The 72,089-nt window shown below is 40.5% G+C and overlaps 2 protein-coding genes across 2 annotated transcripts; both read left to right on the plus strand.

The window, feature by feature from the left end:
* Window positions 1–9,790: 9,790 nt before the first annotated feature.
* Window positions 9,791–19,755, plus strand: amotl2b (angiomotin like 2b). Its single transcript, XM_028472267.1, has 11 exons — window positions 9,791–9,982; window positions 10,743–11,534; window positions 14,342–14,510; window positions 15,827–15,971; window positions 16,056–16,145; window positions 16,766–17,061; window positions 17,147–17,322; window positions 17,413–17,514; window positions 17,605–17,801; window positions 17,928–18,059; window positions 18,456–19,755. The coding sequence occupies exons 2-11, from the start codon at window positions 10,822–10,824 to the stop codon at window positions 18,539–18,541; spliced, it is 2,106 nt and encodes a 701-aa protein (XP_028328068.1). The 5' UTR covers window positions 9,791–9,982; window positions 10,743–10,821; the 3' UTR covers window positions 18,542–19,755.
* A 10,458-nt stretch (window positions 19,756–30,213) lies between these two features.
* On the plus strand, window positions 30,214–51,640 carry LOC114478919 (vacuolar protein sorting-associated protein 4B-like). The gene is made up of 11 exons (XM_028472277.1): window positions 30,214–30,419; window positions 40,248–40,359; window positions 40,468–40,618; window positions 40,768–40,826; window positions 40,942–41,061; window positions 41,166–41,322; window positions 45,363–45,511; window positions 46,117–46,198; window positions 47,176–47,395; window positions 47,694–47,834; window positions 50,465–51,640. Exons 1-11 carry the CDS (start codon window positions 30,399–30,401, stop codon window positions 50,564–50,566), a joined length of 1,314 nt encoding a protein of 437 aa, XP_028328078.1. The 5' UTR covers window positions 30,214–30,398; the 3' UTR covers window positions 50,567–51,640.
* Window positions 51,641–72,089: the final 20,449 nt, after the last annotated feature.

Genomic DNA, 72,089 nt, shown 5'->3' on the forward strand with positions numbered 1-72,089 from the left:
TAGATAGATAGATAGATAGATAGATTGATTGATTGATTGATTGATTGATTGATTGATTGAGTGAGTGAGTGAGTGAGTGAGTGAGTGAGTGAGTGATTGATTGATTGATTGATTGATTGATTGATTGATTGATTGATTGATTGATTGATTGATTGATTGATTGATTGATTGATTGATTGATTGATTGATAGATAGATAGATAGATAGATAGATAGATAGATAGATAGATAGATAGATAGATAGATAGATAGATAGATAGATAGATAGCTTGCTTGCTTGCTTGCTTGCTTGCTTGCTTGCTTGATTGATTGATTGATTGATTGATTGATTGATTGATTGATTGATTGATTGATAGATAGATAGATAGATAGATAGATAGATAGATAGATAGATAGATAGATAGATAGATAGATAGATAGATGTGGTCACGCAGGATTTCTTCTAAATAACTAAGAAAAAAAACTCCCTTCAAGCCACCTGGATTGTGACGTTATTAAAAGAAGACTGAATGATACGAGTAACACGACATTGAGCCCCGGAAATTTAAACTTCATATTGTCCCACTGTTTGCCCTAAGGAGTATGAGTAATGCCTAAAACACTTTGTGTTGTAATACAGCACTGTTGCACAGTGTATATCTTGTAATTTGAAACCACAACATTTTGATAATTTGCCACAAGAGTAAAAAGACTTATTAAATCCCAAGTTGTTTTTGAATTATTATTAATTTATCTTGTCAACTTTGATTTAGTTTCTTGCTTTATTATTTCTATCTAACTAATGTACAACAAAATTACTGTAAAACTCAGCTTCACTGTCTTCAAAGTCAGTTTATCTGTATAAGAACATGAAAAATGCTCCCTCTATCTTTGATCCTCTTTCTCTTTGGAATGTAATTTTGAAGAAAACTTCAATGGCAATGAATAGCACAACACAAACAGGCTTCTCAGATGTCCTGACCAAGAAAAAAAAATGTGGATTTTCCAGTTCAGCGGAATAAGGCCCTGAAGAGTCGGTCCCTTGTGGTCTCCGAAAACACATCTGAACATTAATGCTGCGTTCAATGGTAAATGATGGAAGAAATACTCAGTTTAAGTAATTATGCTTTCTTACTTTTTTTCTACTCCTCAATTAGGTTAGTACACATCACAATGGCATAGTGTGGTAATTAAGGCAACAAAGAGAAACCATTTTTAAGTGGTGAATGCCTACATTTACATTTATTTTTTAACTGTGGGTGGTATATTGTCTTCTTAATTAGCCTATATTATCATTTTTTTATTCTTAATGTGACATTACATTAACTAGAAAAAAAGACTTAATTGTACAATAAATGCTTTTCTGGTAGTTAAGAGATTTTTAAATCTTGTCATTGCACACACGGGACAGGTTACCATTCCAAAACAGAAACAATGACTCACAAAGTCATTGTCATTAGGATTGAATTTACAAAGCATACTCAGCATAAAATAAAGTTTTTTGAACAATGGTAGAAAAGTTACCTATTTGAGAGAAAATGCAATGGACTCAAACCCTCAACCAAGGTGAAAGAGGGCTCAATTCTTTTATTGTTTTATTTCAACACCGATATTAAAGATGGCAATGTGAAATGCACTGAAGTACAAGTTGCATATTTCCTTTATTTTGTGTTAGAGGAGTGACTTTGAGAATGACAGGACAGAATCCCAATGGACAGAATCCCAGTGATCAAAATGCCAGTGGACAGAATCCCAGAATTGATCAATCTAAATGAATAAAAAATGGGATTTCGATAAGTGTTACCCACAGTGTTTTGACTAAAATGCAACTTAGTTTTAGTCCAAATGTAGTCATCAGGACTATTTCAGTCTTCATTTCTAGTCAACTAAATGACATAAAGATTTTAGTCAACAAAATATCTTACATATATAGTCAACTAATATATAAAGCATAATAGTTAATGCATGTTTAAAGATTCAATTGCCATTGATCAACCTGAAACGGGATGTTATTAATGTTTGTAAATACACAGATTTGATGTGACTAATGTGGAAGGCCGCATGATCACGAGTTCTAATTGAATTTCGTCCCATGTAACAAAATTATAGTTTAGTTTTTCATAATTGACAAAGATATCAACACATTTTCAATTAGTCATAAGCTCCTTATTGTCACTTTAAAAAACTATGACAAAAGTGATTTGTCATCAAAATTAAGACTGGATCAGATCTTGTCCGCTGGGATTTTGTCATGATTCCGAGCAGACACGCAAATCACTGTGTATGGTTTGTCTGGATAAAATGCTATACTGTGTGAGGAAGGTTTACCTTCCTTTGCAATTGCTTGTGACTCATGTCTGATGTCTGTTTGCCATGAATGCCTGGAAATTCCCCTCGTTTAACACGGCTTGCAGCAGCTTGTAGACTCACTTGTCTTTAACTTAGAAATAAATGAAACCAACACATTTTGTTAAAGTATTTTCTAACACAAAAACAAGTGGGAAAAAATAACAGTAGCCACTGAAGACCTCCACATATCTGCGAAATGACACTGGCATTGGAGTCTGTTGCAAAATAGATGTGAAAGCTTGTCATCAGGAGTTTCCTGGGAACAGGATACCACTTCAATGCAAGTGTACCTCGTCTATTGTGTCCTGTGTGAATTAGGAAACTGAGCAAGGATGTGGGCCAAGGAGAGGAATCCACACCACTCCTTCAAATGCTATCACTTACATTCCTCGCCCGTCCTGGCCTAGCCGATGACCTTGTCTGCTTTTCTAGTTCTCTTTTCCCAACAATTCCAACATTGTGACTTACATCCTGTCCTTTTAACCCTTTCTTTTTGAAGACTGTAACTGAATTCTGAAAGGGGTTACACTGTTTGATCACACATGATAAAACAAAAAAGTTAATTCAGAGTAAAAAGGAATAGCTACAATATTTGTTTTCTTTAGGTTCAATTAAAAATTACACTTTTTGTACAAGTACTTTTAAATTAGTGTACTTACTGATACCGAGGAGTACGTATTGATAAAATACATAATTTTCCAACATTTTCTTTATAACATTGTGGATGCAGAGCATTTATGGAGAGACACAGAATGGCTGTTCTGCATTAAAACGCCTACTGACATCTTTTGTGAAGTTCACAGGACACAAACCTGTGGCAATTGTAAAGCGGGAGATGACAATTTAAATGAATACACATTCAAAGCTCAACATTTACACTATTTCTAACTGTAATGGAAGTATAGTTATAAACCGTAGAGTTGATTATGTAGTTTGAAAGTTACAGTGGGGCAGCAGGTAAGGAACGCACTTGGGCGCATTGGGTCTACATTAATAAATGACAAGGCGTCAAGCGCCTGTCACTGTCTTTATAGCCGCTGCAGCGGGAGGGCTGTACACTTCCTTAACTTACTGGGGCCAAATAAAAGTGGAATACTCCTTAAATACACCTTTTAAGTTCTAATTACATTTTGAGTGAACTCATCCTTTAGAAACTCCGTAAGTTGATCATTTAAACCGTAAGTACAGGTGGAACTGTCTATGATAAGTGCTGTTAATATACCACTGTAGAAGAAGTGATCAGACCTCTCAGTGCTGCGCACACATACTATTAATACTACTCATATTATTTCCCTGTCGTCATGTCACTGGTGGGATGAAGTGATGAAGCGACCAAAAAGCGTGACTCATCATGGGTGATTTAAGTGACTATAGTCGCTGAAGTGTGCGTTCTGTGTAAACGTACCTTCATATAAAAGGCTCATATTCCACAAATACCAGCTTATTTTACACATCGGGGTGAATAAATCACTCGCTTCCGGGTGGTTGCCATGGTAGTTCTTGGTGGTGGTAAACTATACTATTGTAGCCACAGCTGCAATACTCACACATTACATTCATACTCGACAATGTGGGTGCAGTCTCTTGCCCATGGGCACAATAACAGATACCATTGGAACAACAGTTCCCCACTGTGGCCCCTGGAATTCTCAGTGGTCTCCATCCAATTACTAACCAGGCCTAGACCTGCTTAGCTTCCGCGATCAAATGAGATCGGGCAATGACAGGCTGGTATGTCCACTCGCTCTCACTTCTATCTATCCTGAGGACGCAAACAACCTGGACACTGCACCAGATAATTACATTATTGACTGACAGATCCCACAATTCCAGATACAATATTTTGCAAATTTAAATTCCCAACATGCTTGTAAACTGTGGCACGAAAGCAGAGAACATGTAAACACTTGTACGATTTAGTTTTGATAAGACTTAGATTCTGTGCAACTATGCCTTTAAATAATGGTTGAGTTTTACCTCAAACCATTGCTCAAAATGCAGGATATAGTGCAATGCTGACACTTACTGGAAGACCAAATTATGCAGAGACTATCATTCCTTCAGGCAGACAACATGAATGTTTTTAAACTGTACAACAAAGTATGTTGAGTGAACTCACAGAAGCATGAGAAATATATATGAAGGTAGATATGTCGCAAAATGTGAGAGCTTGTAGAATGTGAGCTTGTGTATAAAAAATCCACACACGTGAAATAAATTTAATGTCACAAATGATGGGAAAAAAATTTAGAGTGATATTTACACATAAAGTTAAAGCTGAAAACTTTAGCTGAAAGATTTATTCATATGTTTTGTTAATTACTTGCGTAAAAGACTGTTTACAACCACATCTCTAAGGTTACAACTTCTGCCGCTACAGATGCACAAACTACTTTTCTCGTGTGAATCTGCGCCGCTTGAGTTTTGCAACACATTTTGCGAGCAAAACTGATTCATACTCATAGAAATGGCCCCTCCCCTCCCTCCTCCCCCATGTGTGGGATTGACCAATTAGAAGCAGATATTTTGGAGACGGAGGGCTGTCTTTTTAGTGCAGCAGCTGGTGATATGACCGAAACAAAGGTGCCTTCACTGTAAAAGCAGGATGCTGAAATTTGCCAGTCATGGAGAGTGCTTGTCCTTGTTTGAATTTAGGTAAACGCTATGTGGAGATGAAGAGCTGACAGTTGATGCCAAATCCTCGCTTCTGTTTGGTATATTCCACATATGGGGGATATTTTGCATCATATCTACCTTCATAGATATGTGTTTAAACCACAAAAATCATGACCAGGAATCACACTTAGCTAAAAAGCTGATTACATTGTCATTGTGCCTATGTGGCATTAATCTAATCTCTTTTTAAATACACATAAGGTAACTTTACTTTAGCAAACATGTGAAGATGTTGTAAGAACCTGTAACAACATTTTTTCTATACGCTTCTAACCTTTAGAAATCAAGTAAAGATAATGATGATTGTTTGAATTGAGGACTTCCATTCACAAGACAGTTTCTGTGCTGTTCTTTCTGATATTTTACATGAACTTTGACGCAAAGTTCAATTAAACAATATTGGCATCTGACTATCCAGTTGTGCAACTGCCAATTTGTCTTCCCTCCCATTGTTTCATATATGCTAATGTTTCCACCAAAACCTCAAGAAAAATACATGTGCACCAATTTTAGCATTCTTGTAGTTTATGTTTTTTGGTCTCTCTCTCTCTCTCTCTCTCTCTCTCTCTCTTACATTTTCAGGCTGTTACTAATTTTACAGATTTTACCTAAACAAACAAGGACTAACACATAAATGTATTTTACAGTTCATGTTTGTCTGTTAATGTACAAAGACACATTGGAGATTTTTATATGACACTATTTGGGATCTAATTTTGGAAAGTGTTCAAAGTTTTCTAAGAAGGGTTGGTCACACATTCCTCTCCAAGTTGACAGGAAATCTGCAACAATGGATGACAAAATAGGGGCCTTTCTGTGAGCAGACAGTGTGACAGAGGAAGTGGTGTGATGGTGTTAAATGACATGATCGAGCTAAAAAGGCAGAGTCTGTGCTGCTTCATGTTGTAACTCTGAAATGCAAACATGCTCCACTTAGCTGACCATTCGCCTCCATGTGAGCACTGCCCACAGAGACGTCTTGTCTGCATGCTTTTAAAAATGGAGCCCTGACCTGATAGGAACACACAGCATTTGAAGCATGAGGGGAATGTGTGTGTGCTCAATGAAGGAGGCTGAAAACACTAGTGAGGTGTTTAAGGACTGTTCAATATGAAGTTACTGGAGCGAATGGATATTTGGATCTAGCGAGATGATCAGCCTGAGGCCTGTGGTCTGCTATACCAAAGATCAATGACTGTGCATGGCCTGATTTATTGTTGTAGAACATTTCCAACAGATTGAATGTTTTGATGCTTCCTTTTCAGGAGGAATGTATTTTCCACCAAAGAAGAAAACATCTGTATTATATCTCCTGCTTGTTGTTATGAATAGGTTGTAATAAGAAACCATTCCTATTTAAAGAGATCATAATAAAAGTCAGAGTCATGTCCTAACTCTTCAATATAGCGTACACTGAGCTCATGCAGGTGATAAATAGCTCATACTTTTGTTTTGGCTCTGATAGACTATAATGGATGTTAATGAAGATTTTATCTCTTTCCAATAGCTTAAAGGTATGACCTTGTGAGGAAGCAAAAATGGATGTTCCTCCTCTGCCTCAGACATGTGGTTTGGCCTGTCCTGACGGTCTCTTTGTCCATTCTGTCATTTTTGGCAGGCAGCATTGGCATGTTTCAGATTTAGACCTGTAAATAAGTAAGAGGAGCGATCTGCATCCCTGTAGCTTCCAGCTGCAATGGTGGTTACAAAGACTATTGATTCCAAGGGACAGCTGCAGCTCCACAAATGCACACATGGAAGGCATGTAGCAGTTTCTACACACTTGCTGCTGTCAATGCCAAAGGACACAATTACACAGTTAAGAAACAAACATTTGTTGTAAGATGATTTTATTTCCCTAACTCTAGTGGAATTTTCTCCAAATAATTTACATACAAATCATGCAAATAATGGTCCATCTTCCATACCCGTTTATCAAGGTGAGAGTAGCAAGGGGCTGAAAAGATAGCTCTGGGTGCAAGGCAGTACAGGTACACCCAGCAAACTGGACATGCTTAATGTCAAAGATTGATTGGTTTCGCCAAATTCACAAATTCATTTAAATGACCCACAAATGAGAAGCATGTGTGCTCATCATTAAATTATTGCAGTAATTTGTTCATAGCAAAATGTTTCTTTAAAACACTGGAATTAATCAAATCGTCTTCTATTTTTCAGGAAATTATTTCCTAAAATCAAACAGTTTTAAAGTCAGGATCCTGGAAGTACTTATAATTGTAACCTATTGATTGGATTGTGTGCATTATTTGAATTCACCATTTATTCTTGTTCCATTAAAAAAAATAAAATCTGGATAACTTGCTTTACTAGCTAAAAAAAAGGTTGATTTGTTGGTTAAAGTAGGTTTAGGTCGAGATAGTGTACAGATATGTACAATTATTTAATACTGTGGTTCAGGTGGTAGAGGGGTTGTCTTCTGATCGAAAGGTTGGGGGTTTGATCCCTGTCTATGGCTGCGTCCGAATAGTTCCTCCTATCTCCATTTCCTATCCACTGTTCCTTGTGTTTAAGGGGCAACCATGATAAAAAGCATTCGAGTTCTCCTTAAGCTCAGGAAAAGAGGCGCAATGCTTCTCTTTGTACCTGATGCATCCTTTAACAAAGGAGATGAGATAATGCTGACCCACAATTCCTTGTGGCGACAACATTTTAAGGGACACGCACACATTTTGAGCCACATTATGTTTTATTCAACATAATTCATATTTGTGAGTGGAAGGTGAGTGTGAGCAACCATTCTCAATGTGATGTTCTTTTAGTTTCACTTTTGTTCCTAGTAGCCTGGTAGCCTCTTTTCCTTTGATTTACATTCAGACTTTGTGATATTTTAAATTATATCAGCAGAAAATGTTATAAATGGGCTTTTAGTCCATTTTCGGAAATTTGTAGTTTTTTCACCACGGCAGACGTCACTAACCTTCGTCAGATTATTACATAATCTAGTTGAAGTGCATCTGATTGTCGAAAAAAAACTTGATGGCCTTTTCCTAACTTCTCTCCTAACACCTTTCCTTAACCCTGTGACATCATCTACGGGGTTAAAGAAAAGTGAATAAGAAAGGATATAGGCTGTGTCCGAATAGTCCCTCCTACGTGTCAAAGTGTCCTTGGGCAAGACACTGATCCAAAGGTTGCTCCCAGTGGTTGACTTGCGCCTTGCATGGCAAGAATGCTACTTAGTTTTAATCAAAATGTATTTATCAGGACTATTTCAGTCATAGCCTAGTTTTAGTTAACTAAATGACATTAAGATTTAAGTCGACTAAATCTGTTACGGATCAACTACAACATAAGCATAAGAGTTTAAATGTACTTTTCAATGAGCGTTTATCAACCTGATTTAGTATGGTATTAATGTTTGTAAATACACACTGATTTGACGTGATCAATGAAGATCATATGATCACATGACTTTGTAGGATTTTGTTTCATGTGAAAAAATTATAATTGTTTATATTAGTCAATTAAAAAAAATGTTATAAATATATATATACACATAAATAAAATTATAAATTATATAAATCTGTGTATCCCAAACTTTTCCCCCCATGTACCCCTTAGCCTTTATTTCCTATCTCAAGTACTCCTTAGCTCGGGGGTTCTCAATTGATCTCACCCTGGAACCCACATTTTGCCACGGTCATTAAATTGTGACCCACTTTTTTCTTTTTTTAATTCAACCAACCAAATTTAGTCTTCCAAAAATAGCTGTTGAAAACACACATTATCTTTTTAAAAACATAAATCTAAATATTTTCCTGTGCAACATGCATTTCACAGCATGCCTGTCAAAAGTAATGTTTCTTTCAAAATAAAAGACAAGTCCAACATGAGAGACATTAGGCATTTCTTCATTTTTGACCAGCTGTCCACGATCCACCCAGTACAGGTCCGCGACTCACTTTTGGGTTCCGACCCACTAGTTGAGAATCGCTGCCTTAGCTTATGTTATACATTTTTTATTTGTGTGCTGGCTCGTCTAAGCTTTTTCCCTTGTTTCGTCCCAACATAACCTTGAATTTAGGCCTTTTAATTCATGTGTCTGATGTTTTGGTGTATTTTAAAGAGTTGTGCCATAAATTATTATTGATTGATGAGGAAAAAAGTGTGTGTGCATGTAAAAATTAAATTGTCAGTTTATGTTGTAACATTATCAAAATAATGTTATGAAATAAACTGACAAATGTTCCTGTGTACCTCCTGAGAGGTGTTGAAGTACCCCTAGAGGTACACGTACCCCAGTTTGGGAACCACTGATATAAATCATACTCTAGTTAGCTATTGTCACTTAAAAAAATAACATTGATTGAGGCTGACTGGAGCCAGGTTATTTGAAGCGTAACTCGTTCAAATAGTGATTATTGTCTTAAAATCCTAAGTACTCATCCATCCATCTTCATACCCGCTTATTCCCGTTTATCGGGGTCGCGGGGGTCTGCCGGTGCCAATCTCCGGCTCTCATAGGGCGCTGGGCGGGGGTACACCCTGGACTGGGCGCCAGTCTATCATAGGGCAAAAGCTAAAATAAGTTTTTACACGTAAAGCTGCAACATCCTGGCTTTGTTAAAACGATGTTGGTGCAAATCTACTTCATTCTTTTTCAGCAGTCACTTAAGAGTTTGTAAAAGTTGGTTAAATGCCCTGTTTGAACATGAATATATGTAGCATAAGAGTGAAATAAAGCCCTGTGGTTATGTTGTAGCCTCCCTCCCTCTACGCAGTGCTTTTACGCGTTTGATCCCGGAGGACCTCGCGTTTTGCATTCCTGGCATTCCGACCTCAGTCCCTCCTCAGTTACTTATTATCACCGCCTGTGCTCTCCACAACCACTTCACGTCGCGAACACAGCGGCACGGGACGATGAGACACTTTTAACCGGGAACGAGCAAATGGACAGAGAGGAATAAACTCTAAAGTCAACATTCAGAAGCGCTTTTAGTTGGAAACGAGAGCAGCTGGTAAGCGGAGCGTCTATTTTCCTTCTCGGTTTAAAAAATACCAACCACATAGTAAGAAATTGTGTTAAAGTCTTTGTCAAACTTTTAAATATTGACTATTTGTTTGAAGCCTTCCTATTTACGATATGGTTTTGATAAAGTATCCGCTTTCGTGCGCTTTTCTTCTCCTTCATGTGAGGAAATGTTGTAATCTGCCCTGCGATAGAAATTATGTCCACATGTCTGTGTTGTCGCTGTTGAGAATGTGAACCCAAGGCCTTTTCCTGTTTTTCATGTTTTCATTTAATTATCCTTACTTTTTTTTTTAACTACATAATACATTATTCATATTTCATTATTGTAAATGATCAACCACATCATGTGGCACTCAGTCTGTATTTTAACAGCAAGTTTTTATTTTGTTGTGGTTCTTAAACTAAAATGATAGCTTTAGTTGACTAAATATGGAGTGGAATTAATTAGTTTAAACAAAAGCACAAATTAAACATTAGGTATTTAAATTAGTTGCTTCTCTTTACATTTAGGAAATTGATTTCCCAACTTATTTATGCCTCTATTTCTGATTGGCTTGTTCATTGTTATGTTCTGTCCCTATTACACATTATGTTCCCCCTCCATGTTCAAAACAAAAACATCATTTGAGTGGATATGGTTTTAAAGATATTTTTTTGTCCCACCCTTGTTTGTATTTAGTCTTAGACTAGCTTTATTCTAGTGCAATATTATTGTTAATTAACTCTTCTTAATTTCTGTGTCCCAGGTTCACTGCTGAATATTTTAGTGATTTTACTCACAAGTAAGGAAATCAATAGATCACAAAAGAGAGTTGACACAGCAGTATGTCATCCAGCGAAGAGCCGTCTGGCACGGTGCTCCACAGGCTCATCCAAGAGCAGCTCCGCTATGGAAACCCAACAGACACCCGTACCTTGTTAGCCATCCAGCAGCAGGCCCTGCGTGGAGGCAGTGGAAGCAACAGCGTGCCCAGCAGCGCAGGTGACGCAAGCCGGAGCCCAAGATCTTCTCTTGAGAGTCTCACGCAGGAGGACCCTTTGTTCCCCCAGCTCTCTGCCAGGCAGGAGCCCCAGGGCGAGGAGCACCAGGGAGACTATCATCACTCAGAGAGCAGCTGCCAGCTGCACGGGGAGAAGCTCCCAACTTATGAACAGGCCAAGGCACACTCACAGTATTTGGCTTCTCATTGGGCCCCTGCAGGCTACATCACGCAGCTTCACGAGGGGAAGCTCTTGCATGAGGGGGGCTTCCACGAAGAGCCTGATCTGATGGATGTGAAGTGCAGCCATGTGCGCTCTCTGAGTGAGCACCACATGCAGATTTCTTTGGAGAGGAATGATGCTGTAGCTAAAGCAGAGGCCATCAAAATAACCTCTCACAGTTACCCAGAGCTTCCTTACTACACCCCACAATGCAACCAGAGCTCAGGACCAAACATGGACAAACGCAACCCGCCTCCACAATACTCAGCCCCCATCCAAGGACATGGATTTATCCCTCACCAGGTCCACGAGGCTGTACAACTCCAGCAGCACAGGTACAACTACATCGTACTTGAGGGTTGATCACATTGCAACATGCTTAGTGGTGTAAACAAGTACTAGAGTCAGCCCTGTTCTGCCTATTGTGTTTCACATGCGTAAACACATAGTTGTCATTGTGACTCATATAGTGACCTGTATTTAGATTCATATTTCTTTCTTAATATACTCCCAGTGTGCTTTGGGTGTTTGTGATGTTTGGCAAGCCTATTTCATAATGTTTGGAAGCTTTTAAATTCTGAAAATGTTATCATCCATACAGCTAAACTGGATCGGGCAGTCGTCCAGGGCGGGGGCCTTGGCGATCTGATCCCCAGCTATAGAAGCTAGCGTTAGGGACGTGGAATGTCACCTCTCTGGCGGGGAAGGAGCCTGAGCTTGTGTGCGAGGTGGAGAAGTTCGGACTAGATATAGTCGGTCTCACCTCGACACATAACAAGGGCTCTGGAACCAGCCTTCTTGACAGGGGTTGGACTCTCTTCTACTCTAGAGTCGCCAATGGTGAGAGGCGCCGGGCCGGGGTGGCTATACTTCTTGCCCCCCGAGTTAGTGCCTGTACGTTGGAGTTTACCCCGGTAGACGAGAGGGTAGCCTCCCTCCGCCTTCGGGTGGGGGGATGGATCATGACTGTTGTTTGTGCCTATGGGCCAAACAGCAGCTCGGAGTATCCACCCTTCTTGGATTCCTTAGAGGGAGTACTGGAGAGTGCTCCTTCTGGGGATTCCCTCGTTCTGCTGGGGGACTTCAACGCTCACATTGGCAGCGACAGTGAGACCTGGAGGGGCATGATTGGGAGGAACGGCCCCCCTGATCGGAACCTGAGCGGTGTTTTGTTGTTGGACTTCTGTGCTCGTCACAGATTGTCCATAACAAACACCATGTTCAAGAATAAGGGTGTCCATATGTGCACTTGGCACCAGGACACCCTAGGCCGCAGTTTAATGATCGACTTCGTAGTCGTGTCATCGGACTTGCGGCCGCATGTCTTGGACACTCGGGTAAAGAGAGGGGCGGAGCTGTCAACTGATCACCACCTGGTGAGTTGGCGGGGGAGGATGCCGGTTAGACCTGGCAGACCCAAACGTATAGTGAGGGTCTGCTGGGAACGCCTGGCAGAGTCTCCCGTCAGAAGGAGCTTCAACTCCCACCTCCGGGAAAACTTCAACCATGTCTCAGAGGAGGCGGGGGACATTGAGTCCGAGTGGGCCATGTTCCGTGCCTCTGTTGCTGAGGCGGCTGATCGGTGCTGTGGCAGCAAGGTAGTCGGTGCCTGTCGTGGCGGCAATACCCGAACCCGTTGGTGGACACCGGGGGTGAGGGATGCCGTCAAGCTGAAGAAGGAGTCCTACCGGGCCTTTTTGGCCTGTGGGACTCCGGAGGCAGCAGACAGGTACCGACGGGCCAAGCGGAGTGCAGCCACGGCGGTCGCCGAGGCAAAAGCCCGGACATGGGAGGAGTTTGGTGAGGCCATGGAGAACGACTTCCGGACGGCTTCGAAGAGATTCTGGACCACCATCCGGCATCTCAGCAGGGGGAAGCAGTGCACCGTCAACACTATCTACGCTGCTGACCTCGACTCGAGACGTTGTGGATCGGTGGGGGGAATACTTCGAAGACCTCCTCAATCCCACCGACACGCCTTCCAATCAGGAAGCAGGGCCCAGGGACCCGAGAGTGGGCTCTCCTATCTCTGGGGCTGAGGTTGCCGAGGTGGTTAAAAAGCTCCTCGGTGGCAGGGCTCCGGGGGTGGATGAGATCCGCCCGGAGTTCCTCAAGGCCCTGGATGTTGTGGAGCTGTCATGGCTGACACGACTCTGCAACATCGCGTGGACATCGGGGGCAGTGCCTCTGGATTGGCAGACCGGGGTGGTGGTCCCCCTTTTTAAGAAGGGGGACCGGAGGGTGTGTTCCAATTATAGAGGGATCGTACTCCTCAGCCTCCCCGGTAAGGTCTATTCAGGGGTACTGGAGAGGAGGGTCCGCCGGATAGAATCCAAGTCCATGGTTCCCGACCGGAAAAAGGTGGAGTGCCTTCTCCGGGTTGGAGATGAGGTTCTGCCACAGGTGGAGGAGTTCAAGTACCTCGGGGTCTTGTTCACGATGGAGGTAAGGATGGAGCGAGAGATCGACAGGCGGATTGGTGCGGCGTCTGCAGTGATGCGGAGTCTGCACCAGTCCGTCATTGTAAAAAGGGAGCTGAGCCAAAAAGCGAAGCTCTCGATTTACAGGTCGGTCTACGTTCCAACCCTCACCTATGGTCATGAGCTTTGGGTCATGACCGAAAGAACAAGATCATGGGTACAAGCGGCCGAAATGAGTTTCCTCCGTAGGGTGGCTGGGCTCTCCCTTAGAGATAGGGTGAGAAGCTCAGTCATTCGGGAGGGGCTCAAAGTAGAGTCGCTGCTCCTCCGCATCGAGAAGAGCCAGATGAGGTGGCTCGGGAACCTAATTAGTTCCCGGGGCATTAGGGGGCCCCCCTAATGCATTCATTCATTTAGGGGGGCATTCAGGGGGCATTAGGATGCCCCCTGAACGCCTCCCTAGTGAGGCGTTCAGGGCACGTCCCTCCGGAAGGAGGCCCCGGGGAAGACCCAGGACACGCTGGAGAGACTATGTCTCTCGGCTGGCCTGGGAACGTCTCGGGGTCCCCCCGGAAGAGCTGGAGGAAGTGGCCGGGGAGAGGAAAGTCTGGGCCTCCCTACTGAGGATGCTGCCCCCGCGACCCGGAAACAGCTAAGCGGGAGAAGATGGATGGATGGATGGACAGCTAAACTTTACTATTCTGTACTTTTTTTTTTCTTAGGTATGTTCGATCTGGTCAACCCGTTGAAGTTCCATGCTATAACACATTTAATAGCCTGCCACCTGCTGGCTTGGAAGAACCGAACCAGGTTGAGGTGCTGTTAATGGAGAACGAGAGGCTTAGACAGGAACTGGAGGCACACAGGGACAAGACTGGCCGCATCCAGAAGGTGAGAGAGAACATCTATGAAACTTTACTCCTCTAGAAGCTTGGTAAAGGCTTTCACATACAATATTTAAAATAAAACTTATCATAAACACATTACCATATTAAAGCTTAAAATACAAATTTATGGCACAAATGGTTCCATAATGTCTGTGGCTTCGGCCATCAGATAAAATCACATCAGAGTTAAAGCTTTTAAATTGGCTGAACATCTAGATAACTGCAGATACCACATCTACCACCTGTCTATGAAACTGGAGCCCGCTAACAGTTGCCTGCCTGATATCCATACTACCTCATCTGGTCAGACAAATGAGATCAGCAGCTGCTACCTTCCATACCACATGAGACACGGAGGTCACAGCCTGCTACTGTGTTTACACACTCCTTTCATTGTGTAGCTGACCTAGTGGAGGCCAGAGTGTGTGTGTGTTTGTGTGTGTGTGCCTAGTTCCAGGGAGGCCATAGATTTTCAGGGTAATCTAGGGCCTGTCATGGAGAAGTCGATTGGGTTGTGACCTCCACGAGCTAATGTGGTGGATGGGTGGGGGTTGGTGGCAGGTTGAGTGTAGGGTGAAAAAGTGAAAGGGCTTTGTTGTTTTCTCACCAAACTGCACCTTTTTTTTCTACATGCTATTTTATTGCCTTGGCTTTCTCTCACTTTACATGACTAACTCTGATAAACAGGCCCTAAAATGAGACATTCACCCTTTCATCATAGTTTGAACAGCTTAGATATTTGACACCACATTCAATCTTTGTAAAACTCATGCTCTGCTGGAGTTATGTCACATGGTCGCTGCCTTGTCTCAGCTGTAAAGAATGATAATTGCTAGGGTTGGAAAGTTTTCTCTGTTAGGCCGCAGCCCTGAGTAGACATGCCTGTGTGACTGCTGTAATGGTGGGTGTCTATTTTACCGTTTCCATATCCCAGGCCCAGGCATGTACAACTTCTTCTTGCTGGCAACCTTCCCAAACCTCTGTGTGTGTGTGTGTGTGTGTGTGTGTGTGTGTGTGTGTATTCTCTTGAGCACTCACACACCTGTAACTGGAGTTATCAGCCCTCAGGAATGCAGATATAAATCAGTCTCACAGGGAGTGGTGCGAGCTTGAATTCCTTCTTGGAATTATGCCACACACACACACACACACAGCACAAACACTTACCAGTGTACTGTACACACACAGTTGCATATGCTCCCCATGAATATGTACTGTAACAACATGATTTAAGATTCCAACCGCTCTCTGGCATGTTTAGTGGGTTGACCAGTGCCTTCTAAATTCTCCATCTGCCTTTCTTTTCCCTTCCATTCCCAGTTAGAGCAGGAGATCCAGCATATTTCTGAGGCCTATGAGACACTGATGCAGGGCAGCCAGAAAAGAGAGAGTTTGGAGCAGACCATGAGAAAGAAGTTGGTGGCTGAGATCAAGAAGCTGCAGGATTTAAACAGAGACCTGAGCGGTATAGCAACACACATCTCAATACAACACAGATGCTGCTTTCAGTTGCTATGTACTCTAATTTTAAAATGTTGATGCATCACAGAAAACCTGGAAAATGCAAGAACCCATGTTGCTAAAGAGGTGGAGGCCGCCGACCACAACCAGCACATCATGGCAAAGCTCCTGGAGCAAAGTGAGTTGGACTGAAATCTGTGTTCTATCCTCCTTTCTGAATCAAATGCCGGATTGGGCCAAATTGTTGCATAGCACGGGTCCACTTTTTGTAGCCAAGGGCATCCTGCATACTTGAATTTCACTTGCATAACCTCAGCTTATTTGGCAAGAATGATAATGGGGAATTCAATCTGAACACCTCTTTTAAAAGAGGAAATGAGCCAGCAGTGGAAGTGGTAGAAATGGGCTTCTCTTGGCCCCCACCTGTTGTGAGTGAGATTTATAATGTCTGTTTAAGGAACTGGACCCAAGCTGAGTGATGGTGTTTGTACGGCCTTGGTGAGGAATGCTGTGTGCTATGTGGGTCAAAGGGATAGGGCAGCTTTCTCCCCTTCCTCCTCCTTCCTTCACAACATTCCAGAAGCGTTTCACTAAATGAAGAACATTGGCCACCATGTAGCAACTCTGGTGCTTATTACTGACTTGATCGCATGAGGAAATTGTTAATGTTTCCCCCTTTATGAGAAAAGACATTACGACAAGGGATTTCATTAGCCAATAAGCCAAGCAAATGCATTAACTCTTTACCTCCATTGCCATACACTAAACTGGCCACCTTCATCTTTTTCTGTGCTTCAGATGAGGAGCAGAACTTCGAGCGGGAGCGTGTGGAGCGTGAACTGCAGCGTCTGCACACCTCAGCTGAAGAGCAGAACCTGAGGGCAAAGCGGCTGGAGGAAGCCCTGGAGGCAGCTCGGGGACGAGGTCGCCAGCTCGAGGAGGAGCTGAGGAGAAAGAAGGCCTACGTAGAAAAGGTTGAAAGGCTTCAGAGTGCTCTGGCTCAGCTTCAGTCCACCTGTGAGAAGCGAGAAACCCTGGAGATGAAGTTAAGGACAAGACTTGAGCAGGAATTGAGGAGTCTGAGGGCGCAGCAGGTACATTTGATTCTGCACTTCTTAATTTTTCATAAAACATTTATTTCTCAGAAAATGCTTTAAATTAGTTCTTCTTTTACATCAGAGGCAGTCCCAGCCTCCAGGAGTGACACTGGGCTCGCTTCAAGAGCGTTTACGTGAGCGTGAAGAGAGAATCTTAGCCCTGGAAGCAGACATGGTGCGCTGGGAGCAGAAGTATTTGGAGGAGAGCACCATGAGGCAGTTTGCAATGGAGGTGGCTGCCACTGCTGCTGCCCAGAGGTAAAGAACAGCTGGACCTCTGCAATGTGAGCCCATGTTTGTCACCTATTTTCCATTCAAGTTACAACCTAAACCAATATTGTTTTGCAGGGACACCACCATCATTAACCACTCACCTGGTCACTCCTCTAACAACAGTTTCAATGAGGACCTCCCTGTTGCTGACCATAGAAATCAGGAAATGGAGAACCGGTGTGTACCTTTTGAAATCAGGAAAGAATCAATCATTTCATTACTGTTTAGTTTTTCTAATGCTCTGCTTTGTCTTTGCTTTGTTTAAAGGATCCGTGCTCTTTACGCTCAGATTTTGGAAAAAGATGCTGTGATCAAGATTCTTAACCAGCGGCTGCATCAGGATCAGGGTCGGAAGAATACTCAAAGCCCCAGAACCAATCTTCTAAATGTGGTTGGGAGCCCACTGCGACCATCCACGTCTACTCCCTCCATCAGCACCACCAAGTGCTACACCAAGAATAGAGGTGAGGAGCATAGTGTTTGACTCATTCATTCATAGAAATTATTAGATATTTACTAATATCCAATCTAAGAGAGATTTGCCTAAAATCCTTACCTGTTGTGACATTAATGTATTGTTTGTCTTTCAGGTAAAAGCTTATCAGATGATCAGACTTTGCCAAGCCACCTGTTCTCCACTCAGTCAGAACCTGGAGTGATTGAACTGCAGGTGAAGGAACCTAAAACCAAAGACAATTCAAAAAGCACCAAGCTAACCAGCGGTGAGTGGACCATTAATATGTAGAAGTTCATTTTTCTGCAACAGACTCCAACTCAATCTAACAGAACAGAAAAAACAGCCATGTCAAACACACGCCATCGCAAGCTTTTTGTTTTTAACAGAGAAAATTTGGCCTTGACTTTGTGGATGTTCACATTGATTAACCACACAGCCTCTTAAGCAACCAATCAAATACCATGTGACCCGGTCATGGTTCATAATGTGGGCCCTGTGGAATGTGCATGGTTAGGAAATAATACACATGTACTTGTTGACTAAGCAAATTCACTAGAATGAGTCTAAGTTAACCTTTTGTCCTCACTTGCTGAGCTCCTTTGCCTTTTAACCAAAAAACATTTTCTGAAATCAACCATTGTCTATTTTGCTGTTCTTCTAGACAAGGCAGCACCCAAGAAGTTGCTCTTGAACCCGTTCAGAGGTCTGGATGAGCTGGAATCAGAAGCTGTGGAAATCTTCATTTGAAGAGCATTTTCTGGAAGAGACTAAAAGGAAATCTTAATTATCTGTGAAGAGTGTGAGATTACCGAATAAGATGAAATATTGAATGTGTGAATGTTAGTACATGAAAAACGACTGCTTTCACAATGAAGACTCAAAGCTGAGCTTTGACTCGTTTATTGTCACCTGGTGGGTCTGCTGCTGGCGGTCGGCCCTAAGTGTAACAGTTGAGACCTGCTGAGGTACTGGGACAGTATTGTGGATTGTAGTGGAGCATCATGTTCTCAGTCAGACGTGCCATGATATTTATCTAAATATATATTCTGTAAATACAAGAAAATTGCTGCTTTCCCTTTCCAATTATTCCTTAATATTATTTTACCAATTCAGTGAATTAGGAAGCTACATGCTATATTTTGTATTTTCCACATTCCCCATTAATTTAAGTCTCCTGCTTATAAAGATAATATTCAATCAGAGGGTATTTATGGAATCTGCATCCCCTCCTCTCCACAAAATGTGGATGTAGTCAGAGTAATCTCATTCTCATGATGCACTGGTTATGTGTTTGAAAGTGTCCCTTTGTTTAATATTTTAAGAGAATAATACATAAAACAAAGTTAATATAAATGCTCTGTTAGCTTATATCTTCCTTTAGTCTGTGTAGCTGGTTCTACACAGGTTATGGAATGTGTGAGCCATGAAGTGCATGATGTATATAAGTTGTTTTTTAATTGACACTATAGTTATATGCGTTTGTGACGCAGGAGCATCATTGTGTTGATTTAATCATTTATTTGTATTTTTGATGCAGTTTATCCTTACTGAAAGTTTGTTTGCATATTTTATTACAGTATGTGTGTGTATATATGTGTGTGTATATGTGTGTGTGTCTGATGGGGTGACTGCTGGCTTCAGTCATCGCTGCAGAGGCAAACAGTTGTTCTTTGTTTACTGTGAGCTTTGAACTAACAAGCAGGTTTATTATTATTATTGTTATTATTATTATATTTTCTAGAACTGTAGATACAGCAGAGCTTTAAGCAAGCGCCAAAGAGTTTATGTATGTTTGTTGTAAGTTATGTGACATTCATGGTCTTGTTAAGTTGTAAAAAACCAACCAAGTGTTGACTTCAAACAGACATTTCTGTGAACTTAAAATAAAATGAAGGTTTTTTTTTTTTACATCTGAATTCATGCAACATTTCATAAAGCAATAAATATTCTAATATACATTACCTGGCTGTCTGACTGTGCATTTTCTCTCCGAACCCTGGCTGGGTTCTGAACTAGGTCATGTCAGAGTACGCGTGTCAAACCTAAAGCAACAAAATTCTCATTGTTGTTATTCTTAGCATTCCTTTCACTTACTGTCAGTCTAATTCCTCATTCTTGTCCTCTACAGAGAAGAGTGCTCTTCATTAATACCACAGCAACATTCTTTTGGGTTCAACTTTCTCGGGAGGCCTGTTCTCTTGTTCCTCACTTGAAATTTAGTGCATGCTTGACATAGATTACATTCTCACAGGGACACGTAACCCTACATGTGACAAAGGCAGGTTTCTCCGAGATTAGCCGCTAATACCACTTGAAACCCTTTTGCACCTTTGCAAACGTGTCACATTCCTAACTGCTTCTTTCTCTTCATTTAACTCACACTTGAAGGTGGCAGTGAACTATTTCAGAATATGTACATAGATATAAAGATGACAGAAGGGTTCTGTTATGTGTAATTTGTTTCACACAGCAGATATAGACTAAAACCAGTTTGGGGCCGCTAAGCAACACATTGTGATTTCACAACACAGCAAAACAAAGAGAATGACAGTGTGGAGGACAATGAATGTTAGGGTGTCATCAATATCCATTCACATGCTTCCACTGTTTAAGTTGTGAACTCAACACACCATAGGCACAGGCCCATTTTTAAATGACATATTTGAATTCCAGCCATTTCAATATTGATACAATGTTTGTATAGATTAAGAGAGTAACTGTTTCTTTAACTTAAAGAAGGCCATCTACATGCGGGTGTGATGGGAGGAAGATTCTTAGTCGGAGGTAAACTGTGCTGTTGTAGGCTTATTGGATGTGTATGAGCTAGAGAAGGAAGTGCTGATAATTATGAAGCTGTCCTTGGAAGCAATGGACATCATAGACTTCTTTAAGCTGAGGGGGTGACATCATCGGGGCATAAAGGCAGAGAACATCCTGGTTTACTTGGACCAAGAAAAACGCTCTCTCTTTTTTTTTTTTCTTCCCTCAATCAAGATGATGATTGATTATGTCTGTCGCAATTTTGTCACAGAAAAGCCCAAGAGGTGTTTTGCTGGTACTTAAGCCTTCGCACCACCAGAGCTGTTTCTGCAGAGGCAGTACGAAGCAGAACTGACCAGTGTGTATGAAAATGGCGCCCTGTTGCAGAACCTCTACGTCAGTGGTTCCCAAACTTTTCACAGTCCTGTACCCCTTCAGACATGTAACCTAAAGCCACGTACCCCTATACACTTGAAAAACATAATACAATGTAGCCCTCTAGTGAAATGTGTACATATCCTGTTGAGAAATAATATATAATTTTTTTTAAAAAAGGCTATATTTGTTTCTCTGTCACCACTAGATGGCAGTCTTATATAGGCCAATATCAAACCAATGTCTAATTTGTGGCAATGCATGATGGCTCCTGACTACTGGTCGATTTGTATTCTAGTTTTCAATGTTGTCATGCTGTGTTTAGTTTCTATTGAAGTACCCCTATGATAACTTGCGTACCTCACTTCGGAAACCTAGGCTCTACGTTAAGGAAATTATCTGCATCAGAGATTACATGAGGGGACTAAACCCCCCCTTTGACTATCTGTCTCATGAATGCAACAAGTTCATTCGTGCCTGACCATCAACCGAGAACAGCTATCACGATTGGAGCTACTGAGTCATCCCTGGCTTGTGTAAAAACTCCCCAGTTACACGTAATGTAATTCCTTTTGCTTCAAAGGAATTACATTGGAGCAAAGTCTCCTGTCCTGCTATGGTGAGTGTGATAAGAACATGGAGGGATCTACAGGATTCGCTCATTGTACTGTATTATTAAAAAAAAAATCAGGTCAAAGATGTGGTACCACAGGTTTCAGTTTATCAACATGATCATCATAAATGACAAGAATCTGGAGCTGTGCTGTGTAATGTAGAGAAAAGAATAGCACTAATTCAATCAGTTTTCCACAGGAACACACACACACACACACACACACACACATTTGTGGCTGATATTTGTTGAAATAAAATGTGTTAAAATTGTTGTTATAAAAAGTACTAAACCTGTTTTGACTAAATTTTAACCAAAGATAGACTTACGCCATGGAGGATTCTCTGACATTTTGGAAGGTACAGTAACTGGAACATTATACTGATTCTGGATGAGTTTCAAATTTTGATCTCTCATTATTGGCGAAATTTGAAAAAAATCACATCTCAGTTTATAATTAATTGATCATAATGAAATTTGACTGAGATATGGTGGTCTCGTTCCTCCATAACCCACTGTGTTCCACATGTCATGTACTGAGTGTGTATCGTACTGAGATTGTATATGTGCACGCACACTACCGGAAGATGAATTTTTGCTAAAAAAAAAAAAAAAATCATTTTTGTTTATTTTTGTTTTCAAAGTGAATGGACACATGTTTTATTTCTTTATTGGATTAGGTTAGGGTTAAGGTTACTGTTAGGATTAGGGTTAAGGTTAGGATTAGGGTTAGGTTTCGGATTTGATTAGGGTTAGGATTAGGTTAGGGTTAGGATTCGGTTAGGGTTAGGATTAGGTTAGGGTTAGGATTAGGTTAGGATTAGGTTAGGGTTATAATCTCAGTACAGAGATAAACTATGTGACGCTGGATTGCACATTTCATCATGATTTTTCCAAAAATGGGGATGACATTACATTTTATGATTGATATATTATCGGGGACCTGCAAGCTCTCAAAAACTAGGGTGAAATTGCTTCAACTTCTCAAATAAAACTTAATGCCATAAAGGGTTTAGATTTGTTTTAATGTAGGCATTTAACATAATGTCAAAGACCTTCAAGAACAAATATATATATTTTTAAAAACCTCCTTTGATGTACCAATTGTAATTCCTGTTTGACATCAGAAATAACTATTTTGATGATTGGTTGACATTTTTATTCCATTTTCTATCAAAATAAATGTCTTTTTAAGCCCACAGGCACCTCTCTGTGAAAGCTTAGTTCTGGATTAAAAACATCTGATTCAACAAAATTGTTTGTTTTAAGAAAGACATTTTAAGATCACAAATTAAAATCTAGTTAATTAGCACTTGACATATAGGCTAATAGACTGTTGAATACTCGACCTTAAAGATAATCAACTTTCAACTGAAAGTCAGCATTTTTATAATGCACTCCAAATATTCACCCTTTCATGATATGTGTGTTCATAAACAATTGGTGGAATCACAGATATCAACGGGCCTAGTGGTAAACATAGTACCGGGGAGATTCATACCATATACAAAATAGTTTGGGGAAGTTTTCCTAGAAAAATGGCTAAATACTATATCAGAATCAGAATCCTTTTACCGTCACTGTTCCTCTTTCAGAAGCACAATGAAAAAATAGCAGCTCTTGTAAAAAGAAGGAGAAAAGAGAAAGCACTTTCCAAGTTTAACATTTAATATCGCAGATGTAAATTAACTTTAAGCTAACTCTGGTAGAATGCATCAAATGGAAACATTTCTGTTCTTTATTGTACATGGTCCCTTTACAAATACACTAATATATCTTAATCTAAAAGTAGTCAGTACTTTTGTTTTGTTTTGTTTTTTAAATTTACAAATAAGCCAATATGAATAGCCCAAACCCCCTCCTTCCCCCTCTCCTAGTTTGTGACATCTTCTCAATGTGTACCGGTTAATCTCTTTGCCCACTGAAGGCAGGAAACAATGACAAGAGGAGAGCGGAAAATAAAAAGGTACTTAAAGACAATACAATGTTGACAATATAACATTGAAAGTGTCTATTTGTACGGTTGACATATAGACAACCACCGGTACTATTGGTACGGTTACTGAAGTACAAATACGTAGCGTCTTAGGGTTAGGGTTAGGTTATAACCCAATATCGCAACAATGTTTAGAATTAGGATTAGGGTATGGTTTGGTTTAGGGTAAGGTTTAGTCTTAGTCACGCGGCCTAAACCGGCCAATGACAGACCTATCATGTGACCTAAACTGGCCAAATAGGGGCGCTGCTTACGGATAGAATGTCAGTATATTGATACGGCAACCATACGGATAGCCACTGCCTTTAACATTAGGCGTAAGAATCCTAAAAATATCACAACTCTCTGTATTACTTCTTTATGATGTCAAGTATGACTCTTTCATCATATTGTCATTCCTGCTGTGCAATAAAGTATCCTCTGTAGTGAGCTTTATTCTTCAAAGGGAGTGAGATAAAAACTTTAAAACAAGCCTGGACTTGGGCAGAGGAAATTAGCTTTCAACGAAGAAAAACGTGTATGGGGAAAAACAAAGCGTGAACTGATGGTATGCAATGTCATCAATCTTATTTATGAACTGGGTGATTATTTGGCGTGTTTAATGACAACATTGTGAAGCCTTGCTACCCCCCCACCCCCCACCCCCTGGAAATGTAAAAGGCAGAAGCAAGTTTCAACCACAATATTCTCTGTCCTTTCCAAGAACTGGTTTGGGGAATGTAAACATGAGTCAGAGGGCAAAACATCCTCTGAGCTTTAGCTTTCAGATGTTTTTCAACTTCATTCTCTGGCTCAGTCACATAGGAGCACAGTCATAATGAGAGGAATGAGTTGGTTGGTGTGTGAACTGTGGAAAATATCTTCTCACGCTGCGTGTTTGTATCACATTTGTTGCTGTGTACTGAGGTAGGCCTATACAGTTTAACAGCACATTGCTAACACAAGCAACAGAAAAACAACAAGATTCAAGAACTAATTCAGCAGACACACTGAATTTGCACATTGAAACAACAATAATAGCTATAATCAACGCATCATACACAAGGAAGTAAAAGAACATGTGTGGATGCTGAGGAAAAGCGATGAAAGATTATTTATTCCTACCTCATCAGCACTTTGCATGTTTTATCATTGCAGTGAAATAAATACACTTGTTTCATTGTATAATTGTAATCGTCACCAGCCCTCCCTAAGGAAGGGTAAGAAACATTTTATATATAAAAACGAAAGGGCAGTGTTACACCCTGGTGAGTGGGAAAGGAACAGGGGAAAGAGAGTTAGGGTGGGACAGTGGAAGGAGTGGGGAAAGTAAGTCATCATTTATTTTTGGTTGTGCTGAGCATGTAATGTGATGCTATACTGTTGTGCATTTTGCATTGTGCGGTTTAATCTATTTAACCAATACTGTGGCAGATGTGGAAAGATTAAAGAGGGCGATGTAACACACAGCTGTAGTACAATAATGGAAAAACAAACTTTATTTTATCCATCTCAAATTAGGAACTTTACAAGCTTCACCAGTGTAAATAACCAAAGCATGTAGTAATACATTTCTAGTCTCCTGGACTAATAAAAAAAAGTCCAATACTTTTAAGGCTCAACAGTGCCATCTTGTGATCATTATCATAATACACAGCCAAACATAGCAAACATATCATTTCACTTTTTCAAACTTCTAATAAGGTTTTACACACAAATATTGATTACATAAAAACTAAAACTAAATACTTCTCCTCTGATAAAGAAATAGTGGTAAGCCTGTGATTCTCTTCAGCTGTTTAAAACTGAAAAGTTCTCTGTGCTGACCCAACCCAGTCTTACTTATAAAGCAGTCATATTTCTAATCTTGAAATAAATAATTTATCAAATTGAATGTCTGGATAGACTTCTTATTATTGATGGATTTGATTGATTCTATGTAGAATGTACACTCAATGCTGAATGCTGTAAATTGTGGGTTGGTTTTCTGGAATTTAGATCTATGGATGTGGAATTTACCAAGCAAAGAAATCAGATTAACTGTTTGTTGTAGTTTTTTGTTTTTGATTTTTTATAATAAAATTATATCTTTTGCTGTCAGACTTACTGTAACTTTCAAATTATTACTCAAAAAGTGTTTCATATTCTTCCAGAACAGTTATATTACTGGACATTTGTAAAATAAGTGAAGTATATTCTATAGCCTTCAGTTGTTTTGCAAAAATCACAAATGTTACTTATTGCAGCAAACTTTGAAATGTAAGAATAAGTGGGATAGATATTATTTATTATTTTATATTGCATTTCTTTCATCTTGTTTGGAATAGAAAATGGCTAAAAGCCATATATTTTTCCAATTAAAATTTGGAAAGTAAGTGATCCAGAAAAAATTACCTCCTGGACGTATTTTATGCTTAGTGTATATATTATATGTCTATTAGTGCATTTATTACTTCTAGTATCTATCTCATTGACAGAGAGAGTATGGGTCCCGTTACCAGTTCATCTAAATCCTAACTCTCAAATAAACCCTTCAGCAACTGTAAAAATACATTTACAGTCTTTACAACCATTTTAAATTCTTCATAGATTACAGGAAAAAAAAAAGAAAAAGAATTTGGGACAAAACTTTTTCATACGTTAAACGGCTTGAGTTATTTTTATTTTCAATTCTGTAAGAAAAGTGATTTATTTTTCACTGTAATTAATTAATTGTTCCATAGCACAGTTTAGTGCAAAGAGAAGTTTAGAACAACCTGTTCATGAAGTTTAGAAAGCTTCTGTGGAAGTTTGGATGCATCATAATTGCATAAAAATATGAACCATAACCCTCCAATTCTTTTAAATATGTTTTTTTGGAATAAAAATCCAAACATTCTGGAGCTTTTAGAAATTATTTAATCCATTATCATTTAAAGGTATAGTTCATATCCATAAAGTCCAACATTTCCAGACCTCCTTCACTTTTTGAACCGGCTAACTCATAATTATGACTTTCTTTCTCATAATTATGACTTTACTAACTCATAATTATGACTTTCTTTCTCATAATTATGACTTTGTTTCTCATAATTATGACTTTGTTACTCATAATTATGACTTTGTTTCTCATAATTCTGACTTTCCTTGGTGTTTTTTTTTTTTTTTTGTGGCGGAAACGGGCTTCCATAGTTTCTTGTATTTGGGGGTTGTTTATAACATTTTGACAGCAATCCTACAGCATTCAAAAAGAGGAAAGGTGAAATGGGACATCCTTGATGAACGTATCATTGAATAGGAACATGTTTAGTTGTAATGGGGAAGCAAATTACAACTACTGAGATTTTTGCAAAGCATTCTGATATATGAAACAAATCTATTACCAAAACCAAAGGTTTCAAGTACTTTAAACAAAACAAAACAAAAATCGTGCTCCACACTACAAATGCCTTGTAAAAATTGAGAAAAAGAATTAAAGAGTCTTGTTCAACATATTCTGAGTTATCCAATAAATCAAAAATAAGTCTAATGTTATGAAATGATATGAAGCCTGTTTGAGTCTCATTCATTATTTCATTCAAGCCCTTTTTCATTCGTTTGGAAAAAGTTAAAGATAATATTTTATAATCACCAATCAACAATGTCTTTTTCAGGCTTTGGGATCAGAGTGAACAAAGCCTTGTGAAACAAGGAATCTTGTTTCACAATTGTGGACAATTTCCTCTCTTTGAATGCACTCCAAGTACATCATAATGACCCACGTCACGAGTGACGTGATGGAGGCTAAAACAGGAAACGCCACTGGCTAAAGACTGTGGAGGCTAGTAATGTTACAGCTTTAGAATGTCGTCGTGTTGTGTGCTTAGGTGCCACAATAGGAGAAATAACGTTAGTGGACGTAAATTAAAGTTTTAAAGAATTCCAGCGGACACTCGTGCTCAGAAGAACGAGAACAATTGTGGGTTTAAGCCCCGCCCAACAAAATACGTGCACGAGCCCAGTTTTCCTCGTGAACAGCTCTGTTTACAAGTTGGAGTCGGCATCGCTGATGTAAGATTACCTTCCAAAAGAAAATCTGCATTTTTCCCACTATGTCAGTGTTGTGACTTCCTCTTGGTGAGGATGTGGATGATGAAAAAAGGTCATCGATGAAACTGGCTCGCATAATAATACAAAGTTTATTAAAACAAGCAGAATCAAAAAGAACAGGGCAGAGACGAAGCCCTGTGAGAACAGCCAAGGTCAAATCTTGCTCTGAGAAAATCCGGCTTGATAAACACATATATAGACTGACGAGAAATGTGAAACCAACAGGTGGAGTCGAAGGCTTTAGCCTTAAGATAAAGAAAGAAAGCCACAGATGAAGAACTCCCCTGTTTGTGATATACAGCTGTCAACGGAGGAGAGATTAGCAACTTTCAAGGTTCACAAGTCAGTCTACATTCCAACAGCAGGGCTGGCTGAGTTTGATTATGAAAGCATGCGTCCAAACACCATGACAAAGCAATACTCAACTTTAGGTCAAATGTATATTGCATTAAATGAATATGATATTGGCGCAGACAATACACCTCATTACACTCACCACTGATGAGTGAAAATCCATTTTCAAAGGACCCGCTGCGCACCGCCCACGACCACGTATGACGTCCTTACGTAAATATAACACCAGAATGATTGACAACAAGGAGGACCAATAGTCTAGATCAGAAGTTCTCAACTGGTGGATCGGGACCCAAAAGTGGGTCGCGGACAGCTGGTTAAAAATAAATATATGCTTAATGTCTCTCATGTTGGACTTGTATTTTATTTTGAAAGATTTTTTTCTTTTGACATGCATGGTGTGAAATGCATGTTGCACAGGAAAATATATAGATTTATGTTTAAAAAAGATTATATGTGTGTGTTTAACAGCTATTTTTGAAAAACGAAATTTTGTTTGGTTGAATTCTAAAAAAAAAAAAAGAAAAGTGGGTCACGATTTAATGTCTGTGGCAAAATGTGGGTCCCAGGGTGGGACCAGTTGAGAACCTCTGGTCTAGATGATCCACCTGGAATTAGAAGCCAAAAAAACATTGTTCACTATACATTTAAACGGAGCCGGAGTTCGAAATAGCCTCAAATAGTTCCGGCAGGCAATTCGAATCCATTGATTTCAAGTTACATAACTGTGATTTTAGGTAATTTGTTGTCAATAACTGCATTTACAATATTTATACAGTACACCATTATATGCACACATAAACAGTACATCGTCACAAGTTAATTAATAATGTATTATTAATGTATCAATAATTAGTTCATAATTCACACTTTAATGGGTTTAGATACGCTGATAATAATAATAATATCCAATATGATTATTTAAATGTCTTACCGTTCAAAAGTGCATCAAAAACTCCATGTCTCATTCGCTCTAGCTCCACTGGGCTGCAATAGTAAACTGATCACTTTCGGAATGATTGTGAGGCTCCATGGAACGCCATTGCTGTAAAAACAACAACAACAACAACAACAAAACGAACCATTGGGGTGAACGGAGTTGTTGCAACTCTCTTTCTATAAAGCTCTGCCTTTAAATAACAGAGTTTCAATAATGTCCCAGAAACACAAATACAGTTTGACTGGTAGACCATCCATACCAGGTGACTTGTGTGTGTGTTTTAACTTACTTGACACGTCAGAAATGTCATGTATTGATAAAGGTCTATCACAGTTCTCTTTAAACTTGTCTGATATCTGTAGAACAAATTCTTTATTGTGTTGATGAAGTTTTCACTTCCTGTTTGGTTAAAGTTAGAGCTGTATAAATTGGAGTAAAATTTGTAATAAAGGTTGTCATTAACTAGATTATAAATTTTTAGAGAAGAAATATTGATCCCTTTATATTATATTTGTATTTTTTTTCTCTCCGTCCTCTAACCATTTTGCCCTTGATCTAATAAAGGCATCTTAGGTTATACATCTAGAATGAGCTTTGATTACTGTTTTCAGCTTAGTTAATATTTGCTTCTCTTCTTTCTTTAGGAGATTATTAATGCCTTCAGTACATGCTATTACTTGTGCATTATCTTTTTTTATTTGCTTTATTTTATTGTTAACGCTCTCACTTTAAACTTAAAAAAATTCCACATTTGTGTATAATTAGGGTTACTGTCTTCAAACAATTATTTTTTGACATTTTTTTTAATTAGCTCAGAGAACGTTTTATCCAGGACCTAACTGCAATATAATTTATAGTAACCTCTTATATTTCTCCTTTGACTTGCCGGGTTAACAAAGGTTAAAATTATCATAAAATAGTCAGAGAAAGGTGCATGACTGTGTGTAAATTTGGATACAACTTCCTTTGTCCCATTTTTGCCCCTTTTCAAAGCTAAAAATAATAACATTAAACAATATAAACACAAAAAAGTAATGAAACTGTCAAACATATTTAAAGAACTATTCAAAAAGAACACTAGCCTGTTCATCCTGTATTACTATTTTGCTCTTTACTCCAATTCAATATATTTCAATTGTCTATTTTTAAAAACCTTTTTTTTACACTGAATTTAAAACAGTTTTGCTATTGTTCTACTATATATGTGTTTATGAGCACGTGTCTGTCCAGTCGTTTGCTGATGCTGTGTTTATATATATATTTTAGTAGCATTGTTTGTTCAATAAAGTTTTGCTGTTTAAAAAAAAAAAAGAAAAAAAGGGGAAAAAAAGAAAAACAACTTCTCAATGCGGAAGTTCCCTCCTCGGACGTAGCAAACGAAAACAAGCGAGACAGAAACAAAAATTTTCTCGGTTAAAAGCCTTTAAAAACGATTACAATCAGACCCAGAGTGTTTAGCAGTCGTTTATCTGCCTCGGAGTCCCATTCCTTCCACCTGTCGGACCAGTGATAAGTGACTATGTCCAACAACAACTTACAGGTGAGTAGCGGAGTCAGCAAACAGCTACAAACCATCAAATAACCTATAAATAGTCATCCATGTGCTAAAGCAAACTTGTTAGAAGTTTTTGTATTATCTAAATTGGCGTGTGTTCTCGGTGTTGTATTGCTTTCAGTTAGAAAGTCATTTGTAACATAAACATCGACATTAGCTCATAATTAGCACAGTTAGCTCAGGCGGCTAACACCTGGTGTATCCACCAGTTCCCATATTAACAATGGTCCGACTTCCGTTGTTCCGTGTTTCATAATAGTTTCCCTCAGAATTATATCAATAATTCCGAGCACTTTGTTACAAAGGCGTTGGTTACATATGTTTTCAATAACATAATAAAGCCAACAACCAAAGGAAGTGTCGAGAGTTACGTTAAACGTAGCCATAGCCCTGCGGACTATGGGTACGGCGAGAGAGAGAGAGAGAGAGTTGCGACAACGGAAGTCCAAAAATGCTTGACCGTCACGTGACTCACGTAAGACGAATTTGTTCCCGGAAGTTAGTGGCGAGCCATTCGAATCCATTGATTCCTAGTCACATAACTGGGATTTTCGGTAATTAGTCATCAATAACTGCATTGATTGACAATATTTATACAGTACACCGTCATATGTATGTTTATATACAATATATGTTTATGTAGTTCCATAAATAGTTTTTTTTACTAACGTAAATTTGTATTAATAATTAGTGTAAACAGCTTACCTGCTTTTTTTGACGTAGTTAAGGCCAACATTAATTTGGTTTAACAATGTGTTAATATGTATTGTATACAGGATGTATTGCTTTGAATTTCTTTTTTTCTTAAAAAAAATAAATAAAAAAGGGTCATTAACAAACACCACATCCAGACAGCACACATTGAAAACATATTTATTTTGTTCATATATATAATGTTTAACAAAGTCAGAAACATTAATAACTTGTCATGCACTTTGCTGTGCTGTATGGGGATGCTCCACTCGGTCTGAAAAAGGAGTGAAAATGTTTGGCTTCCCAACCGAACCAGAGAGGAGAAAGAAATGGTTCGCCAAAGTCAGTAGGAGCAATCTAAAGAAAATCAGGATTATAACAATAAAAAAAATTTGCACTTTTTCCCACAAATAACACAATTGAAAATCTTATTGTTTGATTAAAAAAAAAAAGCTATGTACCCTATGTGGGTAGATAGAACTGTGTGAAATAAATGCTGTATATCTGCTAATGATCCCTTCATTTTCTAAGAGGAATTTAGAATTTTTTGTCTTTTTCTTTTGAACGTAAAGACAACAGCAGTGTATCTCACAATGAAAAAAAAATGATAATAGTAATAAAAAATGAAAATACAAAAAACTAAAATAAAAATTTACTATTTTAGTGGGGGATAATAGTAAACTGATCACTTCAGGGAACAATTGTTAGGCTCCATGAGCCGCCATTGTGTGAGTGAACGAAGTTGTTGCAACTCTCTCTATACGGCTCTGGGTACGACCGATGATGTTGCTGGAGCTTTTCTTATAACCATAATCTGCCTGTGTTTTCACCGTGTCATGATGACAGAGTAGTCTAAGGCACCTGACTCATGGATTCTTCCTTCCGCTGCCTTGGGTTCAAATCCCACTTTTGACAATCTGTATATATTTTTCATTTTAACATTTTTAACATGGTAAATTCCACCTTTCAAAATACATATACAACAAAAATGAACATTTTAGGGTTAGGGCTAAAATAAAAAGGTTAGCGCGAACGCTAAAAATAAATATGAGCTAAAAATACAACTGACGGAACTTTAAGTCACGTGGTGCACCTATCACGTGACCTAAACTGGCCAATGAGGGGTGCTGCATATGGATAGAGTGGCAGTCTATGGATACGTTTAACGGATCCATAGCCACAGCCACAATCAAATTAGTTAATTAAATAACTTAGCGCTATCTATTACACACTAGACATTATAAAATCATAAAGCGACGTTCACCACGAGCAGTTAGGTTAAGGGAATTACTCAATATCCTACATTGATGACCCAGGTTGGATTCGAACCAGTGACCCTACGATTACAAACTTTACTTCCTTCATCAGACATAATCCCACTAAAAAAATAGGTGAATCTCTGGCAGAGAAGTTATATTCGGAAAACTGGTAGATTAAAAACATTGGCTGCGGTTTTACATTTTAATTGCAGACTGTTAATAAGTATTATTTCCCCAACACAGTCACACTTATCTACTACGGTAATACCTTTATTTTCTCAACATGAACAGATGCCTTACACAACGGAAAATATGAGTTGGAATTATATCCCTGTTTTTTCCGTTTTAAACGTAGTCTCCTGTGCCCATATTGACAAAGCATCCTGGCCAAAAGTAGTAACGTCACTCTTAGAATTCCTCAAATTTTAAAGCTTTTTCTTAGAATTTTTCCTATTATAAGGAGTGAGGAGGACTTTTAAGAAGCCTAAAAGTGTCTTAAACAAACAGAAAGACAAATAGGATGGCAAGATATTTTCTAGGTTTAACGACAGTGATATAATAAGACGCTATAGGCTTATATTTATTATTATTGTTATTATTATAGTGTGTTTCTGGTTTGTTTTAGTTTTTTCGCTCCATCCACCAAGTCATATTCCTTGTATTCTTTTAAACTCTACTTGGCAATAAAACTATTCTGGTTCGGATTCTGATTGATCATGCAGTGATAATGTTTGTGGTTGACTCTATCGGAGATATGGCTACTTTTCTCACACACAGTGTAACGTAAGCCTGACTTAAATGATCTTTTATCCCTTTTTTTCATTTAGGGTGATGATTTTAATCAGGTGAATTGGTTTGTTTTATTGGTAAAATAGTCTAAATGGTCTGAAGGAAAAAAAAATGTGATAAAATCGAGATTGTGATTTTACAAAGAAACAAATTGTGACATTACATTTTTTTCCATATCACCCAACCCTATGTAATAGCAGAGTACTCAGTGCCTCAGTCAGACCATTACAGCACTTTCACAGCCTTGTATTGCTGCGCGATTTGTTCGCTCCCTTGTTTGTATGCTATAATCTCCGCCCTCACTTTGATTGCAGCAGGTAACAGTGCTTCACATTCGTGGCTTGTGCTCACACGCAGAGAGGGAACGACACATTAGTGATTATCAGGGCTTTGTGCTCCCAGGTCTGCCTCTTCCTTTATGCCGTGATCAGGACTCACGTTCCTTCTTATTACTTGTTTATTTTGCTTTTTAATAGAGCGCCAGCAATCACAGTAATCACTGACAGCTGTGTCTGCGTCCACCATTAATATAAAATATATAAAGCTGTACCAATGTGGACAGTTAACAACAATAAGTAAATCAATATTATAATTGGCATGTGAATGACGTTCATTAATTTTAAACTGTGTACAAAAATAATTGAATTTTGTGGAATGAAATTAATCTCATGATTACACATTTCCTAATGCAGTCCACATATGACCAGTTGATTTCACTCTCCATTCATTGCTAGGAGCACAGAGCGCTTTGTTTTTGTGTGGGTATGTGGTGGGTGGGTTGGTGTGTAGTGGGTGTGTTGAGCCGATGACAGGGTAGAGAGAAAGATGATCACTTTGTGCTCTGCTTTTATGGTTTAAATGATCAACTTGGAGAGATAGTAAAGATGATTTCACTCAGAATGTGTTATGATCAGTAGTTACTGTGGTTTTCAAGAAGTTAACCGCTTTAATTTTGCCCCAATAAATTGAGGAAGTTGTACAGCCCTCTGCTGCAGCCGTCTGCAGTGAAGCGGGAGGGGCTGCAGCCTCCGCTCTACACACAGTGAAGGACGGGATAGTTGTCGCTTAAAAAGTTTAAAATTTTGAGTAACGAGGCCGTGCTTGACCTAGTCGTGGAGTGTTTCTTTCTTAACAGTGACACTGTCTATTTTATTTATTTTATTTTTTTTTTTTTTATTCAAGTGCATTTTTTTTTTTTTTTTTTACTAACAAACACTCAATTTGATTGTTTTTTGTGTGTTTTATTTATTTAGAGTATTTGATAGTTCTTGACATTCCCGTTACAATGGTAATAGATACTCATGAGAAATAAAAGTTCATTGCAACTGAAAGGGTGTAGTTTTAATTGCATTGTTCTGATATATTTTTTACATTAGTGGTTTATTTGGTCTGAAAAAATTGTCAATTGTATAGTTTATGGTCACTGTTAAACTGAACCAGTGTATAGCACCCTGGCTACCTGCACATTCTGATTGGCTGAGTTGTTAGAAGGGCACCCTAATCAGCCAATACATAGATTTTTTTTTTTTGCTAAACACTCTATAGGCAAACTCCTATTATAACATGGGTGTAAATCACCAGTTTCATGATGATACAAATTGATTTTGATACTTTGGAAAGCAGTGTGATATTGCAATCTGCAATGATTTGATTGAGGGATCTTCCATCGATGTAAGGCAATATTATACAACTAACACGTTTCATCTAAACCTAGAAAAAAAATACCAAGCAGTTTGGTGTTTTCACATGTCTGAAACGCTTCAGACATTTGAATGAAAGTCATTCTTTTTAACAAAGAAAAAAGACCTGTCAGGGCTCTACATTAACTTTCAAAGGTGAATAAACCCTTAAAGGGTAAGTACACCCCTGTCTTCTGCTGAGCTGCCACTAGGAGGGAAATGAAAAAAAAACCTTGATTATGGGCATTACTGATGGAGCAGTAGGACACCCCCAGCCACTTTCAGTAACCGCCCCCTCCCCTTCTTCCCCGCACACACAGAATCAAAACCCATCACATCTGCGAGCTAACGAGCTAAACATGAGCGAGTCCAACAGTGCGGACACTTTTTCCCACAGAGAGGTAATTTGAGGTTGTGGACTTTTCGCCTTTAGCACAGACAGGCAGTGTTAATTTTGGCAGAAAATTCTGATTTAGTCTTAGTCTTAGTCTTTTGAATAACACACCATTTAGTCTTAGTCTAGTTTTAGTCTTCTGAAATCTTTTAGTCTTAGTCTAGTTTTAGTAGACTAAACATTAGCAGATATTAGTCGACGACATCTACAGTGGACTTAGTCGACTAAATGTTTCTTTTTTCATGGAATGGTTAGGTATAAGGGTTTGCAATACAAAATATGCAATACAGACACAGATAACGGTTGTAATACAACATGTATTTTATTCTTAATGTCTTAACAGAACTCTCCTCCTTCAATATTGCATCAATCTCCAGTTTGATCTTCTGTGGACTATGTGCATCATTGATGCATGAGATCTAAAATGTGTTGAATTCAGGGGCTTATTTTGAACAAAATCCAAGTTAAATAACTGGTTGGGCTACAATGCCTCACGTCTTGCGACTCTGTGCAAAATCAACAAGATATAAACAGAACAGACAAGTGCAATTCTGAAATTTAAAATAAAAAATGTATTGGCTGTAACTACCAAAGAGTACTCCTTTGTCTTCAAGTAAAAAAGAAAAACCTTGTCTCTCAGCATTGAAAATACAGGTAAATATCACATTAAACTAAAAAAACACACAACTCTGTGAACATCATCTTCATCATCTCTTACTATGCATTGAGTGCAAAATCAGATATTTGAAAAGAAAAAATAAATATGTAAAAGAAAATATGCATCGTCATTGCACAAAAAATGAAATTCTTCTGTTAATAAATACGTAAAAAGAGGTATCAATAAGCTCAACTCAAAACAAGTGAATTACATGCTAAGCTGTAATGCCATTTTTGCATGGAACAAAAAATCTCTGTTCTCATATTAAATAAAACAAATACCAATATCAAGTTGTGCAGCTACAGGAAATGCTGTAAATAGCAGTGAACACAACTGTTCTATTTCTCTCTGTTCATTTTAAGGAAAGCGCTTCGCTCCAATGTGACCCTTCCTCTGTTGCGCCGTCCTCTTGTGAGGTCACCTGTGATGCTGAATACCCTCTCTGCAAAAGCTTGAGAAGCTGGCATAGCCAACAAGTCTAACGCAAGTGGCTTTAAACTGTGATAAAAACTGTCACTCTTTTCCAGCCAGAAGTCTGTTCCTGTATCCTCAGTGATGGGATGTGAAAGTTCTTCCTTGTACTTGATGATCTGCTGCCTGATGCTGGTTGTGGAGGTTTTCTGTTTAAGCCGCGTGGTGCGGCATTTTGAGAGGAACCTAAATACAGGCTGCTTTGAGGATGGTGCTGCTTCTGGTTCCTCAATCACCTCTTCTTCTGCATCTTCTTCAGACTGGTCCACCTCCTGTCTTGTGTGTGGGAAAGTGCATTTGACCACATAGTCCTCTGCCTGTTTCAGCAGTTCCGGGATATTTCCATCAGCCACATCAACATTAACAAGGATTTCACAGACAGTTGGGTTGACAAAGCAGGCAGCTGCTGCAAGCGGTGAGAACTTTTCATCAGCTGAATCCAAGAAGCAAGCAAAACGCTGGTTCAGATTTGCTCTCATTTTCTCCGCAAGAGTGGCGAGGTCTCTGTACCGAGTGCTCTCTGCAAAGTCAGTTAGGTGACTCAGCAGATCAAAGAGGGGAGGAACCACTAGGGACATAGATGAGGTATCACTCTGGAGGGTTTTAGTGTGTTCCGCAAAAGGCAGCAGTAGGTCTTGGATTGATGAAAGCTTTTGCCACTCACTGGTAAGCAAACCGTCCCATCCCATGTCACTTGCGATTTGACAGACTGCATCTTTGACTGTGAGGAGTCGTGTGACCATGCTGAATGTGCTCGACCAGCGTGTGGGGCAGTCATTTACAACAATAAGACCACACTGGTCCAGTACCCTCTGTGTTGCAACTGAGGACTTGCGAAAGAGCTTCACCACCGACCTTGCTTTGTTGAGGACTCTTTTGACACTCGTCTCTTTCTGCAACATGTAGACCACAAGTTGTATAGTATGCACCACACACGGTGTCCGGTCCATTTCCATGTCGACATGATGGTACCTAAAAACAGGAAGAAAGGACTACCAAATAAGTATTTAACCTAATAAAGTGACTGGTGCGTGTGTGTGTGTGTGTGTGTGTGTGTATTCATGTGTCGGGGAAAATCATTCATGTGATAATTGGCATTTAAAAGAATAAACTAATCATGGCTCACCGCTGGTCTTCCGTTACAGATTCAGAATCACTTTCCATTGTGGACCCAGGGGAGTCGTCCTCTGAGTCTGAGCTTGTTTCTTCTGCTGTTGTGTGGTTAAAGGCTGCCACCATGTTACTCCCATTGTCCGTTATTACGGTCAGGATCCTCTCCTTTGGTATGGCCCACTCCTGCATACATTTATCCACGTATGCCTTGATAGACAGTGCAGTGTGTGGGTGAGCTACTTGTTCAAGGGCCAACAATATGTGTACAGGTTTACTTTGTTCAACACAAAAGTAGCATGCGCTTATGGCAAGGAATGAGGCTGTCAGTCCTTTTTTTGTCCACATGTCAAGGCCAATCGATACTCTCCGGGCAGCAGCCAGTCTCTCTTTGAATCTCTGTCTTTCATGTTCATACTGTGTTTCAATCAAATTGCTCATTTTGGTTTTCTTTGGAACTGTTAGTCTCCGATCTACTATCTCCATCATTAGCACAAAGTCCTCGTCTTCAATTGTTGTGACTGGTAAACCTGTGCGTCCAATCCATCTAGCTATGGCCTGCTCCTTGGTATGTTGTTCTTTCGATTCAGTTTTGTATTTTGAAGAACTTTGGAAAGCTGTAGAGATGGTCTGCTGCTGGGTTTCACTAGCAGCACTAGCTTTATTTCCACTTGGCCCATGGTCATCTTTGTAATCAGACTTCTTCTGTATCTGTGAGGGTGAAAAGGGGGGAAGCAAGCTGTGATTCTTTTCTTTCTTGCCCAATCTCCTCAAGCCTCTCTGACACACACACACACAGACACACACACACACACACACACACACACACACACACACACACACACACACACACACACACACACACTTATGTTTATTAAGCTGGCTTTTGCCTTCACAAATCTGCCATCTCAGTGTGAAATGAGAATAACTGCTTAGGCTACAATGACACCCACACACACAATCTACTTATAGTAGGCCTAGATATTTCATTCAATTTGAGAATATTGAATATTTATAATCCTATTAATTCAGCGAGATAATCGCCTCAGACTCAGTTTTATCAATACAGTTCAAATGTGGATTCCTTTAGCTTCTATCATACTCCAAGTTTAGCAGACACACAGGTGTTGATATGATAAAATAACCGTAGCTTACCTTCGCATGTATTTCTTGATGAGTCGTCTGTAAATGTCGCTTCAAGTTGGTGGTGTTTTTCCCGGAAATTTTTGCTCCACACGCTGTACAGGCGGTCTTGTTGTCCTTGTTGTCATATGTGAAGTGCGACCAAATGTCAATTCTTCGTTTTCGCCCTAGTCCTGACATGTCTATTGCGCACGAGACATGCAGTTTCCCTCGGACATGGTAGGCTAAACCGTTGTGTTACGTATTTCTCCTCTTAGCTGCTGCGTTTGTTTCGGGTTTGTTTACCTGTTGTTGCTGGCGTGCATTTGCCGCGGTATTTTAAAAATGGCTGCCTCCCTCCGCACAGATCAACCAATGAGATCAACGTATCCTCAAAAGATTCGCTCTGATTGGATTTCTTCCCAACTTGTCCCGCAAAAAGAGCAGTTCTGATTGGATCTCTTCTCCATTCGTCACGCCTTCGAGTTTCGTCTCGTTTTTATTCGTGGACTACAGTGTCAGTTATCCTTCGTCTCAGTCTTCGTCTTCATATCTGACTTTTATTTAGTTTTTATTTAGTTATCGTCCGTGAAAAAGGTTCGTTGACGAACATTTTTCGTCATAGTCTTAGTCTACAAAATTAACACTGCAGACAGGAGCCGGTGGTGAGGAGGATGACGCTCTACAGTTTGCAAGGAGGCGTGTGACAGTTAAAGTGATGACGCAGGGGTTTCAAGAGCTTACTGTTCAACCAATAGCAAAATTCAATTGTAATAGCCGGCGTTCTACCCTTAGTGGCCAGTATACTGGACATTTTACAGCTAAATACGCAAAATTAAAATACTTTTACTAAAATGTGAAGAGTTGGACTAGGATCAATCAACAGCACTACTTAATACACAAATACACATATATTCAGCAGAAAAAAGTTGGTTTTGGGTGTAGTTACTCTTTAACTACAGCTGCACTCATCTGTCTTTTTAGCTTTTGTAAATGGAGTCGTCATTGCAGGTCTCACTTTCAATTTTGGGCGGGTTTTCAACAACTTGTAAATGAAAACAAGCATTTACATTGGTGTTACAAAGTCTAAGGCAGCAAGCTGATAATGATAACTAATGCATGTTAAAATGCCAATTTAACCTCATCTGAAACACATGGCTTAACATACCAGGAGCAGACAAAGATGATGAGGCCTCACTTGCATCGTCATTGTCGTTGTTGCTGCCATCACCAAATAACATTTGTATTTCTTCTCTCGTGCTGCTGGCTGCAAACAACAAGTTTCTAATGTGTGTTTAACCAGGTGCTTTCTCAGATTAGAAATATTCTCGCCCTAAGGTGAACAGAATTTTAATCTTTTTTCTGCTACATCCACATTTTCTACTACTGTCTTGTCCTCTTCAGTTGTGTAATGTTTTAATTTTCTTTTTAATTAAATAAATACAAATTTGCCCCATTACCAGCCCACTATTGAAACAGTTCAATTGAAATAGTCAAAACACATTTAATTTAAAGTTTGATTATTCTTTATATTTGTTTGTATTAATGTTTAAATATCTGTGCTAAAAAAGATACCTGTTTAGCCCTCACGGTCTGAATGGCAGAACTTTAACTTTACTGTCTCCTCTCTTTTTACAGAAAGCCATTGATCTCGCTAGCAAGGCGGCTCAGGAGGATAAGGCTCAGAATTTCGAGGAGGCTCTGCGTCTGTACCAAGCAGCTGTTCAGTACTTCCTTCATGTGGTTAAATGTAAGGAGTAAATCAGACCAATATGAACATAGAACGTGTTCAATTTAAAGATAACACAATTATTCCTTATCAATTTGGTGGTTCTTTAATCTGTTTTTGCTGACTCAGATGACACCCACAGTGATAAAGCGAAACAGAGCATCAGGGAGAAATGTACCGCGTACCTGGACAGAGCCGAGAAGCTGAAAGAATACCTCAAGAAGAAAGAAAAGGTTCCTGCTGCAAGGCCTGTCAAAGACTCACAGTCTGATGACAAAGGGTGCGTTTGTGTGGGTGGTGCAGCGACAGATGGGATGGATTACACAATTCTACGCACACATGGCTGGAAATGTTTAATATGAATATTTAATCAGATAGAAACAGATTAAGTGTTGTGTCTTTGAAAGAGCTCTCCTGTTTTGTGTGCAGCAGTGAAAGTGATGAAGGCGATGACCCAGAGAAAAAGAAATTCCAGAATCAGCTCTCAGGTTTGTTGAGTTTTGTTTTTTCGTCATTGATTTGGCATTATTTTGGCTGGTTAATTGACTTTTGTGGTTCATTTAGACCTCTTTGTAAAGTTTATTCTATTTGTCTGCTTTTTAGGTGCAATTGTTATGGAGAAACCAAATATCAAATGGAATGATGTGGCTGGCTTAGAAGGAGCCAAGGAGGCTCTGAAAGAGGCTGTCATCCTGCCAATCAAATTCCCCCATCTCTTTACAGGTACCGTATGTAAAAAATAAATAAATGTTCAAAGCCACCTCCTGGTAAAGTAAAAAATGTATGCCCTGGTGCAATGAGACCATGCCCTAATCTTTGGCTAACAGGAAAGAGAACTCCATGGAGGGGGATCTTGCTCTTTGGGCCTCCTGGGACAGGAAAGTCGTACCTGGCCAAAGCTGTTGCAACAGAGGCAAACAACTCCGTCTTCTTCTCCATCTCCTCATCTGACCTTGTATCCAAATGGCTGGGCGAGAGCGAGAAGTGAGTAGCAAATGTGTTGCATTGTTGGAGTTAAAAACTACACACACACACACCTTTAAGATTAATATGAATTTCATTCTTTATTATTTAAAGAGTACTTCAAAGATGAATAACATAAATGTAATAGAATAAATTGGAGATGCTAATGTGTGTGTATGTAGTACTGCTGTCCTCACTAAGGGCTCTATTCTCCCATGTGTGTAAGTTCAAAAAGCCTCGCAGCGGCGCTGTTTTTAGCTGTGTGCTATTCATTCGCAGACTACGCGTGGTGGGCGTGTCAGCAGCCTGGACCGGAGAATACGAGCAGGAGAGAAGTGCGTAACTGCAGGCGCGCAAAAGTATAGACCCCTAAGGGCCCTATTCTCCGGTCTGCGCTTAAGCATTTTTTTACGCACCTGCAGTTACTCCTATGCATATTCTCCATCCAGACTCCTGACACGCCCACTGTGCGTAAATAGACCCAACGCATGTAAGTCTGTGAATGAAGGCGGGACTGGGCAATAATGTCATTTTTTGGATTGTCTGGAAATCACAGAACATGGAGTACAAGTACGCTTGGAAATGTCATTGAAATCAGTGAAAATGATAAAGTGCATTTTTAATTTGAAAGGCATTCGTTGAAGAACAGTGTAGCAGTTTGATTTGATAAGATTATTGCAGTGTGAGGATCGGCCACATTTTTATGTTCGAGCCACAGTTAAAATACTTTTCCCCCCCTCATACTAACGACGCACGAACACAAACGTTTTTGTAGAAAGCGTGATTTTATTAACTTCTTACATTCCTGCATTCAAAAAACAAGGAGCACATCAGTCATTATTATCATCTGTCATCAATACTGTGAGATCTAAACCCTGCATGAATGTGCAGCGCTGCAGCGGTTTTTTTCTTTTCCAAGATAGTTTTAATTTCACTCATTAACATAAAAACAACCTGCATGTTTTATTGTATTGTTTTTGTCATGTGCATGAACAAAATATTCAGACAGCAACAACTATTTAAAAATCATAGGAAACTATTGGCTGCGTCAAAATCAGAATTATTCACACCTAAAACTGATACAGTAGCTACCGTATGTGACAGTCAGTTTTAGACTTTTTTAAAAGTTTTAAAATCTCTTGAAACAACAGAACCTACAAAGATATTTTATTTTTTATTGAATCTTGATATTTGATTTATTATATATTTTTTACTTAGTTTTTATTCATTTTAGCCAACACAGTACAGTAAAATAAAATTAAAAAAATAAAGTTTCCCTACTACATAACCATTTTTGAATTTGTAAACTTCAGATTAAAAAAAAACTGTCAAAAACAAAGAAGCAACATAGTATAAGAATACGTAAAACAAAACAACAATAACCAGGCAAGCACCCAAGATATAACAAACATAATAAAATGTTAAATAGACGTTATTGTAGTTAGTCTTTATGACACATCCAATTATATGTATAAGGAAACTGCATCACTAAAGAATTTAGGGAAGCAACTGGATTACCACAATTTATTTCAGATCTTAGTGAATCCACCCCTCAGTGTACATAATCTGAGAGGTTGTGAAGGTGGACTCAAGTAGCATTAATCACTCAGGCTATGTTGCTTTTCCAGCAGAAATAGGAAGGAAACCCTGCCAAGGAGGCCCTGCTAACTTCTAACCCTTCTACCAAAGCAAATTCATCTAGTCCTCGTACATGGTCGTCAGCACTGACGTTTGCACAAGGAAAACTAAGCAGAAGGCAGTCATTCAAGCTTCTTGTCAGCACCAAAGTTAACGCCTAGTTTAATTCACCAACACACTGAATTTGCACCTTTAAGATAAAGTTACAATTGTAAAACCTACTTACCGTCAACTAGGGATATGTACTATGGGTGTCTCATGATTCGTTTCCGATTCTTAGGTCCACGATTCGATTCAAAATTGATTCAAACGATCCTCGATTAAAAAAGAATTGATACATTGCATAGTCTGTTAAGGCAAATTATGGCATCAAAACAACACAGTTTGTATAAGATATTTTTAAATAAACTGATTCCAATGATGCTATCACACAAAAGCCAACTTAAGACAAAAGGTAACATTATTCATATTAAACAAATAAAACCTTACTTACTGTACAAGAAATAACTTGCATAAATACAATTGCTAAAATAAAAACTAAGGCCAGTTGCCACTTTTTTCCAGAAGTAAGTCTCAACTCTCAGTTACTACGAGAATAAGTTCAAGGTATACAAAAAAAAACTTCTGTTCATAAATAAAATTGCCTAAATAAAAGCTGAGCCTTTTTCTCCCAGAAGTTACAAAAATAAACTCTGCACAAATAACACAAATTGTTGTTTTGTGGGATTTTTCAAAATAGAAACTTTTTTTTATTAAGTCTCAATTCTCAGTGACTACAAGAATACGTTAAGGCATACAAAAAATAAAGTTTCTGTTAATAAATAAATTTGCCTGAATAAAAGCTTAGGCTGGCTGCCTTTTTCTCTCATAAAAGATTCTCATTTCAAAATACACAACAATGTAACTGGTGTTTTCTTTGATTTTTCAAAAGTAACATTGTACAGTCACAGTCAGTAAAGCACATTTAAAACCTATCTGGTCTACATTTAAGATAATTTAATACTTTTAAGGCATAAAAATGAAAAAGAAAATTGATTTGTTATTTTTTTTAAATCGATTTTTGAAGTCTATGAATTGATTCAGTGGATGATTAGAATTGTGATTTTTATGTGAATCAATTTTTTTGACCACCCCTGCTGTCAACAACCATGGAGAAAGTAGTAATTCAGTATCTTTGTACCGGAATAGCTTCCCAAATTGTCGAAGCCAAGAGAATGTCAGCTCAACTGAAGTTATAGATTTCTACACATGGCTGGATGTCATGACTTCAGCTGCACAGCAGCTTCATTGATGTAGGGTCATTGATGAGAATAGCAGGTTACATGTGTACTGATGGAACAACATTTAGTTCCAAGTTGATACACTTCACAAATGTAGACAAAAGGAGAAATCTGAATGAAACTGCTCAAATATGATTTTTTTTTTTTTGTTGTTGTGTTTAAATTAAATGTATTTGAAAGTCCATGTCTTCTTTCATTTTCTGTTTAATATGGAGTTCAGGGAATGGAAAACTATTGATCTATACCAGACTTCGGCAGCTGGAGGCCTGGTAGCCACATGCAGCCCTCGCTCTAATTTTTTGCGGCCCCCAAAGTAAACGCATAAAATGACTTTTACACTAGACAACAAAAATGCACACAAGAGAAACACACGATGAATAAAAAACACACAAAACCACAACAAGAAATACAAAATGTGAGAAAAACACACAAAATGGCAGAGGAATTTACAAAAGACAACAAAACAGCACAAAAAACAGTAAAATACACTAAACAACTTCAACAACAAAAATACGTAACACAACAAAATTGCAAACAAAACAACCACAAGATAACATAAAATGAGACCAAAAAGTAAAATAAAATTTAAAAAAATAGACTAAAATATACAAAATAAATTAGTGCAACAACACAAAATTACAATTTTTTTGTCTTTGTTTGCACCGATGCTCAGATGGGTCAATATTATGAATGTTGATAATGTGGCCTTTGGATCTGACAGTGACATTTATGTGGCCCCACTGTCATAATAGTTGCCCACTGCTGGTCTCACCAGTTCAACGTTGTCCTCTCAAAGTTTTTCTGTGAGGTCGAACAGGAATAAAACAAACTTTTCAGCAGTCATTGATAGTCTTCACTTAAGCACTCCACCCTTTTTTAAAGTAAGTAAATCAATGTTCATTAGTATTTGAAAAAAAATGACCAACAATGACCGTATAATCCCTGAGAAACCTGATGATACCATGCTGCCTCTAGCTTTGAACCTAAAAAAATATAAAAACATTGTAAATCCATTGTAATATTTTCCATGTAGTTTTGCTTTTTAACGTAAGTTTATTTTTCTTTGTAATGTAAAGTGCCTGAAGTTTCCCCTGAGTTGTATATTTTCTGGTGACCCCTACACACTCATTTTCTGCTCTGCAGGTTGGTGAAAAACCTTTTCAGTCTGGCAAGGGAGAACAAGCCATCCATTATCTTTATTGATGAAATTGACTCGCTCTGTGGTTCAAGAAGCGAGAATGAGAGCGAAGCTGCTCGCCGCATTAAGACTGAGTTTCTTGTTCAAATGCAGGGTAAGTCTGATGACCTACAGGAGGGGCTTCTTTGCTTTTCACAAAGGAAACATGGTTTGAATGGAGTGCTGCCTTTACAACAATATGAGGCTTTTTTTTTTTACTTTTTTTCCAAACACAGAGTAAGCAGCCCTGAGACACGAGCTCCAATTTTTTTTAATTTATTTGTATTTTTGCTTCTCTGTGGTGTGGAGTAGCAAATTGTATACACAATAATTGAATTGCGGTACATCACTATTGGAAGCTCATTTTTTATACAAATAAAATCGCTACGATTATTACACCTAGGGCTGTCACTTTAATGCATTAATTGCAATTAATTAATTACAGGAAAAAAATAACGCGTTAAAAAATAACACTGTTAATTGCTTTTTTTTTTTCAAGAGTTCCCAGTATAACCATAATACTAATGCACCAGCTACAATACAAGACGTTAGACTACCGAACTTCTCAGTTTTGTTTGCATTAGTTTTGGCTTAAATAAAAACACCGGATGGAAAACACAAGCCTAGTTGTGTGCAAATACACTATGTCAATCATAAATATGGATTTTATTATAAGGAAAAATGCTTTCAGTAATTTTTACCCTGCTTTGGTTGTTACAGGTGTGGGGAACAACAATGAAGGTGTGCTGGTCCTTGGAGCTACAAACATTCCATGGACTCTAGACTCAGCCATTAGGAGAAGGTGACTTCAGTCATTCAGATCATTTACAGGTACATCTAAAAAGAAAAATTAGAACATCGTGAAAAAGTTCACTTTTTCGTCACTTATTTCAGAAAGTGAAACCTTAACACATTAAGTGAAATCTTAACACATTAAGTGAATTATTTAAATTTAAATCCTGTATTTCTTGAAATTGTGAAGATTATGGTTTACAAATAATGAAAACCTAAAATTCAGTGTCTCAGAAAATGTAAACATTGCATATGATGTAATGTCATGTCAGGGAAATGTTCAGCCTCTGAAAAGTATGTTAATTTCTATGCACTCAATACTTGGCTGGGCCTCCTTTTGCATGAATTACTGCATCAATGAGGCATGGCATGGAGGCGATCAACCTGTGGCACTGGTCAGGCGTAATGGAAGCCCAGGTTGCTTTGATAGCAGCCTTCAGGTCATCTGCATTGTTGGGTCTGGTGTCTCTCACCTTCCATAGAATATTCCATAGATTCTCTGTGGGGTTCAAATCAGGCCAGTTTGCCAGTTTTAGTCACGCATTACGAGCCACTACACACAAACATCTGCATTCTTTGAGACCCAACAATGCAGATGAGCTGAAGGCTGCTATCAAAGCAACCTGGGCTTCTAGAAATAGAAATAACATAAGAACATACTTTTCAGAGGCCTGACATTTCTTTTTAAAACATCCTTTTTTATTGATCTTATGCAATATTCTAATTTTCTGAGACACTGAATTTTGAGTTTTCATCATCTGTAAACCATAATCATCAACATTTCAAGAAATAACAGAAATATTTCATATATAGGTTTCACTTGCTGTAACACGTGACAAAAAAAAGTAGCTTTTTCATGATTATCTAATTTTTTTAAGATGTACCTTATTTTACATAGAAAGAGGAAGCATACGCTCCTTGTGTGATTAAATTATTTACTCACATTTTTGGTCAATGAAATACAATCTGTGTGCTCACATCTGTCAGATTTGAGAAGAGGATCTATATCCCACTGCCCGAAGAACATGCTCGCTCCTTTATGTTCAAGCTTCACTTAGGCTCCACTCCCAACAGTCTCAGAGAGTCAGACTTTGTAACACTGGGCCAAAAGACGGAGGGATACTCTGGGGCTGACGTCAGCGTCATAGTCAGAGACGCTCTGATGCAACCTGTGAGAAAGGTTCAGTCCGCCACTCATTTCAAACGAGTAAGTGCTGCATCAGTGGGACGTTGTGTTTTAACTCCCAGAATGTCAAATTTTAGGTTGGGGGGCTGCAATGTACAGGCCGTCCTGTAAACTGTGCTACTTTTCACTCTGGTTTAGAAAATAATTTGCATTAAAAAAAATTAAATGCCATAAATATCAGTTTTAGGTTTTGAGCAAAAAAAGAACCATTTACAGAAAAATGCATTTGGCCTTTTAAGATCAACCTTTGTAAACAGAAGGATGTGATGCATCTGTTCCCACAGTAATCAGGTTTTCTCTTGTGCTTGATTCGTATCAGGCACGGGGTCCATCCAGAACTGATCCCAACATCATTGTAGATGACCTGTTGACCCCCTGCTCACCTGGAGATCCTAACGCAATAGAAATGTCCTGGATGGATGTTCCTGGAGAGAAGCTGATGGAACCTGTAGTGTGTATGGTAAGGATTAAGGATGGGACGATAATTCATGTGATAAGATATTGTCATAATAAAAATGCCATGCGATGTAACGTCAATGGTACAAATGGTATCGCAATACTTTGAGCCTTAGTCACAACCCCCCACCACCCTCAAACATACTCGGGCAGATCCCTCTCACATCTCACTCTGCGCGGACTGTCCGCTCTCCTCAGAGCTTACATACTTGAGCGCACCGCCACGTAGTAGTTTCCATTAAAATCCTACACGTCCCATGATTCTTAGCGCTTCTCTGTAGTCCTTGTTCTCCTGGGACGTGTTTTAAATGTGTTTCTACTGTCATAGCTCGTCTGCCAGTTTCTCCTCTAAGCTCATGTTCATCACTCTTTTGTTTCACCAGGAGGTGAAATACAGGTCGGTGTTGCGTTTAATGTGGGTTGAAACAATGTCGATCAGTGTTTTGTGTGACATCAACTACGCTGAAAATTCAGCACAGTTGTAAAATCTGAACTTTGCATTTAATTGGCAAAGCGGAGTCCGCCACGAGTATGTTTCAGCCTTTTAAACCAATTGCAGAGCGACTGATATGTGTGCATGCGCTGTGTTCAAACAAGAGTGTGGAGAAAATGTAAGAAGCCATATGATTGGCTGAAAGCAAACACACCTGATTGGATGAATTTGTCAATCAGTTTTATCAGCCAATGGTGACGTTCATTGACCCGCGAAGTCAGGGCAGTCTCTCACAAACACACAGAGTTTCACAGCACAGAAGCAGTTTGCATTCGTGGATTTATATTACAAGTGTCTCAAAATAATATTTGTGAAGTAGAGCGTGTGCATTTTAGATTTTATATTACAAGTTTGCAGAAAATATATATTTGTGTGCATTTGTGAATCTGAAATACAACTGTGAAACAAAACGTGCATTTGTGAAAAACCCTGCAAGATTTCATTCGTTATGATACTGTTCTGAATCCATAGAACAAAACCAGAAGAAGCTTAAACACAACCTATCAATCAATCAATCAATCAATCAATCAATCTTTATTTGTATAGCGTCAAATCATAACCAATGGTATCTCAAGACACTTTACAGTAGAGCAGTCTTAAGGACGGACTCTTCATTTTATGGATACACACATATGCATATATACGTATATACACATACATATGTATCCCACACCCAACATGAATTCATCATGGCGGCAAGGAAAACCTTCTGTTAAGCAGCAGGAACCTTGTGTGGATCCCATTCCTATGATGAACAGCCATCCACGTTATGCTGTGTTGGGTGTGTGCTAGAGTTTCTAAAGTTCAGAACTTTTCACCGAAAACAAACCAGTGAAACAAATCATCACTGACTCGTAAATACAGAGCCGACCAGTGCCTGCTTAACTTTAATGTCGCTCCGTCCATTTCCCGTGTAGAGCAGCAGCGCTCTGAGGTAGCTTCACCTGCTCAGTGTCTTTGAACATATCATCAGAAGTTCCTTGGGAAAAGTTGTGTTGTTGTGGATGAGACCATCGATGCCAGGGTAATGCAGACTGAAATGTTTATTTTTCACATGCAGTAAAAATTTCCAATTTTCATAAAATTTTCAGCACTGATATGTTTCCATGTTTACAGAGAAGTTGATAATACGAGCGCTAAAATGAATGTTTTCTGCATTAATTTCGTTTTTAATGATTTAAAGTTAATTTGCACAAATATCATGAACAATATTTTGGTGAAGCATTATTTTGTATCAGTCTTCCTTTAAAGACTTAAACATAACACAAGGACATAATGTGGTCAGTGTGTGTTAAGAAGAGTCACTGTGCAGTATATACTTAGTTTCACTTGACTGTCATTCATGTGAAATTTATTGATAATGTTTTGTAATTCCTGTGAAATGGATTCAGTGCAGTAGATAAATTCTGAATTTTTTATGTGACACAGATATCGGGATGTATTGCGGATTAAATTCCCCACAATATATCGATTATCGCTGAATCACGATATCATCGTTATCATGGGCAAAAATATTGTGATATTTTGTATTGCGAGGTACCTGGCGATACCAGCCCTAGTTGTTAATGCAAGCCTTTCCATCTCTGCTACATCCGCCTCAGGCGAGCGTGTCTTTTAAAGTTCTCCGTTGCTATCAGAAAGTGTGTTCATGCTAATATTGTTGGAAAAGAAAATATTTCTCTTAAGTCTGGGTTGTGTAGATTATTCTAATTGTTATACAAAGTTCATGCACAGAATATTATGTTGAATGTTGTGATGATGACAAGACTTGGCTTTAATTAATTTTAAACTGCCATGTCAGTTTCTGTTTTTTGCGTTGAATTTGCAGAGTGGCGCTTTTTGCTCTTTCCAAAGAAAAAAAGTCTTATTTTATTGTTTCATATTTTATATTCACTTCAGATTAAAAGTTATACCCAGAGAATATGCCCAGTCAGTCAAATAAAAGTATGACTACTGCTTTTCTGGTCTATTTTTTCCCTCTAAATCAAATTAAAACATAATTTATTGTTATTGTGAGCCCTATGCTAATCAAACCTCTGTGTACTTTATACTACAGTTTTGAGTTGAGTTTTTTGAAGCTGTCATTTATCAGTGGTTTCTCATGAAAGGTTTCCTAAATGTCTTGTATGTGTCCCCATCAGGCAGACATGCTGAGGTCTCTGACCAACACAAAGCCAACCGTCAACGAGCAGGACCTGGATAAGCTGAAAAAGTTCACAGAAGACTTTGGACAAGAGGGCTAGGTCACACGGAGCCAAACCAGAGCAAGACATTCAATTTGTCTTTAATTTCATTGTCCCGGTTTCTTCTATATTCCTCATCATGACCACACAAACTGGTCCCCTGAGCACTGCTCAATCTCACGGACTTCATAAAAGCAGGGTTTATTTTAAACTAAGTGTTCCATAGAAAAACGTGCAACTCCAATCAGAAACAACAATTGTTGTTTGATGTATGCAAGCCTAATGGCAGATATTGGTTTTTCACAGCGAAGGGGAGTGAAACTTTCCAAATCTATATCATTTTGTTTTGCATTAGACTTGCTATGTTTCTGTATTTTCTCATTAGACCACCCACCACTAGATTAAAGTCACTCACCTTTGCTTTGATAGTATTCACATTAATAAAACAAGCGTCTTTTCTCCTGCGTTATTGTACTATGAAATGTATAACTCAAAGCAGGAAAATACTACCAACTTCTTATTTGGTGATGTATATTTTTGTGGCGGACCTCAATGACTTTAGAGACATGTATTCAGGAGGAAACTTTAAGAAACCACGTGGTTTTGTGGGTTTTTGTGTTTGTAGTTTTAAAACCTGGTTAGTTTTGGTGTTAGACCAGCATTTACTGTGTCTTAAGAAACCAAATACTTTGACTTATAGCTGTTGATTTTTATTTTCTTTACCAAAACCTACCTTCTGTCCACTGAATGAAGCGTTATAAGAAAGGTAAGGTGGTATGATTGCTCAAACAAGGCATTATAAGTTCAAGGTTTGCAACATAGGAATGTATATCCAAGCATTAACCTTAGACACCCATGTGCCTTCTAGAACATTTGCAGGAGACCATTTTTATTTCAAAGTGATTGCTTGTATATCCAGTGTTGTCACTTCAGCAAGGAATGAGTACATTTAACATAAACTCATCAGGAGATGTTCAAAGATGTGCTCCTGTGAGTGGGTGTTAGGGAATGTTGCATCTTACTGGAAGTGTTTATATACTGCTAACTTTGAAGCATTTTTTGGAGGAGGTTACCCATATAAAAGCTTTTACATTTTTTTTTCTACCATGTAAATAAAAGACATCGCACCAAAAGGCCAATTTTTTAATTCACTGGTTGTCTCGCAGTACTAAATTTCTTCTAGATCAAATTATTGGAACTCGACGGTCGCAAGCAAGATCTGATCTACCAGTGTTCAGTTCTAGACGCAGTGCTGGCCCCTAGCCTCTTTAGCGCCCTAGGCAAGATTTTCTTTTGGTGCCCCATTATATACTTTATAGTACTTGATATTTACATTATTGTAACAATTTCTAACACTTGCATAGTGGTCATCACCATACCCACATAGATGATTTACATACGGAGAAAACGAGCAAAATTACTTTTGACATATTTTTTTTATTTTGATAAAAGGGTTTCACAAACACATAAAAGAACACAAACTAATAAATAAAAGCTAATTTAGATATACATCTTAGTAACAGGTTCAAAATACAAATTATTCATATTATTAGAGTAAATCATTGCACAAAAAAACAAGATAAATTTAAAAGGCTTAGCCCAAATAAAAACAACTAACGAACCAGATAATTGAACTGAAATAGCTTGAAGACTTTTGTGTAAATTTGCTCCAAAAAGAGATACATTTACAGTGCCTTCCAGTGATGGTTTCGATCATTAAGTATTCTTTTTAATTTAAATACTCATGACTAAAATGTTTTATTGACATTCACATTTTGTGAAAAGATCCACACTTTCTGATTTAACATTACAATACTAAAATTAAATTAAAAAACACATCAACTTAAAGTATTGCACAGAGAAACTATTTAGTAAAAATAGCGTTATTTTCTGGTGTGGCAGCATTAACCAACACAAGCTAGAAAAGCCCCATCCATCCTTCAGTCCTTCCTTAGAAGTTTATTCTCCTGGTCTTCCTGCCAGCAAAGTCATCGCTGACATTGTCTAATTTCCTTTAATAAATTGAACTCACTGGCTAATCCAGGGGTCACCAACATGGTGCCCGTGGGCCCCATGTAGCCCTCATGGACCATGTGAGGGGTACTCAGAAGGTCTAGTCACCAATGAGCTCCCTCTAAAAAGTGATTTACTTTCCAGGATTCAAAATCACAAAGATAAATACAAATGAGAGGTGTAGTTAGTACTACGTAAAATTAATCACAGCTGTACCTGATAAAGTTTTATTATTAAATATTTGAATCTTTATTTTCACTGAAACATTGTGACAAATGTTTAAGTATTGCAGATTTGGTGCATGGTCAATGGTATGTTATATATAATATATAATACGATATATATAATACATTTTTTTTAAATGCAAGGTAGATTAAATATGACATAATTGTAACATGTAAATGTTATATGATTAGTTAAAAGTAGTTTGTTAGGAGCTAGTGAAATAAAATCGTTTTCTATGAAATGTAATGAAAATGAAACAATTACATAAAATAGGAGAAATCAAGAGTTGCATGTTGGAACTTAAACATTTAATACCTTTTTAGATTACCGCTAGTCTTCCTTATTATCTTACCATCTAATTAAAGTGAAACTGTGATTATTTAGTATTTAAGAAGTGCTTTTTAAACTGGTAGCCCTTCGGACTATACAGTACCTATGAAGTGGCTCACATTTTCAGAAAAGTTGGTGACCCACTGGCTAGTCTATCAAGCAAACCAAGTCATCAGATATGCATGATGTGATTAGAAATGGCTTAATATTAATACATTTATAAATAGATGGAAAGCTCTGCACCAATTTAAGATGTAGCACACCTAACGTTCATCTACTTTTATTTGCCATTTATCATTTATGAAATAGATTGACACAGAATATAATAAAACAAAAGTTTATATATAGAATACAGTTTTATTAAGCTTTATTAAACAGAGAAAACACAGACGGGAAGAGATTTAAAGTGGGGCAGGGTCCTACTGCCCCTCTCACCAACTTCCATACACATTCTTTACACTTTTAGTTAGGAACCAGCTCATAGCTCATAATTAAGATGCAATAGGCATAGACTGCCGGGGGAGAGGTCATTTAGGTTAGAGAGAGACCGGAGATGGTCCCATTCCTCTCTCAAACACTCCCTCTATGTCTGCTTCTTCCCTTGTGTGTTTGCTCCTGTACTCCTTCTGGCTTTTGTCTTGCAGGTCCGTGGGATCCTCAGTGTGGAGTTACAGAGACACAGCGGCTCTGTCTCCACCCTTTTCTCTGCACACACCCAACACAGCATAACGTGGATGGCTGTTCATCATAGGAATGGGATCCACACAAGGTTCCTGCTGCTTAACAGAAGGTTTTCCTTGCCACCATGATGAATTCATGTTGGGTGTGGGATACATATGTATGTGTATATACGTATGTGGCGTTATGAGGCGAAGTGCCCGTTAGGTAGAAAAAAAGATGACAACGCCAACCCCTCAAAATTAGGTTTAAACAGACTTCCGTCAAGGGGTAAACAGAAGACACACAGGTGATCGTGTATAATGGAGAACAGAGACGTGTTTCTTGGTGGAAAAACTGACAATGGTTTATTCTTTAACAATAAAAAAACAACTGTCCATATAAAAGAGTAAGCTCACTATATACAGCAGCAACCGGCCTACCATCAACGTGGGAGGAGGGTCCAAATAAATCAAATCAAATTAAAGTGACACACTCACGACTATGTGGGGGGGGAGGAAACGCCCAAACGCCTACACCAGGACTGCACCGCACACGAAAAAAAACCACCACCTCGGACCCACCACCACGATGACTGCTGCGGCTGCCGAGAGGAGAAGCACAGTGAGGATACAATATAACCAAATTTAAACACCAATATGAGCGGACATTCCATAAACAAAAAGAAAACACAAATAGGTTTACAAATCAGGTCTACAGTTGGGGGTATTCTGTCATGAAAACAAAACATTCAACTATTTTTTTAACCAAATATATCTGACAAAAACAATATGCAAAACCGAACAATAAGGACACACAAGTGATGAATCTTCCCTTAGGCAAAACACACACACACACAACACACACTGACACGCAAACGCCACACACACACGCAAGCATGCACACACTACACACTACACACTGACACAGACACGCAACGTCATGCACACAGAAGCTGGACCGGGCGATACCCGTCACTAACAGCCGCAGCCGGGGCAGCCGAGTGCGAGCCGGGCACCGGCTTCGATTAAGGCAGCCGAAGCTACCGATGCCTCGGGGTGTAAGCGTTCCCGTGGACACGCAGTAGGCGAAGCAGCAGTGTTCCTTGTTCTACTTAGCTTTCTCCAACAGGTCCCGTGTCCCGATCGCCGGCAGCCCTCCCCCGGTAGCAGAGCCTCCGTCCTGCGCGGCTGGTGTGTTCCGGTTCTGTTTAACACAGGCACGTTATCACCACAGCTAATGGTAGCCTACACATTAGCCACAATCAATGCCTACCCGCTGCAGGGCGAGGTCAGGTTTGGGGGGGCTGATGATCGCCACCGTCTGTCGGTATTAAATGACCCTATAATGCGTAATAACCACGAGTCCATCATTAAGATCAGGCAATCAAACATTTGAAAATGAGCGAGTCGCACACCTACCGATCTGCGAATCAATGAGAGCACGCAGTTCCGGTAGCGTGCAACAGGAGTGCCCGAGTCAGGTATGGGGAGGAGCAAAAGCCAGGGAGGAACGAGTGGTTGGAGGAAGAAACTCAATCCCTTTTATTCTCCCACCCTGTTAATAGGCCAGACTAACTTGCTAGCAGCAATACTGCTACATCCACCCCCCTTTTCTCTGATCGTCGCCCCGACGAGGCACCAATAGAAGATGAATGAGCCTAATTCCATGGTCGAAAGAAAACAGACATAGCAATTGATTGTGAGGAAACGGGTCTTGCGGGGGCCCGCTCCCTAACCGTCCGAGGAAGGTGATGGAGGTTTGAGTGCTGGCCAGCTGTGGAGCGTGTTGTTTGCCGCCTAATCAAGCCCCTACTCCCCAGAGGGGAGCATGCTCTGGCGGCGGGATGAGGTGCCAGTGTCGTGGCTGGGAGAGCCGGGGTTAAGTCCTGGGTGACTGCCGAAGCACGCCTGGCTGGTGTGGGGGAAGTATCCCTCACCCATGCCATTACATCATCCCCGGATGAATCGTCCTGTCTTATTGGCTGGTCAGGAGAAGCTTGAGGAGGAGGGGATGTATCCACAGCGGGGATGTCTCCCGCAACAACCTTCAGGAGCGTCCGGTGCACACGTTTGACCTCAGTAGGTTCATTGACTGGGGCCACTGCATACACCGGGCCTTCCCCGGGCGGGGCTTTTACCACCCGATGCTGCACCGAACCCCACTTATCTTGGATTTTGCAACGGCCCTTTCTACCACAGTTTCGTAACAACACCAGTTGGCCCTCCACCAGGGGTTCCAGTCGAACACCCTGGTCGTGGTTCTTCTTACGGCGCTCGGCTGCGACCTTTAGCCGATCTCGAACGCTATCAAAAGCTAGAAGCAACCGAGTTTGGTGCTCCTGCACCCAATCACGCACAGTCCCTCCCACAGGGTCTTGGACCCTCCCCAACAGAAAATCGACTGGAAGCCTTGCCTCCCGGCCGAACATGAGGAAGAAAGGAGATTCCCCAGTCGATTGGTGGGGAGTAGTGTTGTAGGCATACAACACTTGTGGTAGACAGGAGTGCCAATCCCGCTTACGGGATGTTGGCAAAGTACGTAACAGATCGTGAAGTGTGCGATTAAACCGCTCACACTGGCCATTCCCAGCGGGGTGATAAGGGGTTGTCCGGGACTTTTCAATCCCATATAGTTTGCAGAGCTGTTTGATGAGTGTACTCTCAAAGTTCCTACCCTGGTCCGAATGAATCCGGACTGGAGCGCCAAACTTTGAAAACCACTCCACTGACAACACCTGGGCTACTGTAGATGCAGTTTGGTCTCGGGTCGGAAAGGCCAGGGTGTACTTGCTGAACACATCGGTCACCACAAGGACATTCTCCAGTGCGCTACGAGATGGCTCGAGCATGGTGAAATCTATGGCTAAAATTTCATTCGGCTCTGAAGCCAACAAATGGCCCAGGAAACTCCTAGCTGATGGCCCGGCATCCTTTGCGACCTGACATCGTTCACAGGTTTGACACCAGTGCCTCACATCCGACGCCATCCCCGGCCAGTAACACCGCTGCCTCAGCAAGTCCAAGGTCCTATCTACACCCTGATGGCCCTGATTTTGGTGGAGCTCAGTAAGGACCTGTGCTTTCAAGGCAACAGGCAGGAGCACCTGACGAACTGGCTCACCACCATCGGAACGCGAAACCTGTCGATAAGCCACCCCAGTCTCCTCAACCAATTGACCCCATTGTCTGAGAAGTGCCAGCGCGAGCCGGGACAGCTGGCTACGCTCATCGCGGTTTGGGTACCGTTTCTCACGCCAGAATGCCAACACCTTACCGAGCACCGGATCAGCCTGCTGAAGGGCTGAAAGGTCAGTGGGTAGTTGCTGGGGAAATACCTGTACAGCGGCTTGCTGTGCTTCAAACCCTCGGGTTTGCAAAGCTTGCCTCAAGGGTGATGGAAGACCGGTACCGGCAACCATTGCACCCAAATCTATGGCCACCGGTGGGTGCTGACGGGACAAAGCATCCGCATTCGCGTTGTTTTTACCTGGACGGTAGCGGATCTCAAAATCAAAAGCAGCTAGCTGGGCTGCCCAACGCTGCTCTAGAGCGCCAAGTTTGGCCGAAGACAGGTGGCTCAGGGGATTATTGTCTGTGAAGACAACACACCTGTGGCCAAGCAAATACTCTCGAAATTTATCGGTCATAGCCCATTTTAACGCCAGGAATTCCAATTTCATAGAACTGTAATTTACTGGGTTGCGCTCTGTCGGTCTCAATCCTCTGCTAGCAAATGCTATAGGCCGAACCTTCCCCCCTTGCTCTTGCGAAAGAACAGCGCCCAGGCCACCATGACTGGCATCCACCTCTAGGATGAATGGAAGGGAGAAGTCAGCATATGCAAGCACAGGGGCATCTGTGAACTTGGACTTCAATGCCTCGAAGCTCTGTTGATGTTCGGACGTCCACTTGCCCGCAACCAAAGGCTCAGACCGCTTGGACTTCGACCCTCCGAGATCGGCTACCAGCCGGTGAAGGGGGGCAGCCAGTTTGGCAAAACCCTCCACAAAACGACGATAATAGCTGGCGAACCCGAGAAAGGATCGCAGCTCTGGGATGGTGGTGGGAGACGGCCACTTAGCTACCGCCTCAATCTTTGTGGGGTCAGTGGAGACACCACTGGCAGAGATGACGTGCCCTAAATAGCTAACCTCCGGTCTGAAGAAGGAACATTTAGACAGTTTTGCCTTCAGGCCCTCCCTCTGTAGCCGCTGGAGCACTTCCTCCAATCTCCCCAAATGTTGCTGGAAAGTGGAGGAGAAGACAACAATGTCATCCAAATACAAGAGTAGGGCCTGACACTGCTTATCCCCAAAAATCCTCTGCATGAGGCGCTGGAACGTGCTGGGGGCATTACACAGCCCAAAGGGCATACGGTTCCATTCAAACAGACCGAACGGAGTGCAAAACGCTGTCTTCGGCCGATCTGCTTCTGCCATCGGAACCTGATTGTACCCACTGGCTAAATCCATAGTGGAAAACCAGCGAGCTCCAGTCAACGCATCTAGTGACTCCTCTATGCGGGGAAGGGGGAAGGCATCCTTTCTTGTCTTACGGTTAAGTTGACGGTAGTCCACGCAAAGGCGCAAGCTACCATCCTTTTTCTTAACCAGGACGATCGGAGAAGCAAAAGGACTGCTGCTCTCCCTAATGATCTGTGCACTTAACAGCTGATTTATATGCTCTTTGACTACTTCGTATTCCGAGGGAGGAATACGTCTGTAGCGCTGTCGGATGGGGGCATCATCTAAGAGAGGGATCTGATGGGAAATTAAATTAGTACAACCTAAATCACTGTCATGGGAAGAGAACACAGAAGTGTACTGATTGAGAAGACAGCGCGCTTCCTTCTGCTCCTCTCTGGACAGGAGGGAAAGGTCTACTGCCTCAACCTGATCCAATAACGTAGGGGCAACTGCCTGCGATGTCACAGTGGCTACATGGGCAGAGGCCTCTTCAATTATTGAGGGTGAACTCGCCACATGAACTTCCACCAGGGCTCCTACTATAGTACGAGGGTAAAGCACCACCTCCACAGTACCGACGTTCACGATGGGAATATACGCCGTGCTGTACTCCACATCCACCAGTGATGGGGAGGCCAGCAATCCAGCAGGGAGTCCCTGGATTGGGGGCTCATAGAGTACGCTGGCACCAGAAAAATGGGCTGAACAGGTGGCTTGTATCACCTGCATGGTGCCACCAGGGATCCTACAAACCTTCTGTCCGCGCACCTTCACTCTACCAGGGACCTCAGTGAGCGAGTCTATTGGGATCCGGTGGCATTTCTGCAAAGCTTGTGCCACCGATGGGGGTGCTTTAGTGACGATTGGCAGCTCAAACAGAGCGAGACCATACTGGCCAAACAGTGTTTTGTAACACCTTTGCAGGATGTTCATCCCCAAAACACCAGGTAAATGAGGAGAACCATCAGCGGGAGGGTCCTGGACCACCAGTACTCCGCATCCTGGTAGCAAGTTGCCACAGAGCTCAACATCGAGCTCCAGGTAGCCGAGGTAGGGAATGGGTAACCCATTTGCCGCCCGAAGTTGCAGCCACTTACAGGATTGTAGCCTATCCTGGCCCCACGGTTCAAAGTGCTCCTTAAAAAAATGCTGTGTGACAGTGGATACCATTGAGCCGGTATCGACTAAGCATGGAACCAGTACCCCCCCCCATAACTACCTCCAACTGCGGACAAGCGGCGACTAGCTTAGCTTGGTCCCTGTACCCAGACATCGCTAATGAGCCTCTGGTGGCCCCCTCCGAACTTTGGCTCTGCAGCTCGGCGGGCACTAGTTTTCCGACTGCTGAGAGGAATGAGGCTGCAGGCCCGGCAGAGCGCAAGCCGACCGCGGTTGGGGACGGGGAGGACCACGCCCTCCCTCACATTCTCTGGCAAAATGGCCGGGTTGCTGACAACGTCTACAAATTACTGTAGCCCGGTTAAGTGGCCGATTGTACTGCTGGTTAGTCTGCAGCCTAGCCAGTGTTTCGGTTAGCTGGTTAAGCTGTACCTGCTGGAGCTTTAACATCTCCTTTACTTCGAGCAGCTCACTAGGTGGTGGATTAGACACCGGGGGGGCGCGCTGGACTCCATACTGTAGGCCCAGTACTGAAGGGACCGAGTGACTCCGCCCCCGCACCCCTCCTGGTAATCCCTCCTTCTCCCATCTAATTGCCTCGGCTCTCACTTCAAGCAGAGAAATTACAGGCTGCCGACGTACCAACTGTTTTAGCTCTCGGCGGAGGGAGCAATCCAACACGTTCTCAATAAACTGATCACGCAATAAAACGTCCGAGTTAAGCACATTACTTGGAGCCCGTTGCTTCACAGAGGCCATTAAACTCATGAGTGCAAGCGAAAACTCCTGAAGAGTCTCCTCCTCCTGCTGCCGTCGTGAGAAAAAGGCCTCCTGTAAAGCAACATAGGAGTCCGAACAGCCGTAAAGCTCCCGCAAAATGGCAATAATGGTGTCTGGATCATTGCGCTCTACGTTTGTTCGGTACTTTATCTCCTCCCGTGCTTCTCCTGTCAAGTGATCATAAAGAAAAAACGCTTTATCTGATCTTGACAGATGACGTGCTCGCATACATGCCTCAGCTTCCTCCAGCCATTCCTCCAGCCCTAAGCCTGATCTACCTGAAAAGATGGGGCACTTCCTGTCTCTAGGTACTAAGACCAGTCTCTCAGCGACTGGAAAGCTAGTAGCAGAAGACGCCTGCTGGGGCTCGGTGGGAGTGAGAGGTGCGGCACTAGGACCAGGCGCAGCCTGCTGCAACCTCTCATTGTCTGCCCTCAACTGTGCTACCAAGTCCCTCAAATCCTGAAGTTCCCCCTCCATTATGCTACCGTGACCACTAAATCTAACCACTATAATCAGGAAACGCACTGCTGCTTCGCCTTAGAGTCAATATCCATAGGACTACCATTAAACAAAAACCATCAACGTATCAAGAAAAAAAAAAACACACCCCAAGCCCTCACGTCTCCACGCTCACTATACACACGTCCTGTCGACAACGCCAAATGTGGCGTTATGAGGCGAAGTGCCCGTTAGGTAGAAAAAAAGATGACAACGCCAACCCCTCAAAATTAGGTTTAAACAGACTTCCGTCAAGGGGTAAACAGAAGACACACAGGTGATCGTGTATAATGGAGAACAGAGACGTGTTTCTTGGTGGAAAAACTGACAATGGTTTATTCTTTAACAATAAAAAAACAACTGTCCATATAAAAGAGTAAGCTCACTATATACAGCAGCAACCGGCCTACCATCAACGTGGGAGGAGGGTCCAAATAAATCAAATCAAATTAAAGTGACACACTCACGACTATGTGGGGGGGGAGGAAACGCCCAAACGCCTACACCAGGACTGCACCGCACACGAAAAAAACCACCACCTCGGACCCACCACCACGATGACTGCTGCGGCTGCCGAGAGGAGAAGCACAGTGAGGATACAATATAACCAAATTTAAACACCAATATGAGCGGACATTCCATAAACAAAAAGAAAACACAAATAGGTTTACAAATCAGGTCTACAGTTGGGGGTATTCTGTCATGAAAACAAAACATTCAACTATTTTTTTAACCAAATATATCTGACAAAAACAATATGCAAAACCGAACAATAAGGACACACAAGTGATGAATCTTCCCTTAGGCAAAACACACACACACACAACACACACTGACACGCAAACGCCACACACACACGCAAGCATGCACACACTACACACTACACACTGACACAGACACGCAACGTCATGCACACAGAAGCTGGACCGGGCGATACCCGTCACTAACAGCCGCAGCCGGGGCAGCCGAGTGCGAGCCGGGCACCGGCTTCGATTAAGGCAGCCGAAGCTACCGATGCCTCGGGGTGTAAGCGTTCCCGTGGACACGCAGTAGGCGAAGCAGCAGTGTTCCTTGTTCTACTTAGCTTTCTCCAACAGGTCCCGTGTCCCGATCGCCGGCAGCCCTCCCCCGGTAGCAGAGCCTCCGTCCTGCGCGGCTGGTGTGTTCCGGTTCTGTTTAACACAGGCACGTTATCACCACAGCTAATGGTAGCCTACACATTAGCCACAATCAATGCCTACCCGCTGCAGGGCGAGGTCAGGTTTGGGGGGGCTGATGATCGCCACCGTCTGTCGGTATTAAATGACCCTATAATGCGTAATAACCACGAGTCCATCATTAAGATCAGGCAATCAAACATTTGAAAATGAGCGAGTCGCACACCTACCGATCTGCGAATCAATGAGAGCACGCAGTTCCGGTAGCGTGCAACAGGAGTGCCCGAGTCAGGTATGGGGAGGAGCAAAAGCCAGGGAGGAACGAGTGGTTGGAGGAAGAAACTCAATCCCTTTTATTCTCCCACCCTGTTAATAGGCCAGACTAACTTGCTAGCAGCAATACTGCTACACGTATATATGCATATGTGTGTATCCATAAAATGAAGAGTCTGTCCTTAAGACTGCTCTACTGTAAAGTGTCTTGAGATACCATTGGTTATGATTTGGCGCTATACAAATAAAGATTGATTGATTGACATTCATACAAGACAATGTGGGTAGATTATCCAAAGACTGGGGGAGAGAATGGGATTTAAACCACCAACCCTTTAGTTATTCAATTCAATTCAATTCAACTTTATTTGTGTAGCGCAATTTACAACAGTCATCTCAATGCACTTATCAAAATATAAAATTCATAATAAGAAAGAAAAAAACCAACAAGATCTACATGAACAAGCGTTTAGCCATCTAACAAAATCAACGTCGTAAAACACCATTAACGAAACATAAACAATTATTTAATATAGCCTCCATACTCTCCCAACAAGATATATCTCATGATACGGCAGCACATCCGTTGTTTGTGTTGGAAACACAGAAACACGGAGAAAATGACGTGCAAAACAACAACTTGGAACAGCATCCACAAAGCCAAGCATCCACAAAGCCAATCCTTCCATCCACTGTGGAAAATACGAACAATTTTCTGACCTTTCCTTTGCTGAAGGTCTGGTTGCTCAGGTGTTGGTCTCCCATCTTTTAAAAACTGTCGTTTTTCCTAAAAAAAAGTTTCTTTATCGTCTCTAGCGCTGTCATCCTGACTGTAGTATTATCCTGCCCACTAGCTAGCGAACGTAGCAGCAGCAGTCACGTGATATAAATTGACTAATGCACTGTGAAGTTACGTATAGCATTTAGCATAGCGCGGTTACATCCAGAGAGCTGCCTTTGGACGTAAATGGTTGTCATCTTGGGGAACCGACTGCGCATGTGCAAACACGCATGCGCAAACACGCTATGGGAACAGAGGCAGAGCAGCAAGGGACTTACCTATGGAAGTGTTTGTTGTAACTGCCGGTTTATTCTCAGCTAGTCATGTGCTTGTGGAGTTGTGAATCACAGACTGTAGATTTAATTTTAGCGTTTTTGCTCCATGTGAATTAGGATGGACACCATCTTTTTTGAATAGATCAGCACGTTTCCAAAAGAGGTCAAAGTTATCAATAAATGTGGAATTATGGAGTTTGCAGCAGGATTGTAAGAAGTTGTGCTGCTGTAATAGGCGAATAAATTGTTCTATACCTCTATTTAATGTAGGAAGAGGGCCAGAAATGAATACTGATTTCCCTCTTGCTTTCAGAACATTAAAGAGAAAGTTAAACTTGTTCACGGTCTGTAATGATTCATGTATCGTTCGCTCCTACGTGTAACACCATTGTAACACTCTTTTAGTGACAGTTGCTGGCAGCGTGGGTAACATTTGATTAAGTTTGTTTAAGATAGTGTGAACTGTAGCACCTGGAATACAGTGTGTGATGGCATTAAAAAAAATCTAATATTCCTTGTTATTGAATCGCCGATAATGAGTGTAGTTTGTGGGAAGAGAGTGTTAGGAGTGAGTGTGCGCCTGTTATACTTGCCGGGAACGTCCAGCGGGTGGATCACAGCTGGCTGTGGTGGAGTTTCCATCCTTGGAGTTGACTGGCGTTGGGACATCTGTGTGGGAATGTCTGGTGGTACTCGGGTTGCAGAAAGCTGCGGGAAAGTCTCTGTTATCGGCTCCGGTTGGCGTTGAAGCGGCTCTGCTTCTAACAGCGCAAGGGTCGCTGATGTCTGTGGGTGATCCTCCGTCATCAGATGGCATTGAAGTGGTGCTGCAGTGGCATGCCTCTGGACTGCAGCTTTGAGGAGGCCGGTGGGAATTTAATCCAGGCGGTGGTAGAGGCGTTTTTTTTGGCAGTTGTTTCAGTTGGCTTAATTGGACTGAGTTTGTCCCCGTTTTCATATGAGAGAGCTTCAAAATGATTGTGGAGCGTAAGCGGAGGAGGAGGGATGCCATTTTCCATGTTATTCTGTTGTCTATGTCCGCAGACAGCAACCTCAGAACACGTTGGCAGGCGTGGTGTGGCACAGGACAGTCCTGGACCCGGATTCTCCCAGGGAACTGTGTCGTTGTCAAATAGAATATTATGGAGGAAGGATCATCCTTCTTTTTTATCTCATTAGAAAGGCAATTCATTTTTTCCCGTAGTTTGATAATTTCTTTGTTGGCGTTTAGTAGCAAAATGTCTTTCTCTGATGGCAGGTAAGGAGCAGCGTCTCCGCCGTCTATAGATGCGTTTGTAGATGCGGCCTTCTTGCGGTACTCACGGAACGAAAGCAGCTCCATCGTCCCCAGCAGCTTACAATAACAGCAGCTAGCTATATCACAGTAGCTTACTATCTCAGCAGCTAACTACAACAGCAGCTAACTATCACAGCAACTAACTATAACAATAGCTAACTATAACAGCAGCTAGCTATAACACAAAGTCGGCGCCAGGCAGCATTAACTGGATGGGCATTTTGCAAATAAAAACAGAAAAACACTCTTTATCTGTTTTTTTGTTTTTTCTGTATTTCTATTTTGGTTTTAAATTAAAAAAACTAAATAACCACACTGTTTATTTGTTATCTTGATTTGGTTTTAAAACGGAATAACCAAAGAACAAAGGGTACACGGATTCCTAATGCTATATAAACACAGCCACAAAAACAAAGTTAGCTTACTAACATACCTTATGAAGTGGTCGCTACAGCATCAGCAGACTCTGCTCTTTAAAATCCACTTTTTACGGCGTTGTTCTGAGCTTTTTACATTTCTCATCCTTGTGAACAACAATCTACAGTACTCTATAAAATCTCTTTTCCTTTTCTCGGTTAGAACAATTGAAGCAGCCGTAAACTACACAAAATATGGTCATTTTGATGATTTCAGACAGCGAATTCTCAAGCTTCCTGCTCACCATCAGAATTTAGTGCTCTCGCTTTGTCGCGAAGCAGCAATGTGAGTGACGTCACATGAATCAACAGAGCAGGCCATAGACATATACACATTACAACAGCTCTAGGGTACGTTCAATAGCACAAACATTAAACAATTACACCACAGTATATTAGGGATTTAAGATTAATCGTAAGGCAGTTAAAGGAGACATATGATGCATTTAAGTCCTTCATTTTTTACATACAGTATAAATCATACAGTTGTGGTCTATATAAAGCGGAACTGCAATGCTTGGGTCTGAATTACTCATTATTATAGCTCCACAGAACCCTTTTCTACCCCTTTTCTGATGTGCTTCTGAGAGCAACTCGTTTTGGTGCGGTCTCTTTAAATGCAAATGAGACGCTTCATACCCCGCCCCCTCTCCAGGTTGCAGAGGTGACACTCGGTTCAACTCCACCCTGTTCGGCCGTTTTTGTAGTTTGATAGAAGAGATACGATTATTTAGCAGCGCAGAAAATGTTTATTCACACGTTATTTACAAAATGTCAACAACGGAAGGGGTTTAATCTAAAATTGAATAAAAATGTTTGGGGGAATAATTACATACAATATATGTATTTGAAATATGTACAGAATAGCAAAAGCATTTATTTAGGTAGAAATATTACATGTTACATTACCAAAGGGGACATATCATGCTAAATCCACTTTTTTAGCCCTTAAATGCATTTTGTTGTATATTTAGAGTGTTTAGAAGTACAGAAAAAATCAAATTAGTATCTTCAGGTGCTCCGTAGATATCTTTATATTCTGTTTTGCTCATATTTTTCAATCTGTTTCGATTTTTCTATTCTCTATTACATTTTTTGAACTATTACATCACAGTATTTGCAGCGGAACTGCCAAATTAGTACATCAACTCCAGGTCCAACACTTCGAGCAATCCGCCATTTTTATTTCTCGCTTTTATTTTGTAGTCCAAGCTCAAGGATGCCGAAGTTACGAGAGGATAAGTCAAAATGTTGGATGTAGTAACCCACACGCTTCATTACACCGTCTCCCAGCATCAGAACCTTTTCAAAGTGCCTGGTTGAGTTTTATTTTTCACAGAAATGTACCCACATCTGTGAGTAAGGTCATTTTTGTGTGCGCGAAGCACTTCAAGGATGACTGCTTCAGCAACCTCCGCCAGTATAAAGAAGGATTTGCCGAAAGACTTTGTCTGATTGAGGGTTCAATTCCTTCTATCTTTGGAGACGACAAACAGAGCTGTAAATAATGCTAAAAAGTGTGATGATAAGACGTCCCTGTCATTGTTTTGTTAGCATTAGCAGTTGCACCGTCTTCATATGTTAGCGCTGTGTGCTCGTTTTAGATCCTTGATGATATGGCCTACGTGGTTTAATTTAAGTCTAAAGTTTTCATTAGTCATTTCATTTTGCCATTTTTGTCTCCGAAAAGACTGTATTAAAATGCATTTCGTGACGTTAGCTTGGCGCTAGCGTTAGCTCGGTGCTTGTGTTTGCTCACTTGTTAGGGTTCTGCAGGTTCATCATCTTCATTTTCCTCTCGCTCCGCCGGGTCAGACTCTGGCTCAAACATGTGTTACGGCAAATTTGCGGTTGACCTGAATAGATATTATGTTAGAACATCCACAATATGTCATATTGTCACGTGTCTATTTCAATCTATTTCCCCTTTGCTTCCCAGTTATAGTTATGGACAATACTTCCCTTTAATTCTCATCCTTCATCATAAGAAGCAGTGACCAGGCACGACGGCTGTAGGAGGCAGGATCGAAGTCGAAAAGGCGGTGGCATTTTCTGTTCAGAAACACTCAGAAACAGAAAGAGAGGAAACATTAAGACTTAAATGAATCATTTAAAATATCCCTTTTCTTTAGTTGGATTTGATTCGTCTCCTTTGAATATACAGCCAGCGACCTGTATATTGGAAAAAAACAACACAATAAGAACAAATAAGACGAAGACATATACAAGTGTATACAACGAGTATACACATACAACAACAAAAACATGGACACTGAACATGAACAGTAAGGTCAGTCAAGGTCAAAGCCAGTCATTCCACTGAAAGTGGTATTATATATTAAAAACGTCGTTTGGTGTTTTTAAACACCCAGAAAAATAACCTTTAAAACCTGGTAAACTTTTTAGAAGGCCCAAGGCCTAAAACCATAATTCTATTAACAAGCAGCAGTGAAATCTGAACACCCACTACATAATTGGCAAAAACAGGGAGAAGATCTAGTGCATCAAAACCCAGGAGGAAAGGAAGGTGAAACAGAGGAACATGTGTAGTCAAACAGTCATTCATCGGTCAATCACTCAATGACACGTCCACGGCACATTCGCACTCACAACGCAGTTCTCTCAGGCATACGTAACCTGTCATCATTCAGTCATTTATGCACCGCACACGTTCATGCCTCAAATTTTAAGTCCATGCATTCACAAGGTTTCGCTGCATAGTGTCTAAGTAGAATATAGGCCTCATCTAACCCTCCAGCGGCGATAGCCAGTCCACCTCCTCTCTTGGGGTCAATGAGCTCTTATTGTCCCCCCATGCTTGGCAACCTTTTAGCGTTAATTGCTTTTCACTGGTATCATCTGATTAATAAGAAGTGCGCTCCTTTTTACTTCTGTCTTGGCGGAGTCTACACTTAGATTATTGCCCATGGTAGTACTGACAGTCTGCTATCTGCTGATCAGGCAGAAATGGCACGGCCGTGCACTAATAACCAAACTCAACCCCGGTCCGCAACCGGGGGAAAACTCGACCACTGTTAGTTTCCAGAAATTTAAGAAAAACCTCTGAATCAGCTGGAACCTCAACCTACACTCTTGAAAATTAAGAGCTTGGGAATTTAACTCAACCTCGGTCTGCAACCGGGGGAAAACTTTGCACAACTGCCAGGACTTTTGGGCACCTCTAATATTATTCAACTTTAACTGGACCGGAGCCAGCCTCTAACAGCCCTCACTCTAAGGGAACGTAGACTGGGAAATTTGTTCAGAATGATATTCGGTTACCAAGCGGGTATCAAATCAGGTGGGCCGCCATCCCCTGGCAAGACAGTACGCATGTTCAGCAAGTCAAGGATGGTGTCCAGGAGAGAGAAGCATTCCCCAGGAATTGTTCCGCCTATCAGAAAAGAAAGACCCCCCAAAGAGCGCTTCCCCTAGCAAGGTTTATCCTTTTTCTGCACATTAAACCAGGACTTCTTGTTTGAAGAGTAATTGCCTATGTACTCATAGCAACTAATGGGACAGTTTTCTCAGGAAAAATTTGGTACCCCCCCTGCTGTCAAGTGGCTTCGGGCCGGCAAGACAGTCCGACGCGGTAAGGAGGAGGCGCGCAGAATGAAAACGATGAATGTTGAACTAGGCTGTCTGTCGCAAGCAGCTTCAAAAGGGTAAGGTACAGATTGTTTACGAGGGTATCGGTCAAAAATGTCAAAATGTAAAATTGGTTGAGGCTGCAGTCCTCAATCTCCGTCTCAATTTTCCTGAAATTGAGTAAAAACAAAAGAGTAAAAGAAGAATCGTTCAGAAATAACAAAGGAGAAAAAAAAAAAAAAAAAAACGTGAGCTCAAAAAAATCATGGCCAATAAAAGAATAAAAAAATAAAAACTTCAGCTCCAAAAGCTGAGGCAACAGAGGGCTCTTTCTTCAATGGATGTAACCATATCTTGCATTGTGGGGGCCTCCCCTCAACAAGAAAATAAAAGGAAAGAAAAGCAAACAAAAACAAACCCATTAGTAACACTATTTTCCTCCCTTTTGTTTTTTTTTTCTCATAAAGGCACAAGCAGTGTAAATAAATGAGCAACATAATGAATAAAAGCAAAGATAAATGATGGGCACACTTGGTCTCATGTGGCAAACAGAAGGGTTCTGTGTGAAGTTATGGTGGTCCTGTGTTTCAGCTCATAGTTATGAACGTGAGTGTGTGACTGTATGTCTGGTCTGTCTGCTTAGAGCACACCTTCTTTTAAGTGTATCTCAAAGTGTGTGAGAGAATAAATGAAAACAAAATAATCTAGCGTACAGTCAGAAAATAGAGTGGTTAGTATTGTCCTATCGAAGGAGAAGCTTGTTGGCTATTTGCTAGTTGTCAAGTTCAAGGCTAAAGTGATATAGCACTACCACCAAAGGCTGTGGTGGACTTCTTATGGCTTGGTATCTTCGTGGCTTTTGAAACAGTGTCCTTTTTTTTGGTGAAGATGTTCCAGCAGACGTGTGATCAGTCTGCAGTTGCTGCCCATCATTCAGGCAGTAATCGTGGCGTTTAACCCGCAACTCATTGGTGGGGGAGTGTCCAACCAACTCCGACGCCCACAGGTTCTCAGTCTTTGATGATGGGGCAGATGTGTTAATCCCAGCATTGGCATGCGGCCCATTCCATAGACGATGAAGAGTTGACTTGGGACTGAGCGAGTTATTTCGTTGCAGCATTGCTTTGCTGAATGGGAGAGTTGAGTCCTTTGATAGTCGATTTCCTTCTGAAGCTTGGTCCTTTGAATGATGTTGACATTTCATTAGCATAAGGGTTGAAGGTGATTTCATTCATTAAGAGCTTCAGGGACAACTGCAAAGCCAACAGAAACTAACGATAAAATAATAAAAAATTATAATGATGATAACAGTAATATTAAAATAAAATAAAATGAAATACTGTATTCATCTGTGTGTGTGTTTGAGTTTGTGTTGCTCATAGTCATTTTAGAGTGGACCCCAAATATATCAAACATGAAATCAAATGAAATTTAAAATTAAAATTAAAATAGTCTGTGTTGTAATGGCTTAGCACTATTCTGTAGGCAGAGGGAAAGGTGAGAAACCACAACGTTGTGTCTCTCTCTCTGTGTGGGTGTGTGTGTGTGTGTGTGTGTGTGTGTGTGTGTGTGTGTGTATGGGTGTGCCTCCCCGTGCCACACGTCCGCACGTTCAGCTGAGAGAAAAAAAAAAAAAACAAAACGCACAGAAAACACAGCAGCCGACTCTCGTCCAAAATGAAAGCATTAAAGGCAAACAACGAAAGGGAGAAATCTGATTCCATTCACACGTTTAAACAAAATAAAAACAAAGATTAAAAAAAAAAGTAAAACTCACTGAAAGCTTGCCCGTTTCATGATCTGAGTTCACATCATACCAAGATTGTATATGCGGATGCATATATTATTTGTTTATTGGATTCTTCTGTTTGATTCCATTATCAGTGTTTTACTCCCTGTAGCCTTCACTACAGTTTAGGTTAGGGTTGGGGTTTTAATCTTTCTTGATATCGGTACAGAGGTGAACTCAGTACATGGTACCGGGGTGTTTTGGAAACTTTGGTTGCTTGTCTATCCTATCGTCAGGACCTCACAGGCTGTCCATGGAGATGCCTGAACAAAACCAAAGTAAATAATGACCAGCCGTACTAGATGCCTGAACAAAAATATCCGAGCCCGAAGAAAAATATAGGGAACTTATAATATTAAAAAGCAAAGAAATTCAACCATTTGAGCCCTTTCTCATGGCAGTCCTTTCACTGCGTCAAAACACAGAACAGCTGAAGGAGGAGAGAACCTCCAGAATGATGAAAATCAATACAGTGTTTGACTGGTTGCCTGTCTATCAACACAGAGTGAATATATATATATATGTAAACGAAAATTTGTGTATATATAAAAAAAGGCAGCTTTACCTTAATAGTCCGAATTGGTGTTTGAGGATCAACCGATGGTTCGTGGTCCAGTCTCTGTCCGAGGGGCAGACCACCGTGGGGCAGACTCGGAAGTCCCATGCCATAAAAAACTGGCTTTGGGGTTTTAAGTGCGTCCACTCTCCGGTGCTGGTCCACGGCAGAAGCCCCCCAGAGTAGAAGATGGATCCTGTTCGTGATCGCCAATTTGTCACGGCAAATTTGCGGTTGACCTCATTTGGAGGCATGATTTATTGCTCTGGTTGAATGATGGAGTCCAGGCGAGGCATTGATGATTTTATAAAAAAGGTTTATTATAAAACTAAATAAAAAAGGAATAAAAAAGAAGCTTCCATCCTGAAAGAATGAAAGGCAAAAGGCTCGTGGCAGAGCAAAAAGTCAAGACCCACTCTAACTAACAGTTTCACAGCTTAAGCTTTTATACAGATAACAGAAAAAGTTCCACCCTGAGGTGAGGAGAAGGAGGGAGTCAGATGCCCAACAGTGGAAACTTTTGAGGATGATGAAGACGTGTATATTATGCGGAAGATTGGGCGCCACTCTTATCTATCCTTGATAGTGTGTGCGTTCGTGTATATCTGCATGTGAGTTTGAGTTTTGCCTTCAGCAGAGACTCTGTGTTGCACTGTGTACAATACGATCTGTACTGTTTAATCTAACATGATCCAGCTGTTCAAAAGTGTGAAGAGTAATGGAGTCATCATGTATTAAAACATGACAAATTGTACAGATGAACACACATTTGATGATATTATGATGAATATAAAAATTGCCATAACACATGTAAAGCTGGATGGACAAGTATTCTGTTGTTGACATTTTGTAAATAACCTCTGAATAAAAAGTTTATGCGCTGCTGCATAGCCGTATCTCTTCTATCAAACTACAAAAATGGCCGAGCAGGGTGGAGTTGAACCGAGTGTCACCTGAAGAGGGGGCGGGGTATGGAGTGTCTCATTTGCATTTAAAGAGACTGCACCAAAACAAGTTGCTCTCAGAAGCACATCAGAAAAGGGGTAGAAAAGGGGCCTGTGGAGCTATAATAATGAGGAATTCAGACCCAAGCATTGCAGTTCCGCTTTATATAGACCACAACAGTATGATTTATATGTAAAAAGGAAGGATTTAAAACCATGATATGTCCCCTTCAAACATAGAAGTTATTAACTTACAGCAGATTAACATCTCTATTTTGTGATATATAAGCTCTTCATTACTAAGAGGCATAGCTTAAGGTAATGTTAAAATGTCTTTCAGTTCGCAGAATGTCTCTTGAAAAAGGAAGACACAAGTTTTCCTGCCACGAAAGACGTCATAAACCGACACAGGCT

This window comes from Gouania willdenowi, chromosome 17 (genome assembly GCF_900634775.1).
Source record: "Gouania willdenowi chromosome 17, fGouWil2.1, whole genome shotgun sequence".
NCBI lineage: Eukaryota > Metazoa > Chordata > Actinopteri > Blenniiformes > Gobiesocidae > Gouania > Gouania willdenowi.

Coding starts and splice junctions, on each gene's coding strand:
- amotl2b (XM_028472267.1), top strand. CDS start 10,822: ATGTCATCCAGCGAAGAGCCGTCTGGCACGGTGCTCCACAGGCTCATC. Junction 15,972..16,055: donor TTTAAACAGAGACCTGAGCG/GTATAGCAACAC, acceptor GATGCATCACAG/AAAACCTGGAAAATGCAAGA. Junction 17,515..17,604: donor AATCAGGAAATGGAGAACCG/GTGTGTACCTTT, acceptor CTTTGTTTAAAG/GATCCGTGCTCTTTACGCTC.
- LOC114478919 (XM_028472277.1), top strand. CDS start 30,399: ATGTCCAACAACAACTTACAG. Junction 30,420..40,247: donor TGTCCAACAACAACTTACAG/GTGAGTAGCGGA, acceptor CTCTTTTTACAG/AAAGCCATTGATCTCGCTAG. Junction 41,062..41,165: donor ATTCCCCCATCTCTTTACAG/GTACCGTATGTA, acceptor TTTGGCTAACAG/GAAAGAGAACTCCATGGAGG.